General features: G+C 48.1%; 1 protein-coding gene across 5 annotated transcripts; it reads right to left on the reverse strand.

Moving 5' to 3' along the window:
- Positions 1-2,681: 2,681 nt before the first annotated feature.
- ccm2 (CCM2 scaffold protein) lies at positions 2,682-35,177 on the reverse strand. Of its 5 annotated transcripts, none has more exons than XM_045695511.2 (10): positions 34,772-35,177; positions 21,366-21,542; positions 21,113-21,196; positions 20,665-20,848; positions 13,662-13,798; positions 13,387-13,522; positions 12,975-13,032; positions 11,856-11,994; positions 6,704-6,842; positions 2,682-6,202 (listed from the first exon to the last, which is right to left on the reverse strand). In XM_045695511.2, exons 1-10 carry the CDS (start codon positions 34,799-34,801, stop codon positions 5,904-5,906), a joined length of 1,383 nt encoding a protein of 460 aa, XP_045551467.1. In that variant the 5' UTR covers positions 34,802-35,177; the 3' UTR covers positions 2,682-5,903. The 5 variants fall into 5 exon arrangements, with proteins under 5 accessions (XP_045551467.1, XP_082817737.1, XP_082817736.1 ...); XM_082961611.1 differs by lacking the exon at positions 34,772-35,177 and adding an exon at positions 26,785-27,731 and having other exon boundaries at positions 6,704-6,830; XM_082961610.1 differs by lacking the exon at positions 34,772-35,177 and adding an exon at positions 26,785-27,728.
- Positions 35,178-72,089: the final 36,912 nt, after the last annotated feature.

Below are 72,089 nucleotides of genomic sequence, written 5' to 3' on the forward strand. Positions count from 1 at the left end.
CTTGGATTTTTGGGTCAACACCAAAAGCCATTTTACTGACGGTGGGAGTGGTGGTGGAGTGCATGAATGCTGTTGCTGAAAACTTTACTTGACTGGTAAACATAAAAGACGAGCTGTGTGAAAAGATGAAGCAAATCCCAACGTCACGTGCAAGAAAGAGTGAAATACGAACGAGAGGACGTATTAACACAGTTTGATGAAGCGATACAGAGTACACCAGGCAGAGCATTATGCTGTTTGATGGATCTACTGATGTGAGTGATAATGACCAGCTTCTGGTGTAATGTTAGATTTTACCACACAGAGAAGAAGGAATTCTGTGAAGACATGTTAGGGGTAACACCACTCGAGACACATACAAGAGGAAAAAGGACATGTACATAAAGCCATAAAGTAGATGAAGAGAGAGAGGGGGACAGACCTAAAACAAGAGGCCTCTACCACCTCAGACTGGGTCCCCTGCCATGACAGGAAGAGAGAGAGGGGGACTGACCTAAAACAAGAGGCCTCTACCACCTCAGACAGGGTCCCCTGCCATGACAGGAAGAGAGAGAGGGGGACAGACCTAAAACAAGAGGCCTCTACCACCTCAGACAGGGTCCCCTGCCATGACAGGAAGAGAGAGAGGGGGACTGACCTAAAACAAGAGGCCTCTACCACCTCAGACAGGGTCCCCTGCCATGACAGGAAGAGAGAGAGGGGGACAGACCTAAAACAAGAGGCCTCTACCACCTCAGACAGGGCCCCCTGCCATGACAGGAAGAGAGAGAGGGGGACAGACCTAAAACAAGAGGCCTCTACCACCTCAGACAGGGTCCCCTGCCATGACAGGAAGAGAGAGAGGGGGACAGACCTAAAACAAGTGGTCTCTCCCACCTCAGACAGGGTCCCCTGCCATGACAGGAAGAGAGAGAGGGGGACAGACCTAAAACAAGTGGTCTCTCCCACCTCAGACAGGGTCCCCTGCCATGACAGGAAGAGAGAGAGGGGGACAGACCTAAAACAAGAGGCCTCTACCACCTCAGACAGGGTCCCCTGCCATGACAGGAAGAGAGAGAGGGGGACAGACCTAAAACAAGTGGTCTCTACCACCTCAGACAGGGTCCCCTGCCATGACAGGAAGAGAGAGAGGAGCTTTGGCACAGCTGAAAGAGGACAATCCTGATCTCACAGCTTACCACTGTTGATCATTCATCAGTCTATCCCCCCCCCCCCCATGCGCCAATTTGTCAGAAGAGTATGTTGAAATGATGAATACAATGATGAAACTCATCCACTTCCTCAGGGCATCATCCTCATCAACATCGTCCCGCTGAGAGAATTCCTGGAAAGAAGTTGAAAGGCAAATGACCTACTGCTGCACGACAACGTGAGACGGCTCAGTAAAAGCAGGGTGTTGAAACGCTTTTGGTCCATTCAAAAGGAGTTAATAGCTTTCCTAGTACAGCTCAGAAGGCAACAGAGTTTTCACTTTTTTTTTACAAGACGAGAGCAAAATGGATATTGTTGAATTTTTTTGGTCGACATCACACCTTTAATGAGCTCAACGTGAAACTACAGGGCAAGAACAATTCAGTTTGTGATTTGATGAAAATCTGTCCTCTCCTTCCATAGGAAACTGGAATGTGTTGAAGGAGACGGAGCACACTTCCCCAAAGTACAGGAACAGATTCAGGGTTAGAAAGATGTTTCTCCTCATGTTGACTTCATAGATATGCTGATTGTAAACGTCTGAAAAATCGCTTTGACAGCTTCAGCCATTGGACAGTAGCTCCTTCTAATTTGAGAATCCATTCCTCATCACAGATGTCAGAGGATTTTCAAAAAGGAGGTGACGACACAGACGTTCAAAGTGGACACATGCTGGATCTCTACAGATGGAACTGACTGATCTGCAAGCAAATGTTGCACTGAGAGAGCACTTTCATCTAACTGATCATGACCCTTCCTGGCAGCAGACTGTGTTCCCTGGTCTAACCAACCATGGCCCTGTCTGGCAGCAGGCTGTGTTCCCTGGTCTAACCAACCATGGCCCTGTCTGGCAGCAGGCTGTGTTCCCTGGTCTAACCAACCATGGCCCTGTCTGGCAGCAGGCTGTGTTCCCTGGTCTAACCAACCATGGCCCTGTCTGGCAGCAGGCTGTGTTCCCTGGTCTAACCAACCATGGCCCTGTCTGGCAGCAGGCTGTGTTCCCTGGTCTAACCAACCATGGCCCTGTCTGGCAGCAGGCTGTGTTCCCTGGTCTAACCAACCATGGCCCTGTCTGGCAGCAGACTGCGTTCCCTGGTCTAACCAACCATGACCCTGTCTGGCAGCAGGCTGTGTCAGAGACTGCGTTCCCTGGTCTAACCAACCATGACCCTGTCTGGCAGCAGGCTGTGTTCCCTGGTCTAATGTCTTGTTGTATGACGATGCAGTCTTGTTGTGTGACGATGCAGTCTTGTTGCGTGACGATGCAGTCTTGTTGCGTGACGATGCAGTCTTGTTGCGTGACGATGCAGTCTTGTTGCGTGACGATGCAGTCTTGTTGCGTGACGATGCAGTCTTGTTGCGTGACGATGCAGTCTTGTTTTGCTTGAAATGAGAACATTTGTGATAGACCTACTTTTATTTATGATTAGCCTGCATATTTATGTTTAATGTGTCTGCATTGAAAATGTGCAATAAATATTGTTGAAATGTTATTGAAATGCAGTACTTTGTTTATTAGCTATACATATACAAGAGCTACATATGACCCCAAATCATAGCGCACGTTAGACATTTTCATGGTTTGGACCTTTAGGGGGGAAAAAAACGTTAGCCACTGGACCTCTTTGAATTCTAACTGTGCACCTCTGGTATATAGTATACTACTTTAGACCAGGACCCATAGGGGTTGGTATATAGTATACTACTTTAGACCAGGACCCATAGGGGTTGGTATATAGTATACTACTTTAGACCAGGGCCCATAGGGGTTGGTATATAGTATACTACTTTAGACCAGGGCCCATAGGGGTTGGTATATAGTATCCTACTTTAGACCAGGACCCATAGGGGTTGGTATATAGTATACTACTTTAGACCAGGGCCCATAGGGGTTGGTATATAGTATACTACTTTAGACCAGGACCCTTAGGGGTTGGTATATAGTATACTACTTTAGACCAGGGCCCATAGGGGTTGGTATATAGTATACTACTTTAGACCAGGGCCCATAGGGGTTGGTATATAGTATACTACTTTAGACCAGGACCCTTAGGGGTTGGTATATAGTATACTACTTTAGACCAGGGCCCATAGGGGTTGGTATATAGTATACTACTTTAGACCAGGGCCCATAGGGGTTGGTATATAGTATACTACTTTAGACCAGGACCCATAGGGGTTGGTATATAGTATACTACTTTAGACCAGGGCCCATAGGGGTTGGTATATAGTATACTACTTTAGACCAGGGCCCATAGGGGTTGGTATATAGTATACTACTTTAGACCAGGGCCCATAGGGGTTGGTATATAGTATACTACTTTAGACCAGGACCCTTAGGGGTTGGTATATAGTATACTACTTTAGACCAGGGCCCATAGGGGTTGGTATATAGTATACTACTTTAGACCAGGACCCTTAGGGGTTGGTATATAGTATACTACTTTAGACCAGGGCCCATAGGGGTTGGTATATAGTATACTACTTTAGACCAGGGCCCATAGGGGTTGGTATATAGTATACTACTTTAGTGCCACTTAGATCTGAAGACACAATGACTGGTGATCGGGGAAGAAGGTCAGAGAGGAGAAACACCACAATGATCGACGGACGCCATTTCATTTTCCAGACGATTGTACATGTTGAATCGTCACCTTTTTTCAACGCCCAGCAGGTGATCTACTGTGCATGGCTGAAGGTAAGGTTGGTTTGGTCTGTCTGCGCTATGAGAAGAGATTGGGTATGGAATTGTCAAATCAGCCAGTAACTGGCTTTGTCAGATATGTTCTCCATCCAGATATTCTGAATGGGAGTTCAGTTTTACAATACAAAGTCACATTTTATCAACAGTTGTCGTTGACTGAGATAAGACAAAAGTAAACGTTAATAGAAAACGCTAGGCTAAGGCTAACTGCTAGGCTAAGGCTCAGGCTAAATGCTAGGCTAAGTGTAAAACATAAATCCACAACAAAATAATACAAGTAAATAAAACAAAGTCCCGAACACCAGAGAGCACTCTACTCCCTATTTAGTGCACTACTTTTGACGAGTGCCCATAAAGCTCTGGTCAAAAGTAGTGCACTAAATAAGGAATAGGGTGCATTTGGAACATATATATATATATATATATATATATAAAAAAAAGGAAAGCAGTAAATATGCAGAGTAGGAGAAAATACTTGGTGGATTAAGTTAACCCGTCCCAGAGTGGATTTCCGCAGCCCGCCGAAATCATATCAGCATAATACAAAAAAAATCCTCATCAACATCCTTCAGTTTAAACTAGAGATTTCTGTTTCCTTACATTGGATGCATCTTAATCCTAAACATCCGTCGACGTCGCACTTCCAAATCCGTTTTGCTCTACGACCCCCCCTACAAGCCTCGTCTGAACACGTACATGTCGGTTGTTTTGCCTCACAAGACTCGTCTGAACGTCCCCTGGTACCAGTTTTATAAAAAATGAATGGAAGTATATATGGAGACAGTTTAGTGCCAAAAATAAGGTGTCAAAAACATGTAATAAAATTGAAATTAAAAAAGGTTCCTGATCTTTCTTATATCTCGCAGATATCAAACAGACTTCCTTTAGATTTTTTTTATTTTTATACTATCTGTCGTTCCATGTAGTGAATCTGTTATTCAATGTGTTTGTTTGTGGCTAACAGCAGTAAGGCCAAATTCACTGTTTCATCAAATACTTTTTATATATTTTTCTTTATACTTTCAAGGGATCTTAAAATTCAGAAAATCAAATAAGCTAAATGTCATTTGGTATGACCTTCTTAAAACAATTCCACACGTTAGCTGAGTAGAACCCCACCTGGCCCCCAGTCTTAAACAGGGCTGAGACTGTAGAAGGTTAATGATTAACCTTAAAGAACACATATTAGTTAGAAATACAGGCTAACTACTACAAACATGAACCTAAGTCATTATAAAATATTCAATATTCTGTGTCCAGGCACATCTTCAGGTGCACGTCTCAAATGGCACCCCTTTATTTCCTGTACAGCGCACCCACAGACTCTGATTGGCCGTGTTCCAGAGCATCAAAAGCGTGTTGTATGAAGGGAAAAATTGCGACTGACTTGACCTACATATAACATTGAGGTAATTTTTAAATGACCTAAAAGGTGATTTGTAGATCAGTCGGCCTCGACTCGCCTTTAAAGTCGGCTGCAAATGTCAAACGCACCCATTGTGAAGCGAGACACCAGAGCATTGTGGGTATTCGTTATGGCTGCCCTCAGGGGGGTGACTCAGCTTCATCCTTGTCACTGATGGCAGATACTGCCAATAACGATAAAAACAAAAAAGAGACTTAAAAAGCTGCCATTCACTCAGTTAGTAAAAACCAATACGAATGGGTCAATAACGTTTTCTTTGAACGGCCGAGCGGATTGGTCCACTGGCTCATACTGAAAGCTGATTGGCCACGCTGGCTCACACTGAAAGCTGATTGGCCACAATGCACAGCATGTCATCATCAAGGGGTTGGATCTGGGCTGGCTGGATCGTCCTCTCTGTTGGTTCAGGACGAGTAGGGACTAGGGGGGGTATGAGTTAGGGCATAGGGAGAAGGGGTTAGGGTCTAGAGTGTGACCCCTCTTGGTCCATACTGCAGCACAGTCTCGATGGTAGGGAGTAGGGTCTGGGGGGGGGGGTAGGGCATCACCCTCTCTCCCAGACTCGAGGCAAGGGGTTAGAGGCTAGGGTGTGACCCCTTCTTGGTCCATACTAACGCCCAGAGCCTCTATATCATTACTGATATCAGAGATCATGCGGTCCCACTCGTCTCCTTCGGAGGGCACCAGCCCCTCCTCAGACCCAGCCCCGTCCCCTCCCGCCGCCCCGTTCCCATTGGTGGTTGAGTCCGAGGCGGAGCTGGCGGTGCGGCGGTAGCGTCCGAAGCTGTCAGTGATGATGCCACGGCCGTCCTTAACACCGATGGTCTCCAGGAAGTTCTCAAAGTGTTGGCTGTCCTTCTCTGGGATGAACGGCCTCAGACCTGGGTGGACATGGGATCGTAAGGGGGGGGGGGGGAAGGACAATGCACAGACAGTCTGAATCACAGAACCAGGGCTTTTTTTTTTTTTTTTACAAGGAGCCAAAGAAATTTAGCAGCACAATGAAAATTATTTTAGGTATTAAAGAGTCCCTCATTTCTCTAGACTCACTGCTGCTCCTAAATTAACAATCCAGGGCACACAGCACATATTTAGGCACATATGGGATTAAAATGGTCCCACTGTTAAACCCTGAGAGCCTTGTGTCAACTGAAAATAGTGCAGACTCATTTCCCAGTCAAGCTGAAACAGCAGGGTCCTGTTCAATAAGGCACAACGTAGCAAAAACAGGGATTGGGAAACACAAAATAAGCATTCTCATTGGTCAAGCTCAGGTAAAAATCTCCCGTTCGTTTCACAACTGTTTCCTGCTGCTCGGCCTCTGAACACAGCCCAGGTTTGACCTTTCACCCTGTGACCCCGATACAGGAAGTGGTTCTCACCCAGTAGGAGGAACTTCCTGCTGTCCCCGTAGAGCTGGCGAAGGTTTATACAGAACTCATGGACGGACGCTCCGTTACGGTACTCATGAAGAAGAGTAGCAAACTGCTGGATCTCCTGAGACGACAACTTGGTACGCAACTTAAAGAGGAAAAGAGGGGGGAGGGAGAGAGAGAGGGGAGGGAGAGAGGAGAGAGAAAAGGGGGGAAGGAGAGAGAAAAGGGGGGAAGAGAGAGAAAAGGGGGGAAGAGAGAGAAAAGGAGGGGAGAGAGAAAAGGAGGGGAGAGAGAAAAAAGGAGGGGAGAGAGAGAAAAGGAGGGGAGAGAGAGAAAAGGAGGGGAGAGAGAGAAAAGGAGGGGAGAGAGAGAAAAGGGGGGAAGGAGAGAGAAAAGGGGAGAAGGAGAGAAAAGGGGGGAGGGAGAGAAAAGGGGGAGAGGGGAAGGGAAAAAGGTTAGAGAAAAATAAAATGAGAAAGCAGCTGTACCTATTTTATAGATCATCAAAGCCACAACCTCATACATCAAATGTCACATGCGCCAAACACAACAGGTGTGGACCTTATCGTGAAATGCTTACTTACAAGCCCTTAACCAACAACGCAGTTCAAGAAATAAGAGTTAAGATATTTACTAAATAAACTAAAGTAAAAAATTAAATAACAATAACGGTGGCTAGAGTGGCAAGAAAAAGTATGTGAACCCTTTGGAATTATTTGGATTTCTGCATAAATTGGCCATAAAATTTGATCTGATCTTCATCTAAGTAACAACAATACACAAACGCAGTCTACTTAAACTAATAAAACAAACAATTATATGTTTTAATACCTTTATTAAACACACTGTGTAAACATTTACAGTGCAGGGTGGAAAAAGTATGTGAACCCTTGGATTTAATAACTGGTTGACCCTCCTTTGGAAGCAATAACCTCAACCAAACGTTTTCTGTAGTTGCGGATCTGACCTGCACAACGGTCAGGAGGAATTTTAGACCATTCCTCTTTACAAAACTGTTTCAGTTCAGCAATATTCTTGGGATGTCTGGTGTGAACTGCTCTTCAGGTCATGCAACAGCATCTCAAATCGGGTTGAGGTCAGGACTAGGCGACTCCAGAAGGCGTATTTTCTTCTGTTGAAGCCATTCTGTTGTTGATTTACTTCTGTCTTCTGGGTGATGTCCTGTTGAGCTTCAATTTGTGGACAGATCGCCTTACATTCTCCTGCAAAATGTCTTGATAAACTTGGAAAATCTGTCGATGTTAGCAAGCTGTCCAGGCCCTGAGGCAGCAAAGCAGCCCCAAACCATGATGCTCCCTCCACCATACTTTACAGTTGGGATGAGGTTTTGATGTTGGTGTGCTGAGTCTTTTCTCCACGTAGTGTTGTGTGTTCCTTCCAAACAACTCAACTTTAGTTTCATCTCTCCACAGAATATTTTGCCAGAAGCGCTGTGGAACGTCCAGGTGCTCTTTTGCGAAATTCAGACGTGCAGCAATGTTTTCTTTGGACAGCAGTGGCTTCTTCCGTGGTGTCCTCCCATGAACACTACTCTTGTTTAGTGTTTTAAGTATAGTAGACTCGTCAACAGAGATGTTAGCATGTTCCAGAGATTTCTCTAAGTCTTTAGCTGACACTCTAGGATTCTTCTTAACCTCATTGAGCATTCTGCACTGTGCTCTTGCAGTCATCTTTGCAGGACGGCCACTCCTAGGGAGAGTAGCAACAGTGCTGAACTTTCTCAATTTATAGACAATTTGTCTTACCGTGGACTGATGAACATCAAGGCCTTTAGAGATACTTTTGTAACCCTTCCCAACTTTATGCAAGTCAACAATTCTTAATCTTAGGTCTTCTCAAATCTCTTTTGCACGAGGCATGGTTCACATCAAGCAATGCTTCTGGTGAATAGCAAACTAACATTTTGTGATGGCAGGGCAGGGTTTTTGATAGGGCAGTGCAGCTCTAACCAACATCTCCAATCTTGCCTCATTGATTGGACTCAGGTTAGCTGACTCCTGACTCCAATTAGCTTTTGGAGAAGTCATTAGCCTAGGGGTTCACATACTTTTTCCAACCTACACTGAATGTTTAAAGGATGTATTCAATATAGACAAGAAAAAAAACAATTTGTGTGTTATTAGTTTAAGCACACAGTGTTTGTCTATTGTTGTGACATAGATGAAGTTCAGATCAAATTTGATGAGCAATTTATGCACATATCCGGGTAATTCCAAAGGGTTCACATACTTTTTGGCACTGTATATGCAGGGGGTATATATTGTTCAGCAGTCTTATGGTTTGGGGGTAGAAGCTGTTAAGGAGCCTTTTGGACCTAGACTTGGTGCTCCGGAACTGCTTGCCGTGTGGTAGCAGAGAGAAAAGTCTATGACTTGCGTGACTGGAATCTGACAATTTTTTGGGGCTTTTCTCTGACACCGCCTAGTATATAGTTCCTGGATGGCAGGAAGCTTGGCCCCAGTGATGTACCGGGCCGTACGCACTACCCTCTGTAGCGCCTTACGGTCAGATGCCGAGCAGTTGCCATACCAGGCGGTGAGGCAACCGGTCAGGATGCTCTCGATGGTGCAGCTGTAGAACCTTTTGAGGATCTGGGGACCCATGCCAAATCTTTTCAGTCTCCTGAGGGGGAATAGGCTTTGTTGTGCCCTCTTCAGGACTGTCTTGGTGTGCTTGGACCATGATAGTTTGTTGGTGATGTGGACATCAAGGAACTTGAAACTCATGACCCGCTCCACTACAGCCCCGTCGATGCGAATGGAGGCGTATGCAGCCCTCTTTTTCCTGTAGTCCACGATCAGCTCCTTTGTCTTGCTCATGTTGAGGGGGAGGTTGTTAATCTGAAACCACACAGCCAGGTCTCTGACCTCCTCCCAATAGGCGGTCTCATCGTTGTCGGCGATCAGGCCTATCACTGTTGTGTCTTCAGCAAACTTAATGATGGTGCTGGAGTTGTGGGTGAACAGGGACTACAGGAGGGGCCCTGTGTTGAGGATCAGCGTGGCAGATGTGTTGTTACCTACTTTTACCACCTGGGGGCAGCCCGTCAGAAAGTCCAGGATACAGTTGCAGAGGGAGGTGTTAAGTCCCCGGGTCCTTAGCTTAATGATGAGCTTTGAGGGCACTATGGTGTTGAACGCTGAGCTGTAAATCAATGAATAGCATTCTCACATAGGTGTTCCTTTTGTCCAGGTGGGAAAGGGCAGTGTGGAGTGCGATAGAGATTGCGTCATCTGTGGATCTGTTGGTGCGGGATGCAAATTGAAGTGGGTCTAAGGTTTCCGAGATAATGGTCTTGATGTGAGCCATGACCAGTCTTTCAAAGCACTTTAAGGTTACCGACGTGAGTCATTTAGGCAGGTTACCAACGCTTTCTTGGGCACAGGGACTATGGTGGTCTGCTTGAAACATGTTGGTATTACAGACTCGGTCAGGGAGAGTTTGAAAAAGTCAGTAAGACACTTTCCAGTTGGTCTGCGCATGCTCTGAGTACACGTCCTGGTAATCCGTCTGACCCCGCGGCCTTGTGAATGTTCACCCGTTTAAAGGTCTTACTCACATGGGCTACGGAGAGCGTGATCACACAGTCATCCAGAACAGCTGGTGCTCTTGTGCATGTTTCAGTGTTGCTTGCCTCAAAGCGAGCATAAAAAGGCATTTAGCTCATCTGGTAGGCTTGCGTCACTGGGCAGCTCGCAGCTGGGTTTCCCTTTGTAGTCTGTAATAGTTTGCAAGCCCTGCGACATCCGACAAGCGTCAGAGCCGGTGAAGTAGGATTTAATCTTAGTCCTGTATTGATGCTTTGCCTGTTAGATGGTTCGTCTGAGGGCATAGTGGGATTTCTTATAGGCGTCCGGATTAGTGTCCTGCTCTTTGAAAGCGGCAGCTCTAGCCTTTAGCTCAGTGCGGATGTTGCCTGTAATCCATGGCTTCTGGTTGGGATATGTATGTACGGTCACTGTGGGGACGACATCGTCGATGCACTTATTGATGAAGCCGATGACTGAGGTGGTATTCTCCTCAATGCCATTGGATGAATCCAGGAACATATTCCAGTCTGTGCTAGCAAAACAGTCCTGTAGCAAAGCATCTGCGTCATTTGACCACTTCCGTATTGAGCGAGTCACTGGTACTTCCTGCTTTAGTTTTTGTTTGTAAGCAGGAATCAGGAGGATAGAATTATGGTCCGATTTGCCAAACGGAGGGGGAGGGAGAGCTTTATGCATCTCTGTGTGTGGAGTAAAGGTGGTCCAGAGTTTTATTCCCTCTTGTTGATCATGTGACATGTTGGTAGGAATTAAGTTCGCCTGCATTAAAGTCCCCGGCCACTAGGAGCGCCGCTTCTGGATGAGCATTTTCTTGTTTGCTTATGACCTTATACAGCTGGTTGAGTGCGGTCTTGGTGCCAGCATTGGTCTGTGGTGGTAAATAGATGGCTACAAAAAATACAGATGAAAATTCTCTTGGTAGATAGTGTTATCTACAGCTTATCATGAGGTGCAATACCTCGAGACTTCTTTAACATTAGACATTGTACACCAGCTGTTATTGACAAATAGACACCCCCCCCTCGTCTTACCAGACGTAGCTGTTCTGTCCTGCCGATGCAGGGAAAACCCAGCCAACTGTATAGTATCCGTGTCGTCATTCAGCCACGACTTGGTGAAACATAAGATAATACAGTTTAATATCCCGTTGGCAGGATAGTCTCGAACGGAGATCATCCAGTTTATTCTCCAATGATTGCATGTTGTCCGATAGAACGGATGGTAGAGGCGGGTTACCCACTCGCAGACGAGGCACCCTGATCTCCGCCCCCTGTATTTCAGTATTTTTATTTCTGTATTTTCATCACGCGAATGACGGGTCTCGGAGAAGCAGTACATCCTTCGCATTGGACTCATTACAGAAAAAAAATCTTAATCCAGTTCGTAATCTCTGTTCTAATATCCAGAATCTCTTTTCGGTCATAATAGACGGTAGCAGCAACATTATGTACAAAACAAGTTACAAACAATGTGGGGAAAAAACCCCCCCACAAAACAGCAGTTGGTTATGAGCCCGTAAACAGCAGCCATCCCCCTCAGGCGCCATTATACATCCATACATGCACAGACACACAACACACCCACCCTACCGTGGTCATGTAGTCTTGTAGCAGCTCTGTGGCGGTGGTGCTCAGCTCTCCTTCGCTGGCTGTCTTGGTCTGAGGGGAGGCTGGGGTGGAGGTGGGGGACGGAGAGTCGCCCCCTGCCTCTAGAGACCCCTGGAAAGAACTATAGAACAAACAGAGCCACTTCATTAAAACCCTACAGAACCACATCATTAAAACCCTACAGAACCACATCGTTAAAACCCTACAGAACCACATCGTTAAAACCCTACAGAACCACATCGTTAAAACCTTACAGAACTACATCGTTAAAACCCTACAGAACCACATCGTTAAAACCCTACAGAACCACATCATTAAAACCCTACAGAACCACATCATTAAAACCCTACAGAACCACATCATTAAAACCCTACAGAACCACTTCATTAAAACCCTACAGAACCACATCATTAAAACCCTACAGAACCACATCATTAAAACCCTACAGAACTACATCATTAAAACCCTACAGAACTACATCATTAAAACCCTACAGAACTACATCATTAAAACCCTACAGAACTACATCATTAAAACCCTACAGAACTACATCGTTAAAACCCTACAGAACCACTTCGTTAAAACCCTACAGAACCACATCGTTAAAACCCTACAGAACCACATCGTTAAAACCCTACAGAACCACATCGTTAAAACCCTACAGAACCACATCATTAAAACCTTACAGAACCACATCATTAAAACCCTACAGAACCACATCATTAAAACCCTACAGAACTACATCATTAAAACCCTACAGAACTACATCATTAAAACCCTACAGAACCACATCGTTAAAACCCAGAACTACATCATTAAAACCCTACAGAACCATAGCAAGCTGTCATGGTCAAAACATATAGACACAAACGGTTGCTAAAATAGGAAGAGGTCTGTCCATGATAGGGCGTTGCCTTCTTGACATCTCATTTGACCAGACTGGTCCTACAGGCCCTAGTTTTGTCGCACCTGGACTACTGTTCAGCTGTGTAGTCACCACCGCCTGAGAAGCACCGCCTGAGAACCTTCCGCCTGAGAACCTTCCGCCTGAGAACCCTGGAACTAACTGCATAACACACAGACATAATTCAAGCTACTTACAAGGTGCTGGCCTCTGCTTCGAATGATTCCTTAAGGTCCACCTTGCTTGAAGAGTCATCTTCACAATTAGAAAACATAAATGGATTCATATTAATAATTTTTTATTGCTGCTCTTAGTAACATTGAACACATTTTGAGCTGGGCAGAGCCTCATCACTATAGAGAGCACATGAGGTTGGTGGCTACTTAATTGGGTAGGATGGGCCCGTGGTAATGCCTGGAGCGGAATTCAGTGGAATGGTATCAAATACATCCGACACATAGTTTCCATGTATTTGATGCCATTCCATTGGCTCCATTCCAGACATTATTATAAGTCGTCCAACCTCTCAGCAGCCTCCACTGGTAGAGAGCGGTGTCAGTGTCCGTGTGGGATTGATTGATTGACATGTTAATTGATTGATGTCCTCACCACTGTAGAGAGAGAGGTGTCTGGTGGGGGTAGTGGCTCCGTCAAAGATGGCTCTGTCCAGGAAGTCTATAGTGGACTCAGTATAAACTATCTGGAACACCTGGCTGAGTAGGAGACACAGCTCCTCTGCTGCTGCCTGCAGACGACAAGAAACAGAGGTAAGTTCAACAAAGGGGAAATAGTTTGGGAACATAGCCAACAGTCTGAGAAAGGTAGTAGTGTGTTTGTCGATAGCCAGCAGGAGGAGGCAATGTATGTGTGTGTGTGTTAGATACCTTGTTGTCTACAGCCAGCACTAGCAGACAGCAGACCTCTACCAGTACAGCCCCGCTCTCAGACAGAGAGCTGAGGGTCTGGGACTTAGACAGGTCAGGACAGGTACTGGGGCATGGGGACACACCTGCCTCCTGGGCTGGTGAACCAGAGAGAGAAAGCACACCAACATTACACTCACAATAATCAGCTTTCGTTTTAAAGATTATTCTGTATGCATCTAGATACATGGGCTCCTCCGATACAGGAACGATACGTATCTAGATACATGGGCTCTGATACAGGAACGATACATATCTAGATACATGGGCTCCGATACAAGAACGATACATATCTAGATACATGGGCTCCTCCGATACAGGAACGATACATATCTAGATACATGGGCTCCTCCGATACAGGAACGATACATATCTAGATACATGGGCTCTGATACAGGAACGATACGCATCTAGATACAGGAACGATACATATCTAGATACATGGGCTCTGATACAGGAACGATACATATCTAGATACATGGACTCCTCCGATACAGGAACGATACATATCTAGATACATGGACTCCTCCGATACAGGAACGATACATATCTAGATACATGGACTCCTCCGATACAGGAACGATACATATCTAGATACATGGACTCCTCCGATACAGGAACGATACATATCTAGATACATGGACTCTGATACAGGAACGATATATATCTAGATACATGGACTCCTCCGATACAGGAACGATACATATCCAGATACATGGGCTCTGATACAGGAACGATACATATCCAGATACATGGGCTCTAATACAGGAACGATACGCATCTAGATACATGGACTCCTCTGATACAGGAACGATACACATCTAGATATATGGGCTCTGATACAGGAACGATACATATCTAGATACATGGGCTCTGATACAGGAACGATACGCATCTAGATACATGGACGATACATATCTAGATACATGGGCTCCTCTGATACAGGAACGATACATATCTAGATACATGGGCTCCTCCGATACAGGAACGATACATATCTAGATACATGGGATCCTCCGATACAGGAACGATACATATCTAGATACATGGGCTCCTCCGATACAGGAACGATACATATCTAGATACATGGACTCCTCCGATACAGGAACGATACATATCTAGATACATGGACTCCTCCGATACAGGAACGATACATATCTAGATACATGGACTCCTCCGATACAGGAACGATACATATCTAGATACATGGACTCCTCCGATACAGGAACGATACATATCTAGATACATGGGCTCTGATACAGGAACGATATCTAGATACATGGGCTCCTCCGATACAGGAACGATACATATCTAGATACATGGGCTCCTCCGATACAGGAACGATACATATCTAGATACATGGGCTCCTCCAATACAGGAACGATACATATCTAGATACATGGGCTCTGATACAGGAACGATACGCATCTAGATACAGGAACGATACATATCTAGATACATGGGCTCTGATACAGGAACGATACATATCTAGATACATGGGCTCTGATACAGGAATGATACATATCTAGATACATGGACTCCTCCGATACAGGAACGATACATATCTAGATACATGGACTCCTCCGATACAGGAACGATACATATCTAGATACATGGACTCCTCCGATACAGGAACGATACATATCTAGATACATGGACTCTGATAAAGGAACGATATATATCTAGATACATGGACTCCTCCGATACAGGAACGATACATATCCAGATACATGGGCTCTGATACAGGAACGATACATATCCAGATACATGGGCTCTAATACAGGAACGATACGCATCTAGATACATGGACTCCTCTGATACAGGAACGATACACATCTAGATATATGGGCTCTGATACAGGAACGATACATATCTAGATACATGGGCTCTGATACAGGAACGATACGCATCTAGATACATGGACGATACATATCTAGATACATGGGCTCCTCTGATACAGGAACGATACATATCTAGATACATGGGCTCCTCCGATACAGGAACGATACATATCTAGATACATGGGCTCCTCCGATACAGGAACGATACATATCTAGATACATGGGCTCCTCCGATACAGGAACGATACATATCTAGATACATGGGCTCCTCCGATACAGGAACGATACATATCTAGATACATGGGCTCTGATACAGGAACGATACATATCTAGATACATGGACTCCTCCGATACAGGAACGATACATATCTAGATACATGGACTCCTCCGATACAGGAACGATACATATCTAGATACATGGACTCCTCCGATACAGGAACGATACATATCTAGATACATGGGCTCTGATACAGGAACGATATCTAGATACATGGACTCCTCCGATACAGGAACGATACATATCTAGATACATGGACTCCTCTGATACAGGAACGATACACATCTAGATATATGGGCTCTGTTACAGGAACGATACATATCTAGATACATGGGCTCTGATACAGGAACGATACGCATCTAGATACATGGACGATACATATCTAGATACATGGGCTCCTCCGATACAGGAACGATACATATCTAGATACATGGACTCCTCCGATACAGGAACAATACATATCTAGATACATGGACTCCTCCGATACAGGAACAATACATATCTAGATACATGGGCTCCTCCGATACAGGAACAATACATATCTAGATACATGGGCTCCTCCGATACAGGAACAATACATATCTAGATACATGGGCTCCGATGCAGGAACGATACATATCTAGATACATGGGCTCTGATACAGGAACGATACATATCTAGATACATGGGCTGATACAGGAACGATACATATCTAGATACATGGGCTCTGATACAGGAACGAAAAAAGGTAAAGCCCTCTGTGTAAAAGGGGCTTAAGATGGCTGGCTACCCGTCTTGAGCACCCGTCTTTATTTCCCCCAATCCTCTCCCCTAATTGGAGTAAACTACTGTACAACAATATTCAGACTTCTACAGAACATATTACAGGCACTATTTTCCTTTAGCACTATTTTCCTTTAGTCCTTCAGCTACCCTCAACCCCTCCAATCTCTGAAAACCATCTAGTTTTTACTTGCCGTATATTTTTCAAATGTGCTGTGATGTTTCACAAATGTTCTGTACCGTTCTGTTGTCATAGTTTCTATAGATTCTAAATTAACAAAAATGATGTTTACTAAGAGTATTATATTATTGATCGATTGACTATGGGTTTTCAAAATCACCCAGCAGTGCTATTTGCAGAGTTATTTTTCGGTAAATGTTGCGATTTTTCAACCATTCCTAAACCTGCGACCAAAATACGGGCAGTACCAAAACAAGAAATCTAATGATTCTGTTTCTTCGTAGGAAAATCTGCAGAGCTGGGATGGTTGTATCCCCTATATACATAACATTAGATTGGTTTCAATAATTTTGTATAATAATTTAAATTGCTAAACTAAGTTTTGAATCAGGCGTTGTTTTGTGTATCAGTTCATAAACCATGTGCCATGGAATCAGCACATTGAAGATCTCTTCACAACTATCTGTATGAGGCAGCAGTTAAAAAAAAAAAGTATCCCTAAATGTAACTGGTATACTGTTATTTCCCCCCCCCCAAAATGTTAAACTTTGGTCTTTAATGTAGATACATGGACAAGTTCCTTACCTTCACCCCCTTCGACTTGCCTCCTCCATTTTCGCAGTAATGCTGCATTGACTTGGTTGTAATTTTGGATAGAGCAGACATTCCCATATATTTTAGATAGCTCCATGTGTGACATAACTCCACCACTCCTATTTATGCTATCATTAGCAAAAAAATATATTTTTAAAACACTTTTCCCCCCCAAAAACATTTTTTTGGGGGATCAATTAGTATATTTGAGTTTAACCATCTTTGTTTTGTCTTTTCTGGTGGATTAAACTGAAATTGCAACCAACTTTCTATGGCTTGTTTTAAAAATGTAACGATATATTGGAGATGATTTCATTTTCAAATAACCAGAAGTGATAGGTTGTAATTTAGCTAAAGGGAAACATTTTGGAACACAGGGTGAGGTGTTCTTACTAATCTGCTGGAGAACCAGCTCGGATTTAACTTTAAAACTTTTGTATGACTGAAGCCTTTAGTGAGAGGTCCAATGATTTAATATTTAATAATTTCCTCCCTCTGAATTCATATTCATTATATAAATAGGCCCGTTTAATTTTGTCTGGCTTTCCGTTCCAAATAAAGTGGAATATTTTTTGCTCATATAATAAAAAATAAAAAAATAAGTCGTTAGGTGTAGACAGAGCCATATGTAAATACGTAAACTGAGATATGACTAAAGAGTTAATCAGGGTGATTTCTCCACAAATAGGTGTTCTTTCCTTGTTAGCAAGATCTTATCTATTTCTGCTAACTTTCTATTAAAACATAGTACAGTGAGATCATTTATTTATTCAGGGATATGAATACAAAGTATGTCCACTTCACTGTCAGACCATTTTATTGGTAAACTAGATGCTAATGTAAAAGTTTTTCTTTTTAGTGACACAATACATACAAATGTACTTATCATAGTTTGGTTGTAATCAAGAGAGGTTAGAGAAATTATCAAGCATCTCTTTGAGGCTGTGCAGGGAACCAGATTGCGGATTAAAAAGAAAACATGAGTCGTCTGCGTACAATACCTTTGTTTTTAAGCCTTGGATTTCTAGCCCCTTGATATTATTGTTCGATCTGATTTTAATAGCTAACATTTCGATGCCCTTAATAAATATGCCGATAATAGACAACCTTGTTTTACTCCTCTTCATTGTTTAATACTTTGAGTAGTATCCATTATTTACTATTTTACACCTAGGGTTACTTATACATAACCCATTATATAAGAGATTCTCCTAAATTAAAATAGTCAAGGCATTTATATATAAATTGTAGTTGTACTTTATCAAAGGCCTTTTCAAAATCAGCTATAAATACCAAGCCTGGTTTCCCAGATTTTTCGTAGTGTTCCATTGTTTCCAGTTCTTATCTTATATTATCTCCAATGTATCGTCCATTAAAAACCTGTCTGTTTAGCATGAATAATATCCGACAATACCTTTTTCCATTCAATGCGCTATGCATTTTGCTATAATTTTAGCATCACAACACTTAAGTGTAAGAGGCCTCCAGTATTTTTTTAGGTGGATTGGATCTTTATATTTACCACCAATCAGACCTTCTTGCTGAGTATCTGAGAATCTTCCACTTTTCTAGTTGTGGTTAACACATGCTAATAATAGACATCAGATTACATCGAAAAAGGTTTGATATACCTTAACTGGTATGCCATCTGGCCCTGAAGTTCTTCCGGACTTAAAGGCTTTAATTGAATCAATAAATTCCTCCTCTGTAATTCGGCATTCACATGAGTCTTTCTGTACAGATGTTCATTTTACATTATTAATAGAAACAATAATTGCGATTAACTTTGGTTAGTGGAGAATGAAGTGAAAATGTATGGTTAAAATGTTTCTCTTCCAAGATATAATTTGGTGAAACATGGATGACTCGATCATTACTATCTAGTTCCTGTAAATTATTTTCGGTAGCATTTCTATGTTGAAGATAAAAAAAATATATTACACTTCATCTTTCTTGAATAAGTTCCCGGCAGTTCTTTTTGTTTTTCCTCTAACGTATTCTGAGCCTCTATGCTACAGTTTGTATTGCTATCCATCATCTGTACTGTTAGTTCCTCCATTTCCTTTGTTAATGTTAACTCTTTTGACCTAAATTGTTTTTGTTAAAGATGGGTATTGAATTGCAGCATGTCCTCTCTAAAGGCACATTTTAAAAGTGTCCCATACTGGGGGATCTGCTAAACCTATATGTTATGTAGGAAAAAAGTCAATAAATTATTGTCTTGGTTAAAAACAAGTTGTCAACCAGTAGGCTTTGATAACATTTCCAATATCCTCGCCCACGTAGAAATTCTGTAAGAGTAATGTGTATGCTAATTATTTGATGGTCCGACCGCATTCTGTCCCCTATCAACACTAACTTTTAATGCCAGAGAGAATGACATAAGAAAATAGTCAAGACGACTAGCTTGATTGAGCCTCCACCATGTATACCTCACTAGGTATTCTTGATTTTGGGCTCCCGAGTGGCGCAGCGGTCTAAGGCACTGCATCTCAGTGCAAGAGGCGTCACTATAATACCTGGTTCGAATCCAGGTTGTATCACATCCGGCCGTTATTGGGAGTCCCATAGGGCGGCGCATAATTGGCCCAGCGTCGTCCAGGTTTGGCCGGAGTAGGCCGTCATTGTAAATAAGAATTTGTCCTTAACTGACTTGCCTAGTTAAATAAAGGTTAAATACATTTTTTTATTTAAAAAATCATGTGCTTGAGGGTGATAAGTTTGTAGTGTGATTTCCTTCATGGTCCATGGAGGTATTTAAAACTGTAGTTATAATCTCTCACCATAATAATATTGCTTGTAGGGTTGATACATTATTCTACATATTAACGATAAGTTCAGAACATTAATACAATGTTCTGTGTTTACTATCCTTTAGACTATTAGTAGTTCCATCGTTGTAGCCATTAACAAATCAGCCATATTTGCAAACATTTCATTTCAAACTTCACATTTCTCTAGTATAGGGTACTTATCATGATGAACAACAATATTAGCAAAACGCCTGCGATAAGTGATCAATATGGTCAGTTGTCAATCATTTTTGGATTATCGTCCCAGCTCTAGTAGGTAGATAGGTGGTTAGGTACCTGTGTTGAGCACCACCAGGTGTAGTGAGCTAAGGTAGGTAAAGTGGTTAGGCACCTGTCTTGAGCACCACCAGGTGTAGTGAGGTAAGGTAGGTAAAGTGGTTAGGTACCTGTCTTGAGCACCACCAGGTGTAGTGAAGTAAGGTAGGTAAAGTGGTTAGGTACCTGTCTTGAGCACCACCAGGTGTACTGAGGTAAGGTAGGTAAAGTGGTTAGGTACCTGTCTTGAGCACCACCAGGTGTAGTGAGTCGTCTCGTATGTATGACACGGCAGCGATGTCGTGGATGGGAACACGCAGTATGATATCCTCTCCATCCCGCCACACCAGCTTCACATTATAGGCCGACAGACTGACCACTGCATCCTGCTCCGTAGTAAGCTGACCCGCCAACTGGTGGGACTTCTAGGTAACCAGGAAATGACGTGACAGTTTCACTCATGTCGTTCCCGTCGCAACACAATATATCCCCATGACTCTACCATTTATAATCATTTAAGTCTAAAATGTAGTATTTTCTTTGTAACGTTGTGGCAAAGTGAAATATCAGAGGCTTTATTCAAAATGATAAAAGATACAACTTTTTTTTTTTTTACCTCCTGTGAATAAATCTCGACTTTTAAATTCTTTAGTGAACAATACAAGGATCCATTTGGAGATGTAACTTACCCTGGCATTGTCAATGAGCTGTAACACCTCCGTTCGACTGGAGGGGTTCAGGTACCCTGGTACTGACGTCAGCTGGCCCAAGTACTACAGAACACACAGGTAAAATTGGAACAGAGGATAAATACAGACACTTGATTATTAGGGTTTTTCAGAAGCTGTGGAGAAACCCTGGGATGTGCAGCTATCACCGACACTCTTAGTTCCCAGTCAGTCATTCCTCCCGCCCTGGGAGCCTTGACCGCTGACCTCTCACCTTGACTTCCTTCTCTACGTAGTCATTGAGCAGGATGTCAGGGTCGATGCGGTGGTCGGGGAGGGAGAGAGAGAAGGTGTGGAGGGCACGGCGTTCTGTAGTCTTCTCCTGAGCCTTTTTATCTCTACCCTTTTCTCCCTTCAGAAACACGCGCTTGAAGGGAGACACGATACCTGGCTGCAGGGGGAGGTAGAGAGAGAGAGCGAGGGAGGGAGGGAGACAGCGAGAGGGGATGGAAAGAGAGGGGGGAGGGAGGGTAGAGAGATGGTGACAGGGGGAGGGAGGGAAGAGGTATCGTATTAATTCACAGTAACAACAAAGTATCAATAATATAAAGTCACCTAGGCCAGAGTATCTTTATGTTTATCTATAGGCTAAGCCTACCCGCCCGTATCGGGCTAAGCCTACCCGCCCGTATCGGGCTAAGCCTACCCGCCCGTATCGGGCTAAGCCTACCCGCCCGTATCGGGCTAAGCCTACCCGCCCGTATCGGGCTAAGCCTACCCATCCGTATCGGGCTAAGCCTACACATCCATATCGGGCTAAGCCTACACATCCATATCGGGCTAAGCCTACACATCCGTATAGGTAAAAGGTCTCATGGTATTTATTACAGAATCCCAAATCCCTTCCAACTACACAAATGGCCTTTGTCAAAATGGGATATAAATTCAGCAGTTTGTGAAGCCTGCAGAGTTACAAAGTGGACTAGACCTAGACCTACTTCTGCTGTTACCAAGCCTTGTCCGTTCTGCTGCCCCAGTGTTTACTCTGGCCTTGTCCGTTCTGCTGCCCCAGTGTGTACTCTGGCCTTGTCCGTTCTGCAGCCCCAGTGTTTACTCTGGCCTAGTCCGTTCTGCAGCCCCTGTGTGTTTCCTCTGTTGGAAGCAGTGCGAGCTACTAATTGTTAGAGCATTGGGCCAGTAACTGAAATGTTGCTGGTTCGAATACCCGAGCAGACAAAGTGAAAAAATCTGTCAATATACCCCTTGAGCACTTAACCCTAATGTACTCTAGGGGCGCTGTACTACCATGGCTGACCATTGTGAGAAAAAAATTACGTATTTACCTGATTTGTTTGATATTAATAGACAAATTATATACGTAACAAATAGTAAGATATTTCTGTTTTACCAATGCTGTGTTTTTGTAAAAGGATGGTCTCCACTCTAGTAGGCTGGACAAATTAACTATTTAACAATGCTTTCTGATAAAAAAAACTAGTTCATTGCATCCGCCGTGGAGCCCAGTTTCATAATATGACCATATTTCCCAGCTGCTTGCCGTAGTTTTGAAGTAATCACGAAAAAAAAAACAGGCCTTATTTTAGAGCATTTTTTCTCCCTGCCAGCTCCAATTAGTTCTATTGAGCACTGTGGAACCAATTTTTGTCTTCCGAACGTTCTATTCCCAGCCTCTTGTTCTACGTTCACAATGCCTGCTTTGCTATTGATGGTAATGAGACCCGTTCACGTTGTTGGTAGTTAAAATTTAAACAACAACAAAAATGACTCATGGAACTCTGAGGTCGTCCCATTGTTTCCTATAGGGGGAAATATAGGCATGCTGTTCTATTTCGCCAAAGGTCTCGCAACGTGTATATTTAGATTTTTTTCAAGTCGGACACCATTTTAAAAATCAGGAGAATCTCCTCTTTGTAATTATGCAAGTCTGGGCAGAGAGCTCGGTTGTCATCGATCACTAGACCAGAAATATTCAGAAGTTTATTTTTTCCCTACTTTCTCATTTTACGCAGCCATAAACAGTTGACACCATCGAGGTGTGGCTGTTTACTTTCTACACTAGTTTTTCCCAGTTTTGTCCAACGAACAGATTGTAGTGGTAAAATAAAAAGGGCTAATTTTTTTTGTGTCATTTAGGCAAAATGGAATTCTAAGTATCACTTCAGTCAAAACAGACTGCGAAAGTTCGATTCCATTCAGTTGCTATGTTCCAGCTTAGCCAAAGTTAATTTGCCATTTTTCAGCCTTGGGTGAATTTTGACTCGTTCTTTTGTCCAGCCTAACTCTAGCTCCCTGCCGCAAATCTGGGCGTATGGTCAAGTATATGGGTTTTATTAGAGATAGTTTAGGAGAAGAACAATCCCTCATTGTTCCTAATCATTCTTGTAATTGGGAAACTAAGCCGGGTCAAAACACAGACCAGGTGCAGATAACGAGATGAACCCGAGGTAGCTTATGATGCCCCCCGATCTGCATGGGAGGGGTGGAACCATCCATGACTAAGCATTCTTAGTGTCAGCTATATAAGAACCAGGATACCTCTGTAAGGGTTAGTGAAGAGTGTTGGGTCAACCAGCCTCATTACTGCAGAGCACTCACTCCATTCACGTGTGTGTGGTGTGACCTGTTCCTTATCAATACGTTTTGAATAAAGCAATACCCTCCTCATTATTGATTTGAGTTTCCATGACACCCTGTAAAACAACATTACTGCACCCATCTGCTGCATGTGACAATACAACATGTGAGAACTGTGAGAGTGTAAGGCTGCTTCCAAACGGCACCCAATTCCCTATATATAGTGCTCTACTTTAGACCAGAGCCCGATGGCACCCTATTCCCTATATAGTGCACTACTTTAGACCAGAGCCCTATGGCACCCTATTCCTTATACAGTGGGGAGAACAAGTATTTGATACACTGCCCGATTTTGCAGGTTTTCCTACTTACAAAGCATGTAGAGGTCTGTCATTTTTATCATAGGTACACTTCAACTGTGAGAGACGGAATCTAAAACAAAAATCCAGAAAAATCACATTGTATGATTTTTAAGTAATTAATTTGAATTTTATTGCATGACATAACTATATGATCACCTACCAACCAGTAAGAATTCCGGCTCTCACAGACCTGTTAGTTTTTCTTTAAGAAGCCCTCCTGTTCTCCACTCATTACCTGTATTAACTGCACCTGTTTGAACTCGTTACCTGTATAAAAGACACCTGTCCACACACTCAATCAAACAGACTCCAACCTCTCCACAATGGTGAAGACCAGAGAGCTGTGTAAGGACATCAGGGATAAAATTGGAGACCTGCACAAGGCTGGGATGGGCTACAGGATAATAGGCAAGCAGCTTGGTGAGAAGGCAACAACTGTTGGCGCAATTATTAGAAAATGGAAGAAGTTCAAGATGACGGTCAATCACCCTCGGTCTGGGGCTCCATGCAAGATCTCACCTCGTGGGGCATCAATGATCATGAGGAAGGTGAGGGATCAGCTCAGAACTACACGGCAGGACATGGTCAATGACCTGAAGAGAGCTGGGACCACAGTCTCAAAGAAAACCATTAGTAACACACTACGCCGTCATGGATTAAAATCCTGCAGCGCACGCAAGGTCCCCCTGCTCAAGCCAGCGCATGTCCAGGCCCGTCTGAAGTTTGCCAATGACCATCTGGATGATCCAGAGGAGGAATGGGAGAAGGTCATGTGGTCTGATGAGACAGAAAGAGCTTTTTGGTCTAAACTCCACTCGCCGTGTTTGGAGTAAGATGAAGGATGAGTACAACCCCAAGAACACCATCCCAACCGTGAACCATGGAGGTGGAAACATCATTATTTGGGGATGCTTTTCTGCAAAGGGGACAGGACGACTGCACCGTATTGAGGGGAGGATGGATGGGGCCATGTATCGCGAGATCTTGGCCAACAACCTCCTTCCCTCAGTAAGAGCATTGAAGATGGGTCGTGGCTGGGTCTTCCAGCATGACAACGACCCGAAACACACAGCCACGGCAACTAAGGAGTGGCTCCGTAAGAAGCATCTCAAAGTCCTGGAGTGGCCTAGCCAGTCTCCAGACCTGAACCCAATAGAAAATCTTTGGAGGGAGCTGAAAGTCCGTATTGCCCAGCGACAGCCCACGAAACCTGAAGGATCTGGAGAAGGTCTGTATGGAGGAGTGGGCCAAAATCCCTGCTGAAGTGTGTGCAAACCTGGTCAAGAACTACAGGAAACGTATGATCTCTGTAATTGCAAACAAAGGTTTCTGTACCAAATATTAAGTTCTGCTTTTCTGATGTATCAAATACTTATGTCATGCAATAAAATGCAAATTAATTACTTAAAAATCATACAATGTAATTTTCTGGATTTTTGTTTTACATTCCGTCTCTCACAGTTGTAGTGTACCTATGATAAAAATTACAGACCTCTACATGCTTTGTAAGTAGGAAAACCTGCAAAATCGGCAGTGTATCAAATACTTGTTCTTCCCACTGTATATAGTGCACTACTTTAGACCAGAGCCCTATGGCACCCTATTCCCTATATAGTGCACTACTTTAGACCAGAGCCCTATGGCACCCTATTCCCTATATATAGTGCACTACTTTAGACCAGAGCCCTGTGGCACCCTATTCCCTATATAGTGCACTACTTTAGACCAGAGCCCTATGGAACCCTATTCCCTATATATAGTGCACTACTTTAGACCAGAGCCCTATGGCACCCTATTCCCTATATAGTCCACTACTTTAGACCACTGCCCTATGGCACCCTATATAGTGCACTACTTTAGACCAGAGCCCTGGGGGATAGGATGCCATTTGGGAAGTAACCTTACTATCTCTGGTAGCAGCCCATGTTACACAATATTGCATGTTCCCAGCATATTCACCGCTAAAATAAAAAACACTACTCCAAGCATTACATTAGCTATGTGGTTTTATACGACGCTGCTGTGAACATTACATAAAAACCTGCTGTTGTCACACACACACACACACACACACACTTGGCCGGAACATGGTTCTAAGTTACTAACCACAGACATTGACTAGGTATAAGAAACATCCACATCTTCCTTCCGCTTTCTCCAAATGTAAAAAGTTGACACTAAACTAAAAAAAAAAAAAAAAAGAAAGTACAACACATTAACTCTCCACTTACAATGTAGACCTAAAGTGTATATAGTTCTTGTTCGGGGTTAGCTGTTGAAGAGCACCGCTAAAACACCACCAAATACAGCAGCAAGAGAAGCAGTAAAATGAAGAGCTCCATTAGTGCGTTGACAACGTCACCCATGACGACAGATCAGACAAACGAATTAAAAACAAAAAAGGAAACTAACTTTTCCCAGGTCGGACGCAGACATGTATTCCTACCTCAGTCTCCATTTAGCCTCAATGAAAGAGGAGCTGTTTGTGTCTGCCTGTATGTCGTCTGTGTCTGTTTGATACCGTTACTGGGCGGTGTCTGACGGTTCTGACAGTCTGATCACTGTGGTTTTTTTTTGTTTTCTTTTTAGCCCCGGTGTCCTGGCTAAATTCCCAATCTCAGCCTCATACCATCATGGCCACCTAATCATCCCAAGTTTCCAATTGGCTCATTCATCTCCCACGTAACTATTTCCCCAGGTTGTTGCTGTAAATGAGAATGTGTTCAGTCAACTTACCTGGTAAAATAAAACTATACAAAAACTGGGCGGTGTCTGGCTGATATGCCTGGTCCCTGGGCGGTGCCTGGCTGATATGCGCAGGCGGTGTCTGGCTGATAGCCTGGTCCCTGGGTGGTGTCTGACTGGGCGGTGTCTGGCTGATATGCCCGGGGGGTGTCTGGCTGATATGCCCGGGGGGTGTCTGGCTGATATGCCCGGGGGGTGTCTGGCTGATATGCCCGGGCGGTGTCTGACTGATATGCCCGGGCGGTGTCTGGTCCCTGGGCGGTGTCTGGTCCCTGGGCGGTGTCTGGTCCCTGGGCGGTGTCTGGTCCCTGGGCGGTGTCTGGTCCCTGGGCGGTGTCTGGTCCCTGGGCGGTGTCTGGTCCCTGGGCGGTGTCTGGTCCCTGGGCGGTCTCTGACTGATATGCCTGGTCCCTGGGCGGTGTCTGACTGATATGCCTGGTCCCTGGGCGGTGTCTGACTGATATGCCTGGTCCCTGGGCGGTGTCTGACTGGGCGGTGTCTGACTGATATGCCCAGGTGGTGTCTGGCTGATATGCGCAGGCGGTGTCTGGCTGATATGCGCAGGCGGTGTCTGGCTGATATGCGCAGGCGGTGTCTGGCTGATAGCCTGGTCCCTGGGTGGTGTCTGACTGGGCGGTGTCTGGCTGATATGCCCGGGCGGTGTCTGGCTGATATGCCCGGGGGGTGTCTGGCTGATATGCCCGGGGGGTGTCTGGCTGATATGCCCGGGGGGTGTCTGGCTGATATGCCCGGGGGGTGTCTGGCTGATATGCCCGGGCGGTGTCTGGCTGATATGCCCGGGCGGTGTCTGGCTGATAGCCTGGTCCCTGGGTGTAACGCCTGCTGCTTCATTCACTTAGGTGTAACAGTTGGTACGTGAAGACTGACTGACGCACACAGTATGGTGTGTGTGTGTGGCTTTCTCCAGAGGAAAGGGAGTGTTTCTGCTTCTCTATTGCTGAGACACAAGAAGAGGAAGTATATCAACCGCCAACTTCCTGTGATGACACGTGCTGCACAAGTCGACAGTTTGAGTAACATTTAAAAATCGTTGTGAATGCACAAGTCCTGAACTCTTTCACGCGAGTCGTTTTCTGTCAACGACAAGAGCAGTCCTATCTGACACATGATCCTCCAATCCACTAGAAGACGAGCTGGTAGTGCATTATTTAACATGCCTCTCGTCTCACCAGTGAGCCTAGTAGACTAGAGGACAGGTTCATTAACACTGCATGAGACATGAGTGTAATGAAACACCACACTGTCCACAGCTACGACGGGTGACCCTGCCCTGACCAGGGGCCTCATTTATCAAAGGTGTGTGTGTGTGTACAAAAAAAAGACTCAACTTGACAGTATGGGTAGGCTACAGTATTCGGAGTAGAGGTCGACGGACTATGATTTTTCAACGCCAATACCGATTATTGGAGGACCAAAAAAAAGTCGATGGCAATTCAATTGATCGATTTTTATATATATATAATGAACACTTTTATTTTAACTTAATATAATACATAAATAAAATCAATTTAGTCTCAAATAAATAATGAAACATGTTCAATTTGCTTTAAATAATGCAAAAAACACAGTGTTGGAGAAGAAAGTAAAAGTGCAATATGTGCCATGTAAAAAATGTTAATGTTTAAGTTCCTTGCTCAGAACATGAGAACATATGAAAGCTGGTGGTTCCTTTTAACGTGAGTCTTCATTATTCCCAGTTAAGAAGTTTTTAGGTTGTAGTTAATATATGACTATTTCTCTCTATACCATTTGTATTTCATATACCTTTGACTATTGTATGTTCTTAAAGGCAATTTAGCATTGCCAGCCTAATCGGTTGAGTTGATAGGCTTGAAGTCATAAACAGCGCTGTGCATCCCAGCATTGCTAAGAGCTGCTGTTTGAATGAATTCTTACGAGCCTGCTGCTGCCTACCACCGTTAAGTCAGACTGCTCTATAAAATATCAAATCATATACTTAAATATAATAAACACACAGGAAACTTGGTCGCAAATGGGTCTTTCAAATGGATAATGACCCTAAGCATACTTCCAAAGTTGTGGCAAAATGGCTTAAGGACAACAAAGTCAAGGTATTGGAGTGGCCATCACAAAGCCCTGACCTCATCCTATAGAAAATGTGTGGGCAGAACTGAAAAAGCGTGTGCGAGTAAGGAGCCCTACAAACCTGACTCAGTTACACCAGCTCTGTCAGGATTAATGGGCCAAAATTCACCCAACTTGTAGAAGGCTACCCGAAACATTTGACCCAAGTTAAACAATTTAAAGGCAATGCTACCAAATACTGATTGAGTGTATGTAAACTTCTGACCCACTGGGAATGTGATGAAAGAAATAAAAGCTGAAATCATTCTCTCTACTATTATTCTGACATTTCACATTCTTAAAATAAAGTGGTAACTGACCTAAGACAGGGACTTTTTACTAGGATTAAATGTCAGGAATTGTGAAAAACTGAGTTTAAATGTATTTGGCTAAGGTGTATGTAAACTTCTGACTTCAACTGTAAATTAACAGGCACTGCATTGATTATATGCAATGCAGAACAAGCTAGTTAACCTAGTAATATCATCAAGAATGTGTAGTTAAACTAGTGATGTGAAAATTGATTGCTTTTTATAAGACATTTAATGCTAGCTAGCAATTTACCTTGGCTTCTTGCAGCCACAAGGTCCTTTTGATGCTGCACTCGCGTAACAGGTGGTCAGCCTGCCACGCAGTCTCCTCGTGGAGTGCATGGTAATCGGTGTCCAAAAAGGCAGATTACCGATTGTTATGAAAACTTTGGGGAAAAAAATAACATTTAAAATTTAAAAAAATCGTCCCTAATTAAAATCAGCCATGCCGATTAAATCGGTCGACCCTCTAATTAGGAGCATGACATCATAGCCTATTTAATCTTAAAGTCTAAACCAAATGCAGGAGACAGAGCACAGAAACAATCCTGCATTGATAAACAAAACATTGAACAAGAATTTGTATTTTGCATAGAAGTGTGGGCTGTAGCATTAACTGTTATATTGTTTGAAAGGACAATCAATCTGGCAGAACGTGCAGCCAGTGTTTGGCACGCGGCAGGATGTATGCATTTCTTGTTTGGTCAAGAGCAAACATTCTGCCCACACATCTACAGAAATGTGGTGATCATACAGCAAATGAGGCCGTTTTTGTTACCATAGAAGGTGAACGGAAGGTGTTTTTGTTACCATAGAAAGGTGTTTTTGTTACCATAGAAGAAAGGTGTTTTTGTTACCATAGAAGGTGAACGGAAGGTGTTTTTGTTACCATAGAAAGGTGTTTTTGTTACCATAGAAAGGTGTTTTTGTTACCATAGAAGGTGAACGGAAGGTGTTTTTGTTACCATAGAAAGGTGTTTTTGTTACCATAGAAGGTGTTTTTGTTACCATAGAAGAAAGGTGTTTTTGTTACCATAGAAGGTGAACGGAAGGTGTTTTTGTTACCATAGAAGAAAGGTGTTTTTGTTACCATAGAAGAAAGGTGTTTTTGTTACCATAGAAGAAAGGTGTTTTTGTTACCATAGAAGGAAGGTGTTTTTGTTACCAGAAAGGTGTTTTTGTTACCATAGAAAGGTGTTTTTGTTACCATAGAAAGGTGTTTTTGTTACCATAGAGGGCGAACGGAAGGTGTTTTTGTTACCATAGAAAGGTGTTTTTCTTACCATAGAAAGGTGTTTTTGTTACCATAGAAGGTGAACAGAAAGGTGTTTTTGTTACCATAGAAAGGTGTTTTTGTTACCATAGTAGGTGAACAGAAAGGTGTTTTTGTTACCATAGAAAGGTGTTTTTGTTACCATAGAAGGCGAACAGAAAGGTGTTTTTGTTACCATAGAAGGCGAACAGAAAGTTGTTTTTGTTACCATAGAAGGCGAACAGAAAGGTGTTTTTGTTACCATAGAAGGAAGGTGTTTTTGTTACCATGGAAGGAAGGTGTTTTTGTTACCATAGAAGGAAGTTGTTTTTGTTACCATAGAAGGAAGTTGTTTTTGTTACCATAGAAGGAAGTTGTTTTTGTTACCATAGAAGGAAGTTGTTTTTGTTACCATAGAAGGAAGTTGTTTTTGTTACCATAGAAGGCGAACAGAAAGGTGTTTTGTTACCATAGAAGGCGAACGGAAGGTGTTTTTGTTACCATGGAAGGAAGGTGTTTTTGTTACCATGGAAGGAAGGTGTTTTTGTTACCATGGAAGGAAGGTGTTTTTGTTACCATGGAAGGAAGGTGTTTTTGTTACCATGGAAGGAAGGTGTTTTTGTTACCATGGAAGGAAGGTGTTTTTGTTACCATAGAAGGAAGGTGTTTTTGTTACCATAGAAGGCGAAAGGAAGGTGTTTTTGTTACCATAGAAGGCGAACGGAAGGTGTTTTGTTACCATAGAAGGCGAACAGAAAGGTGTTTTTGTTACCATAGAAAGGTGTTTTTGTTACCATAGAAGGCGAACAGAAAGGTGTTTTTGTTACCATAGAAGGAAGGTGTTTTTGTTACCATAGAAGGGCGAACAGAAAGGTGCTTTTGTTACCATAGAAAGGTGTTTTTGTTACCATAGAAGGCGAACAGAAAGATGCTTTTGTTACCATTGAAAGGTGTTTTTGTTACCATAGAAAGGTGTTTTTGTTACTATAGAAGGTGAACAGAAAGTTGTTTTTGTTACCATAGAAGGCGAACAGAAAGGTGTTTTTGTTACCATAGAAGGCGAACAGAAAGGTGTTTTTGTTACCATAGAAGGCGAACAGAAAGTTGTTTTTGTTACCATAGAAGGCGAACGGAAGGTGTTTTTGTTACCATAGAAGGCGAACGGAAGGTGTTTTTGTTACCATAGAAGGAAGGTGTTTTTGTTAACAAAGAAGGTGAACAGAAAGGTGTTTTTGTTACCATAGAAGGCGAACAGAAAGGTGTTTTTGTTACCATAGAAGGCGAACACAGAAAGGCGCTTTTGTTACCATAGAAAGGTGTTTTTGTTACCATAGAAGGCGAACAGAAAGGTGTTTTTGTTACCATAGAAGGCCTGGCCCGTACCAACACCCCTGCCACTGGCCTGGCCCGTACCAACACCCTGCCACTGGCCTGGCCCGTACCAACACCCTGCCACTGGCCTGGCCCGTACCAACACCCTGCCACCGGCCCGTACCAACACCCTGCCACCGGCCCGTACCAACACCCTGCCACCGGCCCGTACCAACACCCTGCCACCGGCCCGTACCAACACCCTGCCACCGGCCCGTACCAACACCCTGCCACCGGCCCGTATCAACACCCTGCCACCGGCCCAAATGGCTTGCGTCCCAAATGGCACCCTATTCCCAATATAATCCACCACTTCCCAGAGCCCTATGGGAAGCCCTATGGGTCCTGGTCAAAAGTAGTGCCCATACATAGGGAATAAACACTAACTGGCATTAACATGCAGCTAACAGTTTACCAGACCGGTAGTCAATCTGTACAATACAACACCATCTAGTGGACAGCATCAGACACAGCTATAGTTTTTCTAACGAGGAAACAACACTGGGATAAAAAGATGGTAGTTCCCGGTTGGAGTTCCAGTCCCCAGGGTTGGAGTATAGTGTAGGCAGACTAGAGAAAGCAGTGTAACTTCCTGTCTGGTTTATGTAAGCCCTCCTTCCCTTCACCCACTCTTCAGCAGCCTGAACCACAGAGGGGAAAACATCCGTGTGTGAACCAGAGGGGGAAAACATGTGCACCACTCTTTCAAGTGAAATGAACATCCAACTGATTAAAATATAAATAATAAGACTCCTTGCCTCTCCTCTCAGTGGCTTCCTTTGTCCAACGTGTTTTCCAGCTTAACAGTTAGAGTCTGTCACACACTGAGAGAGAGAAAGATTCTGAGGAAGAAACTGTGAATATATATTTATATATGTCAAAGGTAATTTGTAAAGAATAAATATTGATACATTACTAGCTCAAAACACTTCATCTGCCAAAATTACAAGTTTATTAGTGGGTGATGAGATTACAGAACCAAAGTGTGGGGGGGGGGGACAAAAGACGTAGGCTACATTGCCCCCCCCTTAATTTGATAGTGGGGTGGTAGATCCCTAGTCTCCCTTATGGCTCAGATCAGGTGCCTACATAGGATCCACCATAGACACACACAGAAGTCCACTCAGAGAGGGCCCCAGCTCAGAGAGGGCCCAGCTCAGAGAGGGCCCCAGCTCAGAGAGGGCCCCAGCTCAGAGAGGGCCCCAGCTCAGAGAGGGCCCCAGCTCAGAGAGGGCCCCAGCTCACGAGCTCCATCAGTAGCAGATTTGAATGTAGAATGGAAAATTAAATGTGATTATGCAAACAAAACGTTAATGCATCGAATCATATTGATTCGTTCTCTAATCAAACCCGAATCAATTCTAGCTAAAACGTATCGTTCCAGTTTTGTATTGGAGCCCATGTAGATACGTATCGAATCATCTTGAAAGGGAAAGATGCACCCCCCTACTGCCAATCCTTCTCTACGATAACTGACACTATAAACACCCCCCTACTGCCAATCCTTCTCTACGATAACTGACACTATAAACACCCCCCTACTGCCAATCCTTCTCTACGATAACTGACACTATAAACACCCCCCTACTGCCAATCCTTCTCTACGATAACTGACACTATAAACACCCCCCTACTGCCAATCCTTCTCTACGATAACTGACACTATAAACACCCCCCTACTGCCAATCCTTCTCTACGATAACTGACACTATAAACAAATCCCTACTGCCAATCCTTCTCTACCACAGCTGACACTATGAACACACCCCTACTGCCAATCCTTCTCTATGACAGCTGACACTATAAACAAATCCCTACTGCCAATCCTTCTCTATGACAGCTGACACAGATGAGAGAGAGAGAAAGAGAAGAAAATCTGTGAGTGACCTACCAGAGTCAAAGGCTTTTATTATAGTAGGCTTGGGCAATATCCAGATTGTCATACCTTCATAACAACCATGTGCCATTCCAGGATATTCGGTAATATTAATGTGTTTATTATATATATTTTATTTAACTAGGCAACTCAGTTAAGAACAAATTCTTATTTACAATGAGACGGCCTACACCGGCCAAACCTGGATGACGCTGGGCGGATTGTGAGCTGCCATATGAGACTTCCAATCACGTGATACAGCCTGGATTCGAACCAGGGTGTCTGTAGTGACGCCTCAAGCGCTGAGATGCATTGCCTTAGACCGCTGCGCCATTCGGGAACTATCCTGTAGTACTGAAGTGGTCCTGTGTGGTTCAGTTGGTAGAGCATGGTGTTTGCAACGCCAGGGTTGTGGGTTCAATTCCCACGGGGGACCAGTACGGAAAAAAATGTATGAAATGTATGCATTCACTACTGTAAGTCGCTCTGGATAAGAGCATCTGCTAAATGACTAAAATGTAAATGTAAAATGAAGTTGAGGCCACAACCAACTGTAATTCGTAACATAAATGAAATTAATAAACAAATTAATAAATACCATACGAAATGTAACAAATCATACTAAATGGAGGAAGACAAATTGTATTTTTAGTATTTTACGTCTACCCCTGAGTCCAGGTTGGTTGAACATGAATGATGTTTTCAAATGTAAGTTACCAATATTCTTGAAAATGTTTCCTAACTTTGTGGCCAGTGTGAGATCTTAGCTAGTTAGCTGAAAGACATGAATATTACCGTCCTGGTGGTATATAAACTGCTCAAATGTCGTTTATTTAGTCTTTTACAGAAATGACTCAAGTCGCAAAAAATAGAAATATTCGCCAAGATGTGTAGCAACATAACGTTATTATATATATATATATTTTGGTCAGTTACGAAAGTATAATGACAGTCACGAAACGACAAAAAACGACGCCCTGACAACCAAGATAGTTACGTGTGGTAGGAAACAGGCTAACTAGCTTGCTAGCTAGCTAGTTAATAAAATTAAAAATCACTTACCTTTTTCACTTTTTTCACATCCTCTTCCATCTCTATGTGTAGATCCTCTTCATGCTCACTTCAACAGATGATTTATTCAACAACTCTATAAAGGCATCTAGAGCCAACTGACAATCTTTGACATTTCCACCCAAAGTAAAAGTTAGCATAGCTAGCCAATTCGCCTAGTGGGCCTTCTGTGCTCATAAAATGTGTGGAATAACAACAGTTTGTAACTTCGATAACATTCAATTCTTGCGTTGTCAAAAAAAAAACACAAAAAAAACACGTATTTCCTTATGTCAGTGACTTGGTATTATTAAAAACAACTACATGGAAAAGATAAAGGGGGGATATAAAAACAGACAAAACAGCATCAACTTTTCTATCGTGTCGCCATTTTGAGTGTTGTTCTTTGGTGTCATGGTGTTTGTGCATGCTGCCACCTACTGTGCGGTAGTGTGTGCTCAATCACCTAACAAAAATTAAAACCAAGGGGTTTAAAAATAGAAAAATACTACTGATCCTACGGCCTGGGAAGACGGGATTCATTAATTTGATCATATTTATCCAATGCCAAATCACTGTGTCTTGTTTGCAACGAAACCGTCCCTGTTTGCAAATAATTAAATCTAAGATATTTTAAGGAATCTGAGCATAGTACTTTAAAAAGTTAGACCTACCATTCCACCCCAGACAGACAGAGTAGACCTACCTTTCCACCCCAGACAGAGTAGGGCCTACCTTTCCACCCCAGACAGAGTAGGCCTACCTTTCCACTACCAGACAGAGTAGGCCTACCATTCCAGCCCAGACAGACAGAGTAGACCTACCTTTCCACCCCAGACAGAATAGGCCTACCTTTCCACCCCATACAGAATAGGCCTACCTTTCCACCCAGACAGAGTAGGCCTACCTTACCACTACCAGACAGAGTAGGCCTACCTTTCCACTACCAGACAAAGTAGACCTACCTTTCCATCCCAGACAGAGTAGGCCTACCTTTCCACCCCAGACAGAGTAGACCTACCTTTCCACCCCGGACAGAGTAGGCATACCTTTCCACCCCAGACAGAGTAGACCTAAATGTATACCCCAGACAGACAGAGTAGACCTAACTTTCCACCCCAGACAGAGTAGACCTACCTTTCCACCCAGACAGACAGAGTAGGCCTACCTTTCCACACCCGGACAGAGTAGGCATACCTTTCCACCCCAGACAGAGTAGACCTAAATGTATACCCCAGACAGACAGAGTAGACCTAACTTTCCACCCCAGACAGAGTAGACCTACCTTTCCACCCAGACAGACAGAGTAGACCTAGCTTTCCACCCCAGACAGAGTAGACCTACCTTTCCACCCCATACAGAATAGGCCTACCTTTCCACCCAGACAGAGTAGGCCTACCTTACCACTACCAGACAGAGTAGGCCTACCTTTCCACTACCAGACAAAGTAGACCTACCTTTCCATCCCAGACAGAGTAGGCCTACCTTTCATCCCCAGACAGAGTAGACCTACCTTTCCACCCCGGACAGAGTAGGCATACCTTTCCACCCCAGACAGAGTAGACCTAAATGTATACCCCAGACAGACAGAGTAGACCTAACTTTCCACCCCAGACAGAGTAGACCTACCTTTACACCCAGACAGACAGAGTAGGCCTACCTTTCCACACCCGGACAGAGTAGGCATACCTTTCCACCCCAGACAGAGTAGACCTAAATGTATACCCCAGACAGACAGAGTAGACCTAACTTTCCACCCCAGACAGAGTAGACCTACCTTTCCACCCAGACAGACAGAGTAGACCTAGCTTTCCACCCCAGACAGAGTAGACCTAACTTTCCATTGCCAGACAGAGTAGACCTACCTTTCCATCCCAGAGTAGGCCATCCTTTCCACCCCAGACAGAGTAGACCTACCTTTCCACCCCAGACAGAATAGGCCTACCTTTCCACCCCAGACAGAGTAGGGCCTACCTTTCCACCCAGACAGAGTAGGACCTACCTTTCCACTACCAGACAGAGTAGACCTACCTTTCCACCCCAGACAGAGTAGGCCTACCTTTCCACCCCAGAAAGAGTAGACCTACCTTTCCACCGCAGACAGACAGAGTAGACCTACCTTTCCACCCTAGACAGAGTAGACCTACCTTTCCACCCTAGACAGAGTAGACCTACCTTTCCACCCCAGACAGAGTAGACCTACCTTTCCACCCCAGACAGAGTAGGTCTACCTTTCCACCCCAGACAGAGTAGACCTACCTTTCCACCCCAGACAGAGTAGGTCTACCTTTCAACCCCAGACAGAGTAGACCTACCTTTCCACCCTAGACAGAGTAAACCTACCTTTCCACCCCAGACAGAGTAGGGCCTACCTTTCCACTCCAGACAGAGTAGGACCTACCTTTCCATCCCAGTGTAAGCCATCCTTTCCACCCCAGACAGAGTAGGGCCTACCTTTCCACCCCAGACAGAGTAGTCCTACCTTTCCATTCAAGACAGAGAAGGCCTACCATTCCACCCCAGACAGACAGAGTAGTCCTTCCTTTCCGTCCCAGACAGAGTAGACCTACCTTTCCACCTCAGACAGAGTAGGCCTACGTTTCCATCCCAGACAGAGTAGGACCTACCTTTCCACCCCAGACGGAGTAGATCTACTTTTCCACCCCAGACAGAGTAGGCCTACCTTTCCACCCCAGACAGAGTAGGCCTACCTTTCCACGCCAGACAGAGTAGGCCTACCTTTCCATTCCAGACAGAGTAGACCTACCTTTCCAAACAGACAGACAGAGTAGACCTACCATTCCACCCCAGACAGACAGAGTAGACCTACCTTTCCACCCCAGACAGACAGAGTAGACCTACCTTTCCACCCCAGACAGAGTAGGCCTACCTTTCCACCCCAGACAGAGTAGATCTACCTTTCCACCCCAGACAGAGTAGACCTACCTCTCCACGCCAGACAGAATAGGCCTACCTTTCCACTCCAGACAGAGTAGACCTACCTTTCCCCCCCAGACAGAGTAGACCTACCTTTCCGCCCCAGACAGACAGAGTAGACCTACCTATCCACCCCAGACAGAGTAGACCTACCGTTCCACCCCAGACAGAGTAGACCTACCTCTCCACCCCAGACAGAATAGGCCTACCTTTCCACCCCAGACAGAGTAGACCTACCTTTCCACCCAGACAGACAGAGTAGGCCTACCTTTCCACACCCGGACAGAGTAGGCATACCTTTCCACCCCAGACAGAGTAGACCTTAATGTATACCCCAGACAGACAGAGTAGACCTAACTTTCCACCCCAGACAGAGTAGACCTACCTTTCCACCCAGACAGACAGAGTAGACCTAGTTTTCCACCCCAGACAGAGTAGACCTAACTTTCCATTGCCAGACAGAGTAGACCTACCTTTCCATCCCAGAGTAGGCCATCCTTTCCACCCCAGACAGAGTAGGCCTACCTTTCCACCCCAGACAGAGTAGGGCCTACCTTTCCACCCAGACAGAGTAGGACGTACCTTTCCACTACCAGACAGAGTAGACCTACCTTTCCACCCCAGACAGAGTAGACCTACCTTTCCACCCCAGACAGAGTAGACCTACATTTATACCCCACACAGACAGAGTGGACCTACCTTTTCACCCCAGACAGAGTAGACCTACCTTTCCACCCCAGACAGAGTAGGCCTACCTTTCCACCCCAGAAAGAGTAGACCTACCTTTCCACCGCAGACAGACAGAGTAGACCTACCTTTCCACCCTAGACAGAGTAGACCTACCTTTCCACCCTAGACAGAGTAGACCTACCTTTCCACCCCAGACAGAGTAGACCTACCTTTCCACCCCAGACAGAGTAGGTCTACCTTTCCACCCCAGACAGAGTAGACCTACCTTTCCACCCCAGACAGAGTAGGTCTACCTTTCAACCCCAGACAGAGTAGACCTACCTTTCCACCCTAGACAGAGTAAACCTACCTTTCCACCTCAGACAGAGTAGGGTCTACCTTCCCACTCCAGACAGAGTAGGACCTACCTTTCCATCCCAGAGTAAGCCATCCTTTCCACCCCAGACAGAGTAGGGCCTACCTTTCCACCCCAGACAGAGTAGTCCTACCTTTCCATTCAAGACAGAGAAGGCCTACCATTCCACCCCAGACCGACAGAGTAGTCCTTCCTTTCCGTCCCAGACAGAGTAGACCTACCTTTCCACCTCAGACAGAGTAGGCCTACCTTTCCATCCCAGACAGAGTAGGACCTACCTTTCCACCCCAGACGGAGTAGATCTACTTTTCCACCCCAGACAGAGTAGGCCTACCTTTCCACCCCAGACAGAGTAGGCCTACCTTTCCACGCCAGACAGAGTAGGCCTACCTTTCCATTCCAGACAGAGTAGCCCTACCTTTCCACACAGACAGACAGAGTAGACCTACCATTCCACCCCAGACAGACAGAGTAGACCTACCTTTCCACCCCAGACAGACAGAGTAGACCTACCTTTCCACCCCAGACAGAGTAGACCTACCTCTCCACCCCAGACAGAATAGGCCTACCTTTCCACTCCAGACAGAGTAGACCTACCTTTCCCCCCCAGACAGAGTAGACCTACCTTTCCGCCCCAGACAGACAGAGTAGACCTACCTATCCACCCCAGACAGAGTAGACCTACCTTTCCACCCCAGACAGAGTAGACCTACCTCTCCACCCCAGACAGAATAGGCCTACCTTTCCACCCCAGACAGAGTAGACCTACCTTTCCACCCAGACAGACAGAGTAGGCCTACCTTTCCACACCCGGACAGAGTAGGCATACCTTTCCACCCCAGACAGAGTAGACCTAAATGTATACCCCAGACAGACAGAGTAGACCCAACTTTCCACCCCAGACAGAGTAGACCTACCTTTCCACCCAGACAGACAGAGTAGACCTAGTTTTCCACCCCAGACAGAGTAGACCTAACTTTCCATTGCCAGACAGAGTAGACCTACCTTTCCACCCCAGACAGAGTAGGTCTACCTTTCCACCCCAGACAGAGTAGACATACCTTTCCACCCCAGACAGAGTAGGTCTACCTTTCAACCCCAGACAGAGTAGACCTACCTTTCCACCCTAGACAGAGTAAACCTACCTTTCCACCCCAGACAGAGTAGACCTACCTCTCCACCCCAGACAGAATAGGCCTACCTTTCCACCCCAGACAGAGTAGACCTACCTTTCCACCCAGACAGACAGAGTAGGCCTACCTTTCCACACCCGGACAGAGTAGGCATACCTTTCCACCCCAGACAGAGTAGACCTTAATGTATACCCCAGACAGACAGAGTAGACCTAACTTTCCACCCCAGACAGAGTAGACCTACCTTTCCACCCAGACAGACAGAGTAGACCTAGTTTTCCACCCCAGACAGAGTAGACCTAACTTTCCATTGCCAGACAGAGTAGACCTACCTTTCCATCCCAGAGTAGGCCATCCTTTCCACCCCAGACAGAGTAGGCCTACCTTTCCACCCCAGACAGAGTAGGGCCTACCTTTCCACCCAGACAGAGTAGGACGTACCTTTCCACTACCAGACAGAGTAGACCTACCTTTCCACCCCAGACAGAGTAGACCTACATTTATACCCCACACAGACAGAGTGGACCTACCTTTCCACCCCAGACAGAGTAGACCTACCTTTCCACCCCAGACAGAGTAGGCCTACCTTTCCACCCCAGAAAGAGTAGACCTACCTTTCCACCGCAGACAGACAGAGTAGACCTACCTTTCCACCCTAGACAGAGTAGACCTACCTTTCCACCCTAGACAGAGTAGACCTACCTTTCCACCCCAGACAGAGTAGACCTACCTTTCCACCCCAGACAGAGTAGGTCTACCTTTCCACCCCAGACAGAGTAGACCTACCTTTCCACCCCAGACAGAGTAGGTCTACCTTTCAACCCCAGACAGAGTAGACCTACCTTTCCACCCTAGACAGAGTAAACCTACCTTTCCACCCCAGACAGAGTAGGGCCTACCTTTCCACTCCAGACAGAGTAGGACCTACCTTTCCATCCCAGAGTAAGCCATCCTTTCCACCCCAGACAGAGTAGGGCCTACCTTTCCACCCCAGACAGAGTAGTCCTACCTTTCCATTCAAGACAGAGAAGGCCTACCATTCCACCCCAGACAGACAGAGTAGTCCTTCCTTTCCGTCCCAGACAGAGTAGACCTACCTTTCCACCTCAGACAGAGTAGGCCTACCTTTCCATCCCAGACAGAGTAGGACCTACCTTTCCACCCCAGACGGAGTAGATCTACTTTTCCACCCCAGACAGAGTAGGCCTACCTTTCCACCCCAGACGTAGTAGGCCTACCTTTCCACGCCAGACAGAGTAGGCCTACCTTTCCATTCCAGACAGAGTAGCCCTACCTTTCCACACAGACAGACAGAGTAGACCTACCATTCCACCCCAGACAGACAGAGTAGACCTACCTTTCCACCCCAGACAGACAGAGTAGACCTACCTTTCCACCCCAGACAGAGTAGGCCTACCTTTCCACCCCAGACAGAGTAGATCTACCTTTCCACCCCAGACAGAGTAGATCTACCTTTCCACCCCAGACAGAGTAGACCTACCTCTCCACCCCAGACAGAATAGGCCTACCTTTCCACTCCAGACAGAGTAGACCTACCTTTCCGCCCCAGACAGACAGAGTAGACCTACCTATCCACCCCAGACAGAGTAGACCTACCTTTCCACCCCAGACAGAGTAGACCTACCTCTCCACCCCAGACAGAATAGGCCTACCTTTCCACCCCAGACAGAGTAGACCTACCTTTCCACCCAGACAGACAGAGTAGGCCTACCTTTCCACACCCGGACAGAGTAGGCATACCTTTCCACCCCAGACAGAGTAGACCTAAATGTATACCCCAGACAGACAGAGTAGACCTAACTTTCCACCCCAGACAGAGTAGACCTACCTTTCCACCCAGACAGACAGAGTAGACCTAGTTTTCCACCCCAGACAGAGTACACCTAACTTTCCATTGCCAGACAGAGTAGACCTACCTTTCCATCCCAGAGTAGGCCATCCTTTCCACCCCAGACAGAGTAGGCCTACCTTTCCACCCCAGACAGAGTAGGGCCTAGCTTTCCACCCAGACAGAGTAGGACGTACCTTTCCACTACCAGACAGAGTAGACCTACCTTTCCACCCCAGACAGAGTAGACCTACCTTTCCACCCCAGACAGAGTAGACCTACATTTATACCCCACACAGACAGAGTGGACCTACCTTTCCACCCCAGACAGAGTAGACCTACCTTTCCACCCCAGACAGAGTAGGCCTACCTTTCCACCCCAGAAAGAGTAGACCTACCTTTCCACCGCAGACAGACAGAGTAGACCTACCTTTCCACCCAGACAGACAGAGTAGGCCTACCTTTCCACACCCGGACAGAGTAGGCATACCTTTCCACCCCAGACAGAGTAGACCTAAATGTATACCCCAGACAGACAGAGTAGACCCAACTTTCCACCCCAGACAGAGTAGACCTACCTTTCCACCCAGACAGACAGAGTAGACCTAGTTTTCCACCCCAGACAGAGTAGACCTAACTTTCCATTGCCAGACAGAGTAGACCTACCTTTCCACCCCAGACAGAGTAGGTCTACCTTTCCACCCCAGACAGAGTAGACATACCTTTCCACCCCAGACAGAGTAGGTCTACCTTTCAACCCCAGACAGAGTAGACCTACCTTTCCACCCTAGACAGAGTAAACCTACCTTTCCACCCCAGACAGAGTAGACCTACCTCTCCACCCCAGACAGAATAGGCCTACCTTTCCACCCCAGACAGAGTAGACCTACCTTTCCACCCAGACAGACAGAGTAGGCCTACCTTTCCACACCCGGACAGAGTAGGCATACCTTTCCACCCCAGACAGAGTAGACCTTAATGTATACCCCAGACAGACAGAGTAGACCTAACTTTCCACCCCAGACAGAGTAGACCTACCTTTCCACCCAGACAGACAGAGTAGACCTAGTTTTCCACCCCAGACAGAGTAGACCTAACTTTCCATTGCCAGACAGAGTAGACCTACCTTTCCATCCCAGAGTAGGCCATCCTTTCCACCCCAGACAGAGTAGGCCTACCTTTCCACCCCAGACAGAGTAGGGCCTACCTTTCCACCCAGACAGAGTAGGACGTACCTTTCCACTACCAGACAGAGTAGACCTACCTTTCCACCCCAGACAGAGTAGACCTACATTTATACCCCACACAGACAGAGTGGACCTACCTTTCCACCCCAGACAGAGTAGACCTACCTTTCCACCCCAGACAGAGTAGGCCTACCTTTCCACCCCAGAAAGAGTAGACCTACCTTTCCACCGCAGACAGACAGAGTAGACCTACCTTTCCACCCTAGACAGAGTAGACCTACCTTTCCACCCTAGACAGAGTAGACCTACCTTTCCACCCCAGACAGAGTAGACCTACCTTTCCACCCCAGACAGAGTAGGTCTACCTTTCCACCCCAGACAGAGTAGACCTACCTTTCCACCCCAGACAGAGTAGGTCTACCTTTCAACCCCAGACAGAGTAGACCTACCTTTCCACCCTAGACAGAGTAAACCTACCTTTCCACCCCAGACAGAGTAGGGCCTACCTTTCCACTCCAGACAGAGTAGGACCTACCTTTCCATCCCAGAGTAAGCCATCCTTTCCACCCCAGACAGAGTAGGGCCTACCTTTCCACCCCAGACAGAGTAGTCCTACCTTTCCATTCAAGACAGAGAAGGCCTACCATTCCACCCCAGACAGACAGAGTAGTCCTTCCTTTCCGTCCCAGACAGAGTAGACCTACCTTTCCACCTCAGACAGAGTAGGCCTACCTTTCCATCCCAGACAGAGTAGGACCTACCTTTCCACCCCAGACGGAGTAGATCTACTTTTCCACCCCAGACAGAGTAGGCCTACCTTTCCACCCCAGACTTAGTAGGCCTACCTTTCCACGCCAGACAGAGTAGGCCTACCTTTCCATTCCAGACAGAGTAGCCCTACCTTTCCACACAGACAGACAGAGTAGACCTACCATTCCACCCCAGACAGACAGAGTAGACCTACCTTTCCACCCCAGACAGACAGAGTAGACCTACCTTTCCACCCCAGACAGAGTAGGCCTACCTTTCCACCCCAGACAGAGTAGATCTACCTTTCCACCCCAGACAGAGTAGATCTACCTTTCCACCCCAGACAGAGTAGACCTACCTCTCCACCCCAGACAGAATAGGCCTACCTTTCCACTCCAGACAGAGTAGACCTACCTTTCCGCCCCAGACAGACAGAGTAGACCTACCTATCCACCCCAGACAGAGTAGACCTACCTTTCCACCCCAGACAGAGTAGACCTACCTCTCCACCCCAGACAGAATAGGCCTACCTTTCCACCCCAGACAGAGTAGACCTACCTTTCCACCCAGACAGACAGAGTAGGCCTACCTTTCCACACCCGGACAGAGTAGGCATACCTTTCCACCCCAGACAGAGTAGACCTAAATGTATACCCCAGACAGACAGAGTAGACCTAACTTTCCACCCCAGACAGAGTAGACCTACCTTTCCACCCAGACAGACAGAGTAGACCTAGTTTTCCACCCCAGACAGAGTACACCTAACTTTCCATTGCCAGACAGAGTAGACCTACCTTTCCATCCCAGAGTAGGCCATCCTTTCCACCCCAGACAGAGTAGGCCTACCTTTCCACCCCAGACAGAGTAGGGCCTAGCTTTCCACCCAGACAGAGTAGGACGTACCTTTCCACTACCAGACAGAGTAGACCTACCTTTCCACCCCAGACAGAGTAGACCTACCTTTCCACCCCAGACAGAGTAGACCTACATTTATACCCCACACAGACAGAGTGGACCTACCTTTCCACCCCAGACAGAGTAGACCTACCTTTCCACCCCAGACAGAGTAGGCCTACCTTTCCACCCCAGAAAGAGTAGACCTACCTTTCCACCGCAGACAGACAGAGTAGACCTACCTTTCCACCCTAGACAGAGTAGACCTACCTTTCCACCCTAGACAGAGTAGACCTACCTTTCCACCCCAGACAGAGTAGACCTACCTTTCCACCCCAGACAGAGTAGGTCTACATTTTCCACCCCAGACAGAGTAGACCTACCTTTCCACCCCAGACAGAGTAGGTCTACCTTTCAACCCCAGACAGAGTAGACCTACCTTTCCACCCTAGACAGAGTAAACCTACCTTTCCACCCCAGACAGAGTAGGGCCTACCTTTCCACTCCAGACAGAGTAGGACCTACCTTTCCATCCCAGAGTAAGCCATCCTTTCCACCCCAGACAGAGTAGGGCCTACCTTTCCACCCCAGACAGAGTAGTCCTACCTTTCCATTCAAGACAGAGAAGGCCTACCATTCCACCCCAGACAGACAGAGTAGTCCTTCCTTTCCGTCCCAGACAGAGTAGGACCTACCTTTCCACCCCAGACGGAGTAGATCTACTTTTCCACCCCAGACAGAGTAGACCTACCTTTCCACCCCAGACAGAGTAGGCCTACCTTTCCACGCCAGACAGAGTAGGCCTACCTTTCCATTCCAGACAGAGTAGACCTACCTTTCCACACAGACAGACAGAGTAGACCTACCATTCCACCCCAGACAGACAGAGTAGACCTACCTTTCCACCCCAGACAGACAGAGTAGACCTACCTTTCCACCCCAGACAGAGTAGGCCTACCTTTCCACCCCAGACAGAGTAGATATACCTTTCCACCCCAGACAGAGTAGACCTACCTCTCCACCCCAGACAGAATAGGCCTACCTTTCCACTCCAGACAGAGTAGACCTACCTTTCCCCCCCAGACAGAGTAGACCTACCTTTCCGCCCCAGACAGACAGAGAAGACCTACCTATCCACCCCAGACAGAGTAGACCTACCTTTCCACCGCAGACAGAGTAGACCTACCTCTCCACCCCAGACAGAATAGGCCTACTTTTCCACCCCAGACAGAGTAGACCTACCTTTCCACCCAGACAGACAGAGTAGGCCTACCTTTCCACACCCGGACAGAGTAGGCATACCTTTCCACCCCAGACAGAGTAGACCTAAATGTATACCCCAGACAGACAGAGTAGACCTAACTTTCCACCCCAGACAGAGTAGACCTACCTTTCCACCCAGACAGACAGAGTAGACCTAGCTTTCCACCCCAGACAGAGTAGACCTTACTTTCCATTGCCAGACAGATTAGACCTACCTTTCCATCCCAGAGTAGGCCATCCTTTCCACCCCAGACAGAGTAGACCTACCTTTCCACCCCAGACAGAATAGGCCTACCTTTCCACCCCAGACAGAGTAGGGCCTACCTTTCCACCCAGACAGAGAAGGACCTACCTTTCCACTACCAGACAGAGTAGACCTACCTTTCCACCCCAGACAGAGTAGACCTACCTTTCCACCCCAGACAGAGTAGACCTAAATTTATACCCCACACAGACAGAGTGGACCTACCTTTCCACCCCAGACAGAGTAGACCTACCTTTCCACCCCAGACAGAGTAGGCCTACCTTTCCACCCCAGAAAGAGTAGACCTACCTTTCCACCGCAGACAGACAGAGTAGACCTACCTTTCCACCCTAGACAGAGTAGACCTACCTTTCCACCCTAGACAGAGTAGACCTACCTTTCCACCCCAGAGAGAGTAGACCTACCTTTCCACCCCAGACAGAGTAGGTCTACCTTTCCACCCCAGACAGAGTAGGTCTACCTTTCAACCCCAGACAGAGTAGACCTACCTTTCCACCCTAGACAGAGTAAACCTACCTTTCCACCCCAGACAGAGTAGGCCTACCTTTCCATCCCAGACAGAGTAGACCTACCTTTCCACACAGACAGACAGAGTAGGCCTACCATTCCACCCCAGACAGACAGAGTAGACCTACCTTTCCACCCCAGACAGACAGAGTAGACCTACCTTTCCACCCCAGACAGAGTAGGCCTACCTTTCCACCCCAGACAGAGTAGATCTACCTTTCCACCCCAGACAGAGTAGACCTACCTCTCCACACCAGACAGAATAGGCCTACCTTTCCACTCCAGACAGAGTAGACCTACCTTTCCCCCCCAGACAGAGTAGGCCTACCTTTCCGCCCCAGACAGACATAGTAGACCAACCTACCACCCCAGACAGAGTATACCTACCTTTCCACCCCAGACAGAGTAGACCTACCTCTCCACCCCAGACAGAATAGGCAAACCTTTCCACTCCAGACAGAGTAGACCTTTCTTTCCACCACAGACAAAGTAGGCCTACCTTTCCACCCCAGACAGAGTAGACTTTCCTTTCAACACCAGACAGACAGAGTAGACCTACCTTTCCACCCCAGACAGAGTAGACCTACCTTTATACCCCAGACAGACAGAGTAGACCTACCTTTCCACCCCAGACAGAATAGACCTACCTTTCCACCCCAGACAGAGTAGACCTACCTTTCCACCCCAGACAGAGTAGACCTACCTTTCCACCCCAGACAGAGTAGGCCTACCTTTCCACCCCAGACAGAGTAGGCCTACCTTCCATCCCAGACAGAGTAGGCCTACCTTTCCACCCCAGACAGAGTAGGCCTACCTTTCCACCCCAGACAGAGTAGACCTACCTCTCCACCCCAGACAGAGTCGACCTACCTCTCCAACCCAGACAGAATAGGCCTACCTTTCCACTCCAGACAGAGTAGACCTACCTTTCCACCCCAGACAGAGTAGGGCCTACCTTTCCACCCAGACAGAGTAGGCCTACCTTTCCACTACCAGACAGAGTAGACCTACCTTACCACCCCAGACAGAGTAGGCCTACCTTTCCACCCCAGACAGAGTAGACCTAAATTTATACCCCAGACAGACAGAGTAGACCTACCTTTCCACCCCAGACAGAGTAGGGCCTACCTTTCCACTACCAGAAAGAGTAGACCTACCATTCCACCCCAGACAGAGTAGACCTACAATTCCACCCCAGACAGAGTAGACCTACCTTTCCACCCTAGACAGAGTTGGTCTACCTTTCCACCCCAGACAGACAGAGTCGTATTACCTTTCCATCCCAGACAGAGTAGACCTACCTTTCCATCTCAGACAGAGTAGGCCTACCTTTCCACCCCAGACAGAGTAGGACCTACCTTTCCACCCCAGACAGAGAAAGGACCTACCTTTCCACCCCAGACAGAGTAGATCTACCTTTCCACCCCAGACAGAGTAGGTCTACCTTTCCACCCCAGACAGAGTAGGCCTACCTTCCATCCCAGACAGAGTAGACCTACCTTTCCACCCCAGACAGAGTAGGCCTACCTTTCCACCCCAGACAGAGTAGACCTACCTCTCCACCCCAGACAGAGTAGACCTACCTCTCCACCCCAGATAGAATAGGCCTACCTTTCCACCCCAGACAGAGTAGGCCTACCTTTCCACCCCAGACAGAGTAGATCTACCTTTCCACCCCAGACAGAGTAGACCTACCTCTCCACCCCAGACAGAATAGGCCTACCTTTCCACTCCAGACAGAGTAGACCTACCTTTCCCCCCCAGACAGAGTAGGGCTACCTTTCCGCCCCAGACAGACATAGTAGACCTACCTATCCACCCCAGACAGAGTAGACCTACCTTTCCACCCCAGACAGAGTAGACCTACCTCTCCACCCCAGACAGAATAGGCCTACCTTTCCACTCCAGACAGAGTAGACCTACATTTCCACCCCAGACAAAGTAGGCCTACCTTTCCACCCCAGACAGAGTAGACTTACCTTTCAACCCCAGACTGACAGAGTAGACCTACCTTTCCACCCCAGACAGAGTAGACCTACCTTTATACCCCAGACAGACAGAGTAGACCTACCTTTCCACCCCAGACAGAATAGACCTACCTTTCCACCCCAGACAGAGTAGACCAACCTTTCCACCCCAGACAGAGTAGACCTACCTTTCCACCCCAGACAGAGTAGGCCTACCTTTCCACCCCAGACAGAGTAGGCCTACCTTCCATCCCAGACAGAGTAGACCTACCTTTCCACCCCAGACAGAGTAGGCCTACCTTTCCACCCCAGACAGAGTAGGCCTACCTTCCATCCCAGACAGAGTAGACCTACCTTTCCACCCCAGACAGAGTAGGGCCTACCTTTCCACCCAGACAGAGTAGGCCTACCTTTCCACTACCAGACAGAGTAGACCTACCTTACCACCTCAGACAGAGTAGGCCTACCTTTCCACCCCAGACAGAGTAGACCTAAATTTATACCCCAGACAGACAGAGTAGACCTACCTTTCCACCCCAGACAGAGTAGGGCCTACCTTTCCACTACCAGAAAGAGTAGAACTACCATTCCACCCCAGACAGAGTAGACCTACAATTCCACCCCAGACAGAGTAGACCTACCTTTCCACCCTAGACAGAGTTGGTCTACCTTTCCACCCCAGACAGACAGAGTAGTCCTACCTTTCTGTCCCAGACAGAGTAGACCTACCTTTCCACCCCAGACAGAGTAGGCCGACCTTTTCACCCCAGACAGAGTAGGCCGACCTTTCCACCCCAGTCAGACAGAGTAGACCTAACTTTCCACCCCAGACAGACAGAGTAGAACCTACCTTTCCACCCCAGACAGAGTAGGGCCTACCTTTCCACTACCAGAAAGAGTAGACCTACCATTCCACCCCAGACAGAGTAGACCTACAATTCCACCCCAGACAGACAGAGTAGACCTACCTTTCTACCCCAGACAGAGTAGACCTACCTTTCCACCCTAGACAGAGTTGGTCTACCTTTCCACCCCAGACAGACAGAGTAGTCCTACCTTTCCGTCCCAGACAGAGTAGACCTACCTTTCCATCTCAGACAGAGTAGGCCTACCTTTCCACCCCAGACAGAGTAGGACCTACCTTTCCACCCCAGACAGAGAAAGGACCTACCTTTCCACCCCAGACAGAGTAGATCTACCTTTCCACCCCAGACAGAGTAGGCCTACCTTTCCACCCCAGACAGAGTAGGCCTACCTTCCATCCCAGACAGAGTAGACCTACCTTTCCACCCCAGACAGAGTAGGCCTATCTTTCCACCCCAGACAGAGTAGACCCACCTCTCCACCCCAGACAGAGTAGACCTACCTCTCCACCCCAGACAGAATAGGCCTACCTTTCCACTCCAGACAGAGTAGACCTACCTTTCCACCCCAGACAGAGTAGGGCCTACCTTTCCACCCAGACAGAGTAGGCCTACCTTTCCACTACCAGACAGAGTAGACCTACCTTACCACCCCAGACAGAGTAGGCCTACCTTTCCACCCCAGACAGAGTAGACCTAAATGTATACCCCAGACAGACAGAGTAGACCTACCTTTCCACCCCAGACAGAGTAGGGCCTACCTTTCCACTACCAGAAAGAGTAGACCTACCATTCCACCCCAGACAGAGTAGACCTACAATTCCACCCCAGACAGACAGAGTAGACCTACCTTTCCACCCCAGACAGAGTAGACCTACCTTTCCACCCTAGACAGAGTTGGTCTACCTTTCCACCCCAGACAGACAGAGTAGTCCTACCTTTCCGTCCCAGACAGAGTAGACCTACCTTTCCATCTCAGACAGAGTAGGCCTACCTTTCCACCCCAGACAGAGTAGGACCTACCTTTCCACCCCAGACAGAGAAAGGACCTACCTTTCCACCCCAGACAGAGTAGATCTACCTTTCCACCCCAGACAGAGTAGGCCTACCTTTCCACCCCAGACAGAGTAGTTCTACCTTCCATCCCAGACAGAGTAGACCTACCTTTCCACCCCAGACAGAGTAGGCCTACCTTTCCACCCCAGACAGAGTAGACCTACCTCTCCACCCCAGACAGAGTAGGGCCTACATTTCCACCCCAGACAGAGTAGGGCCTACCTTTCCACCCAGACAGAGTAGGCCTACCTTTCCACTACCAGACAGAGTAGACCTACCTTACCACCCCAGACAGAGTAGGCCTACCTTTCCACCCCAGACAGAGTAGACCTAAATTTATACCCCAGACAGACAGAGTAGACCTACCTTTCCACCCCAGACAGAGTAGGGCCTACCTTTCCACCCCAGACAGAGTAGGCCTACCTTTCCACTACCAGACAGATTAGTCCTACCATTCCACCCCAGACAGAGTAGAACTACCATTCCACCCCAGACAGACAGAGTAGAATTACCTTTCCACCCCAGACAGAATAGGTCTACCTTTCCACCCCAGATAGAATAGGCCTACCTTTCCACCCCAGACAGAGTAGGGCCTACCTTTCCACCCAGACCGAGTAGGCCTACCTTTCCACTACCAGACAGAGTAGACCTACCTTTCCACCCCAGACAGAGTAGGCCTACCTTTCCACCCCAGACAGAGTAGACCTACCTTTCCACCCCAGACAGAGTAGTCCTACCTTTACACCCCAGACAGAGTAGGGCCTACCTCTCCACCCCAGACAGACAGAGTAGACCTACCTTTCCACCCCAGACAGAGTAGGCCTACCTTTCCACCCCAGACAGAGTAGACCTACCTTTCCACCCCAAACAGACAGAGTAGACCTACCTTTCCACCCCAGACAGAGTAGGTCTACCTTTCCACCCCAGACAGAGTAGGTCTACCATTCCACCCCAGACAGACAGAGTATACCTACCTTTCCACCCTAGACAGAGTAGACCTACCTTTCCACCCCAGACAGAGTAGACCTACCTTTCCACCCCAGACAGAGTAGGTCTACCTTTCCACCCCAGACAGAGTAGGCCTACCTTTCAACCCCAGACAGAGTAGACCTACCTTTCCACCCTAGACAGAGTAAACCTACCTTTCCACCCCAGACAGAGTAGGGCCTACCTTTCCACTCCAGACAGAGTAGGACCTACCTTTCCATCCCAGAGTAAGCCATCCTTTCCACCCCAGACAGAGTAGGGCCTACATTTCCACCCCAGACAGAGTAGTCCTACCTTTCCATCCAAGACAGAGAAGGCCTACCATTCCACCCCAGACAGACAGAGTAGTCCTTCCTTTCCGTACCAGACAGAGTAGACCTACCTTTCCACCTCAGACAGAGTAGGCCTACCTTTCCATCCCAGACAGAGTAGGACCTACCTTTCCACCCCAGACGGAGTAGATCTACTTTTCCACCCCAGACAGAGTAGGCCTACCTTTCCACCCCAGACAGAGTAGGCCTACCTTTCCACTCCAGACAGACAGAGTAGACCTACCTTTCCACCCCAGACAGAATAGACCTACCTTTCCACCCCAGACAGAGTAGACCTACCTTTCCACCCCAGACAGAGTAGACCTACCTTTCCACCCCAGACAGATCAGGCCTACCTTCCATCCCAGACAGAGTAGACCTACCTTTCCACCCCAGACAGAGTAGGCCTACCTTTCCACCCCAGACAGAGTAGACCTACCTCTCCACCCCAGACAGAGTCGACCTACCTCTCCAACCCAGACAGAATAGGCCTACCTTTCCACTCCAGACAGAGTAGACCTACCTTTCCACCCCAGACAGAGTAGGGCCTACCTTTCCACCCAGACAGAGTAGGCCTACCTTTCCACTACCAGACAGAGTAGACCTACCTTACCACCCCAGACAGAGTAGCCCTACCTTTCCACCCCAGACAGAGAAGACCTAAATTTATACCCCAGACAGACAGAGTAGACCTACCTTTCCACCCCAGACAGAGTAGGGCCTACCTTTCCACTACCAGAAAGAGTAGACCTACCATTCCACCCCAGACAGAGTAGACCTACAATTCCACCCCAGACAGAGTAGACCTACCTTTCCACCCTAGACAGAGTTGGTCTACCTTTCCACCCCAGACAGACAGAGTAGTCCTACCTTTCCGTCCCAGACAGAGTAGACCTACCTTTCCATCTCAGACAGAGTAGGCCTACCTTTCCACCCCAGACAGAGTAGGACCTACCTTTCCACCCCAGACAGAGAAAGGACCTACCTTTCCACCCCAGACAGAGTAGATCTACGTTTCCACCCCAGACAGAGTAGGTCTACCTTTCCACCCCAGACAGAGTAGGCCTACCTTCCATCCCAGACAGAGTAGACCTACCTTTCCACCCCAGACAGAGTAGGCCTACCTTTCCACCCCAGACAGAGTAGACCTACCTCTCCACCCCAGACAGAGTAGACCTACCTCTCCACCCCAGACAGAATAGGCCTACCTTTCCACTCCAGACAGAGTAGACCGACCTTTCCACCCCAGACAGAGTAGGGCCTACCTTTCCACCCAGACAGAGTAGGCCTACCTTTCCACTACCAGACAGAGTAGACCTACCTTACCACCCCAGACAGAGTAGACCTACCTTTCCACCCCAGACAGAGTAGGGCCTACCTTTCCACCCCAGACAGAGTAGGCCTACCTTTCCACTACCAGACAGATTAGTCCTACCATTCCACCCCAGACAGAGTAGAACTACCATTCCACCCCAGACAGACAGAGTAGAATTACCTTTCCACCCCAGACAGAATAGGCCTACCTTTCCACCCCAGATAGAATAGGCCTACCTTTCCACCCCAGACAGAGTAGGCCTACCTTTCCACCCCAGACAGAGTAGATCTACCTTTCCACCCCAGACAGAGTAGACCTACCTCTCCACCCCAGACAGAATAGGCCTACCTTTCCACTCCAGACAGAGTAGACCTACCTTTCCCCCCCAGACAGAGTAGGCCTATCTTTCTGCCCCAGACAGACATAGTAGACCTACCTATCCACCCCAGACAGAGTAGACCTACCTTTCCACCCCAGACAGAGTAGACCTACCTCTCCAACCCAGACAGAATAGGCCTACCTTTCCACTCCAGACAGAGTAGACCTACCTTTCCACCCCAGACAAAGTAGGCCTACCTTTCCACCCCAGACAGAGTAGACTTACCTTTCAACCCCAGACAGACAGAGTAGACCTTCCTTTCCACCCCAGACAGAGTAGACCTACCTTTATACCCCAGACAGACAGAGTAGACCTACCTTTCCACCCCAGACAGAATAGACCTACCTTTCCACCCCAGACAGAGTAGACCTACCTTTCCACCCCAGACAGAGTAGACCTACCATTCCACCCCAGACAGAGTAGGCCTACCTTTCCACCCCAGACAGAGTAGGCCTACCTTCCATACCAGACAGAGTAGACCTACCTTTCCACCCCAGACAGAGTAGGCCTACCTTTCCACCCCAGACAGAGTAGGCCTACCTTCTATCCCAGACAGAGTAGACCTACCTTTCCACCCCAGACAGAGTAGGGCCTACCTTTCCACCCAGACAGAGTAGGCCTACCTTTCCACTACCAGACAGAGTAGACCTACCTTACCACCCCAGACAGAGTAGGCCTACCTTTCCACCCCAGACAGAGTAGACCTAAATTTATACCCCAGACAGACAGAGTAGACCTACCTTTCCACCCCAGACAGAGTAGGGCCTACCTTTCCACTACCAGAAAGAGTAGACCTACCATTCCACCCCAGACAGAGTAGACCTACAATTCCACCCCAGACAAAGTAGACCTACCTTTCCACCCTAGACAGAGTTGGTCTACCTTTCCACCCCAGACAGACAGAGTAGTCCTACCTTTCCGTCCCAGACAGAGTAGACCTACCTTTCCATCTCAGACAGAGTAGGACCTACCTTTCCACCCCAGACAGAGTAGGACCTACCTTTCCACCCCAGAAAGAGAAAGGACCTACCTTTCCACCCCAGACAGAGTAGATCTACCTTTCCACCCCAGACAGAGTAGGTCTACCTTTCCACCCCAGACAGAGTAGGCCTACCTTCCATCCCAGACAGAGTAGACCGACCTTTCCACCCCAGACAGAGTAGGCCTACCTTTCCACCCCAGACAGAGTAGACCTACCTCTCCACCCCAGACAGAGTAGACCTACCTCTCCACCCCAGACAGAATAGGCCTACCTTTCCACACCAGACAGAGTAGACCTACCTTTCCACCCCAGACAGAGTAGGCCTACATTTCCACTACCAGACAGAGTAGACCTACCTTACCACCCCAGACAGAGTAGGCCTACCTTTCCACCCCAGACAGAGTAGACCTACATTTATACCCCAGACAGACAGAGTAGACCTACCTTTCCACCCCATACAGAGTAGGGCCTACCTTTTCACCCCAGACAGAGTAGGCCTACCTTTCCACTACCAGACAGATTAGTCCTACCATTCCACCGCAGACAGAGTAGAACTACCATTCCACCCCAGACAGACAGAGTAGAATTACCTTTCCACCCCAGACAGAATAGGCCTACCTTTCCACCCCAGATAGAATAGGCCTACCTTTCCACCCCAGACAGAGTAGGGCCTAACTTTCCACCCAGACCGAGTAGGCCTACCTTTCCACTACCAGACAGAGTAGACCTACCTTTCCACCCCAGACAGACAGAGTAGACCTACCATTCCTCCACAGACAGAGTAGACCTACCATTCCACCCCAGACAGAGCAGGTCTACCTTTCCACCCCAGACAGAGTAGGCCTACCTTTCCACCCCAGACAGAGTAGACCTACCTTTATACCCCAGACAGACAGAGTAGTCCTTCCTTTCCGTCCCAGACAGAGTAGACCTACCTTTCCACCCCAGACAGAGTAGGCCAACCTTTTCACCCCAGACAGAGTTGGCCGACCTTTCCACCCCAGACAGACAGAGTAGACCTAACTTTCCACCCAAGACAGACAGAGTAGAACCTACCTTTCCACCCCAGACAGAGTAGGGCCTACCTTTCCACTACCAGAAAGAGTAGACCTACCATTCAACCCCAGACAGAGTAGACCTACAATTCCACCCCAGACAGACAGAGTAGACCTACCTTTCCACCCCAGACAGAGTAGACCTACCTTTCCACCCTAGACAGAGTTGGTCTACCTTTCCACCCCAGACAGACAGAGTAGTCCTACCTTTCCGTCCCAGACAGAGTAGACCTACCTTTCCATCTCAGACAGAGTAGGCCTACCTTTCCACCCCAGACAGAGTAGGACCTACCTTTCCACCCCAGACAGAGAAAGGACCTACCTTTCCACCCCAGACAGAGTAGATCTACCTTTCCACCCCAGACAGAGTAGGCCTACCTTTCCACCCCAGACAGAGTAGGCCTACCTTCCATCCCAGACAGAGTAGACCTACCTTTCCACCCCAGACAGAGTAGGCCTACCTTTCCACCCCAGACAGAGTAGACCCACCTCTCCAACCCAGACAGAGTAGACCTACCTCTCCACCCCAGACAGAATAGGCCTACCTTTCCACTCCAGACAGAGTAGACCTACCTTTCCACCCCAGACAGAGTAGGGCCTACCTTTCCACCCAGACAGAGTAGGCCTACCTTTCCACTACCAGACAGAGTAGACCTACCTTACCACCCCAGACAGAGTAGGCCTACCTTTCCACCCCAGACAGAGTAGACCTAAATTTATACCCCAGACAGACAGAGTAGACCTACCTTTCCACCCCAGACAGAGTAGGGCCTACCTTTCCACCCCAGACAGAGTAGGCCTACCTTTCCACTACCAGACAGATTAGTCCTACCATTCCACCCCAGACAGAGTAGAACTACCATTCCACCCCAGACAGACAGAGTAGAATTACCTTTCCACCCCAGACAGAATAGGCCTACCTTTCCACCCCAGATAGAATAGGCCTACCTTTCCACCCCAGACAGAGTAGGCCTACCTTTCCACCCCAGACAGAGTAGATCTACCTTTCCACCCCAGACAGAGTAGACCTACCTCTCCACCCCAGACAGAATAGGCCTACCTTTCCACTCCAGACAGAGTAGACCTACCTTTCCCCCCCAGACAGAGTAGGCCTATCTTTCTGCCCCAGACAGACATAGTAGACCTACCTATCCACCCCAGACAGAGTAGACCTACCTTTCCACCCCAGACAGAGTAGACCTACCTCTCCAACCCAGACAGAATAGGCCTACCTTTCCACTCCAGACAGAGTAGACCTACCTTTCCACCCCAGACAAAGTAGGCCTACCTTTCCACCCCAGACAGAGTAGACTTACCTTTCAACCCCAGACAGACAGAGTAGACCTTCCTTTCCACCCCAGACAGAGTAGACCTACCTTTATACCCCAGACAGACAGAGTAGACCTACCTTTCCACCCCAGACAGAATAGACCTACCTTTCCACCCCAGACAGAGTAGACCTACCTTTCCACCCCAGACAGAGTAGACCTACCATTCCACCCCAGACAGAGTAGGCCTACCTTTCCACCCCAGACAGAGTAGGCCTACCTTCCATACCAGACAGAGTAGACCTACCTTTCCACCCCAGACAGAGTAGGCCTACCTTTCCACCCCAGACAGAGTAGGCCTACCTTCTATCCCAGACAGAGTAGACCTACCTTTCCACCCCAGACAGAGTAGGGCCTACCTTTCCACCCAGACAGAGTAGGCCTACCTTTCCACTACCAGACAGAGTAGACCTACCTTACCACCCCAGACAGAGTAGGCCTACCTTTCCACCCCAGACAGAGTAGACCTAAATTTATACCCCAGACAGACAGAGTAGACCTACCTTTCCACCCCAGACAGAGTAGGGCCTACCTTTCCACTACCAGAAAGAGTAGACCTACCATTCCACCCCAGACAGAGTAGACCTACAATTCCACCCCAGACAAAGTAGACCTACCTTTCCACCCTAGACAGAGTTGGTCTACCTTTCCACCCCAGACAGACAGAGTAGTCCTACCTTTCCGTCCCAGACAGAGTAGACCTACCTTTCCATCTCAGACAGAGTAGGACCTACCTTTCCACCCCAGACAGAGTAGGACCTACCTTTCCACCCCAGAAAGAGAAAGGACCTACCTTTCCACCCCAGACAGAGTAGATCTACCTTTCCACCCCAGACAGAGTAGGTCTACCTTTCCACCCCAGACAGAGTAGGCCTACCTTCCATCCCAGACAGAGTAGACCGACCTTTCCACCCCAGACAGAGTAGGCCTACCTTTCCACCCCAGACAGAGTAGACCTACCTCTCCACCCCAGACAGAGTAGACCTACCTCTCCACCCCAGACAGAATAGGCCTACCTTTCCACACCAGACAGAGTAGACCTACCTTTCCACCCCAGACAGAGTAGGGCCTACCTTTCCACCCAGACAGAGTAGGCCTACATTTCCACTACCAGACAGAGTAGACCTACCTTACCACCCCAGACAGAGTAGGCCTACCTTTCCACCCCAGACAGAGTAGACCTACATTTATACCCCAGACAGACAGAGTAGACCTACCTTTCCACCCCATACAGAGTAGGGCCTACCTTTCCACCCCAGACAGAGTAGGGCCTACCTTTCCACTACCAGAAAGAGTAGACCTACCATTCCACCCCAGACAGAGTAGACCTACAATTCCACCCCAGACAGAGTAGACCTACCTTTCCACCCTAGACAGAGTTGGTCTACCTTTCCACCCCAGACAGACAGAGTAGTCCTACCTTTCCGTCCCAGACAGAGTAGACCTACCTTTCCATCTCAGACAGAGTAGGCCTACCTTTCCACCCCAGACAGAGTAGGACCTACCTTTCCACCCCAGACAGAGAAAGGACCTACCTTTCCACCCCAGACAGAGTAGATCTACGTTTCCACCCCAGACAGAGTAGGTCTACCTTTCCACCCCAGACAGAGTAGGCCTACCTTCCATCCCAGACAGAGTAGACCTACCTTTCCACCCCAGACAGAGTAGGCCTACCTTTCCACCCCAGACAGAGTAGACCTACCTCTCCACCCCAGACAGAGTAGACCTACCTCTCCACCCCAGACAGAATAGGCCTACCTTTCCACTCCAGACAGAGTAGACCGACCTTTCCACCCCAGACAGAGTAGGGCCTACCTTTCCACCCAGACAGAGTAGGCCTACCTTTCCACTACCAGACAGAGTAGACCTACCTTACCACCCCAGACAGAGTAGGCCTACCTTTCCACCCCAGACAGAGTAGACCAACATTTATACCCCAGACAGACAGAGTAGACCTACCTTTCCACCCCAGACAGAGTAGGGCCTACCTTTCCACCCCAGACAGAGTAGGCCTACCTTTCCACTACCAGACAGATTAGTCCTACCATTCCACCCCAGACAGAGTAGAACTACCATTCCACCCCAGACAGACAGAGTAGAATTACCTTTCCACCCCAGACAGAATAGGCCTACCTTTCCACCCCAGATAGAATAGGCCTACCTTTCCACCCCAGACAGAGTAGGCCTACCTTTCCACCCCAGACAGAGTAGATCTACCTTTCCACCCCAGACAGAGTAGACCTACCTCTCCACCCCAGACAGAATAGGCCTACCTTTCCACTCCAGACAGAGTAGACCTACCTTTCCCCCCCAGACAGAGTAGGCCTATCTTTCTGCCCCAGACAGACATAGTAGACCTACCTATCCACCCCAGACAGAGTAGACCTACCTTTCCACCCCAGACAGAGTAGACCTACCTCTCCAACCCAGACAGAATAGGCCTACCTTTCCACTCCAGACAGAGTAGACCTACCTTTCCACCCCAGACAAAGTAGGCCTACCTTTCCACCCCAGACAGAGTAGACTTACCTTTCAACCCCAGACAGACAGAGTAGACCTTCCTTTCCACCCCAGACAGAGTAGACCTACCTTTATACCCCAGACAGACAGAGTAGACCTACCTTTCCACCCCAGACAGAATAGACCTACCTTTCCACCCCAGACAGAGTAGACCTACCTTTCCACCCCAGACAGAGTAGACCTACCATTCCACCCCAGACAGAGTAGGCCTACCTTTCCACCCCAGACAGAGTAGGCCTACCTTCCATACCAGACAGAGTAGACCTACCTTTCCACCCCAGACAGAGTAGGCCTACCTTTCCACCCCAGACAGAGTAGGCCTACCTTCTATCCCAGACAGAGTAGACCTACCTTTCCACCCCAGACAGAGTAGGGCCTACCTTTCCACCCAGACAGAGTAGGCCTACCTTTCCACTACCAGACAGAGTAGACCTACCTTACCACCCCAGACAGAGTAGGCCTACCTTTCCACCCCAGACAGAGTAGACCTAAATTTATACCCCAGACAGACAGAGTAGACCTACCTTTCCACCCCAGACAGAGTAGGGCCTACCTTTCCACTACCAGAAAGAGTAGACCTACCATTCCACCCCAGACAGAGTAGACCTACAATTCCACCCCAGACAAAGTAGACCTACCTTTCCACCCTAGACAGAGTTGGTCTACCTTTCCACCCCAGACAGACAGAGTAGTCCTACCTTTCCGTCCCAGACAGAGTAGACCTACCTTTCCATCTCAGACAGAGTAGGACCTACCTTTCCACCCCAGACAGAGTAGGACCTACCTTTCCACCCCAGAAAGAGAAAGGACCTACCTTTCCACCCCAGACAGAGTAGATCTACCTTTCCACCCCAGACAGAGTAGGTCTACCTTTCCACCCCAGACAGAGTAGGCCTACCTTCCATCCCAGACAGAGTAGACCGACCTTTCCACCCCAGACAGAGTAGGCCTACCTTTCCACCCCAGACAGAGTAGACCTACCTCTCCACCCCAGACAGAGTAGACCTACCTCTCCACCCCAGACAGAATAGGCCTACCTTTCCACACCAGACAGAGTAGACCTACCTTTCCACCCCAGACAGAGTAGGGCCTACCTTTCCACCCAGACAGAGTAGGCCTACATTTCCACTACCAGACAGAGTAGACCTACCTTACCACCCCAGACAGAGTAGGCCTACCTTTCCACCCCAGACAGAGTAGACCTACATTTATACCCCAGACAGACAGAGTAGACCTACCTTTCCACCCCATACAGAGTAGGGCCTACCTTTTCACCCCAGACAGAGTAGGCCTACCTTTCCACTACCAGACAGATTAGTCCTACCATTCCACCGCAGACAGAGTAGAACTACCATTCCACCCCAGACAGACAGAGTAGAATTACCTTTCCACCCCAGACAGAATAGGCCTACCTTTCCACCCCAGATAGAATAGGCCTACCTTTCCACCCCAGACAGAGTAGGGCCTAACTTTCCACCCAGACCGAGTAGGCCTACCTTTCCACTACCAGACAGAGTAGACCTACCTTTCCACCCCAGACAGACAGAGTAGACCTACCATTCCTCCACAGACAGAGTAGACCTACCATTCCACCCCAGACAGAGCAGGTCTACCTTTCCACCCCAGACAGAGTAGGCCTACCTTTCCACCCCAGACAGAGTAGACCTACCTTTATACCCCAGACAGACAGAGTAGTCCTTCCTTTCCGTCCCAGACAGAGTAGACCTACCTTTCCACCCCAGACAGAGTAGGCCAACCTTTTCACCCCAGACAGAGTTGGCCGACCTTTCCACCCCAGACAGACAGAGTAGACCTAACTTTCCACCCAAGACAGACAGAGTAGAACCTACCTTTCCACCCCAGACAGAGTAGGGCCTACCTTTCCACTACCAGAAAGAGTAGACCTACCATTCAACCCCAGACAGAGTAGACCTACAATTCCACCCCAGACAGACAGAGTAGACCTACCTTTCCACCCCAGACAGAGTAGACCTACCTTTCCACCCTAGACAGAGTTGGTCTACCTTTCCACCCCAGACAGACAGAGTAGTCCTACCTTTCCGTCCCAGACAGAGTAGACCTACCTTTCCATCTCAGACAGAGTAGGCCTACCTTTCCACCCCAGACAGAGTAGGACCTACCTTTCCACCCCAGACAGAGAAAGGACCTACCTTTCCACCCCAGACAGAGTAGATCTACCTTTCCACCCCAGACAGAGTAGGCCTACCTTTCCACCCCAGACAGAGTAGGCCTACCTTCCATCCCAGACAGAGTAGACCTACCTTTCCACCCCAGACAGAGTAGGCCTACCTTTCCACCCCAGACAGAGTAGACCCACCTCTCCAACCCAGACAGAGTAGACCTACCTCTCCACCCCAGACAGAATAGGCCTACCTTTCCACTCCAGACAGAGTAGACCTACCTTTCCACCCCAGACAGAGTAGGGCCTACCTTTCCACCCAGACAGAGTAGGCCTACCTTTCCACTACCAGACAGAGTAGACCTACCTTACCACCCCAGACAGAGTAGGCCTACCTTTCCACCCCAGACAGAGTAGACCTAAATTTATACCCCAGACAGACAGAGTAGACCTACCTTTCCACCCCAGACAGAGTAGGGCCTACCTTTCCACCCCAGACAGAGTAGGCCTACCTTTCCACTACCAGACAGATTAGTCCTACCATTCCACCCCAGACAGAGTAGAACTACCATTCCACCCCAGACAGACAGAGTAGAATTACCTTTCCACCCCAGACAGAATAGGCCTACCTTTCCACCCCAGATAGAATAGGCCTACCTTTCCACCCCAGACAGAGTAGGCCTACCTTTCCACCCCAGACAGAGTAGATCTACCTTTCCACCCCAGACAGAGTAGACCTACCTCTCCACCCCAGACAGAATAGGCCTACCTTTCCACTCCAGACAGAGTAGACCTACCTTTCCCCCCCAGACAGAGTAGGCCTATCTTTCTGCCCCAGACAGACATAGTAGACCTACCTATCCACCCCAGACAGAGTAGACCTACCTTTCCACCCCAGACAGAGTAGACCTACCTCTCCAACCCAGACAGAATAGGCCTACCTTTCCACTCCAGACAGAGTAGACCTACCTTTCCACCCCAGACAAAGTAGGCCTACCTTTCCACCCCAGACAGAGTAGACTTACCTTTCAACCCCAGACAGACAGAGTAGACCTTCCTTTCCACCCCAGACAGAGTAGACCTACCTTTATACCCCAGACAGACAGAGTAGACCTACCTTTCCACCCCAGACAGAATAGACCTACCTTTCCACCCCAGACAGAGTAGACCTACCTTTCCACCCCAGACAGAGTAGACCTACCATTCCACCCCAGACAGAGTAGGCCTACCTTTCCACCCCAGACAGAGTAGGCCTACCTTCCATACCAGACAGAGTAGACCTACCTTTCCACCCCAGACAGAGTAGGCCTACCTTTCCACCCCAGACAGAGTAGGCCTACCTTCTATCCCAGACAGAGTAGACCTACCTTTCCACCCCAGACAGAGTAGGGCCTACCTTTCCACCCAGACAGAGTAGGCCTACCTTTCCACTACCAGACAGAGTAGACCTACCTTACCACCCCAGACAGAGTAGGCCTACCTTTCCACCCCAGACAGAGTAGACCTAAATTTATACCCCAGACAGACAGAGTAGACCTACCTTTCCACCCCAGACAGAGTAGGGCCTACCTTTCCACTACCAGAAAGAGTAGACCTACCATTCCACCCCAGACAGAGTAGACCTACAATTCCACCCCAGACAAAGTAGACCTACCTTTCCACCCTAGACAGAGTTGGTCTACCTTTCCACCCCAGACAGACAGAGTAGTCCTACCTTTCCGTCCCAGACAGAGTAGACCTACCTTTCCATCTCAGACAGAGTAGGACCTACCTTTCCACCCCAGACAGAGTAGGACCTACCTTTCCACCCCAGAAAGAGAAAGGACCTACCTTTCCACCCCAGACAGAGTAGATCTACCTTTCCACCCCAGACAGAGTAGGTCTACCTTTCCACCCCAGACAGAGTAGGCCTACCTTCCATCCCAGACAGAGTAGACCGACCTTTCCACCCCAGACAGAGTAGGCCTACCTTTCCACCCCAGACAGAGTAGACCTACCTCTCCACCCCAGACAGAGTAGACCTACCTCTCCACCCCAGACAGAATAGGCCTACCTTTCCACACCAGACAGAGTAGACCTACCTTTCCACCCCAGACAGAGTAGGGCCTACCTTTCCACCCAGACAGAGTAGGCCTACATTTCCACTACCAGACAGAGTAGACCTACCTTACCACCCCAGACAGAGTAGGCCTACCTTTCCACCCCAGACAGAGTAGACCTACATTTATACCCCAGACAGACAGAGTAGACCTACCTTTCCACCCCATACAGAGTAGGGCCTACCTTTTCACCCCAGACAGAGTAGGCCTACCTTTCCACTACCAGACAGATTAGTCCTACCATTCCACCGCAGACAGAGTAGAACTACCATTCCACCCCAGACAGACAGAGTAGAATTACCTTTCCACCCCAGACAGAATAGGCCTACCTTTCCACCCCAGATAGAATAGGCCTACCTTTCCACCCCAGACAGAGTAGGGCCTAACTTTCCACCCAGACCGAGTAGGCCTACCTTTCCACTACCAGACAGAGTAGACCTACCTTTCCACCCCAGACAGACAGAGTAGACCTACCATTCCTCCACAGACAGAGTAGACCTACCATTCCACCCCAGACAGAGCAGGTCTACCTTTCCACCCCAGACAGAGTAGGCCTACCTTTCCACCCCAGACAGAGTAGACCTACCTTTATACCCCAGACAGACAGAGTAGTCCTTCCTTTCCGTCCCAGACAGAGTAGACCTACCTTTCCACCCCAGACAGAGTAGGCCAACCTTTTCACCCCAGACAGAGTTGGCCGACCTTTCCACCCCAGACAGACAGAGTAGACCTAACTTTCCACCCAAGACAGACAGAGTAGAACCTACCTTTCCACCCCAGACAGAGTAGGGCCTACCTTTCCACTACCAGAAAGAGTAGACCTACCATTCAACCCCAGACAGAGTAGACCTACAATTCCACCCCAGACAGACAGAGTAGACCTACCTTTCCACCCCAGACAGAGTAGACCTACCTTTCCACCCTAGACAGAGTTGGTCTACCTTTCCACCCCAGACAGACAGAGTAGTCCTACCTTTCCGTCCCAGACAGAGTAGACCTACCTTTCCATCTCAGACAGAGTAGGCCTACCTTTCCACCCCAGACAGAGTAGGACCTACCTTTCCACCCCAGACAGAGAAAGGACCTACCTTTCCACCCCAGACAGAGTAGATCTACCTTTCCACCCCAGACAGAGTAGGCCTACCTTTCCACCCCAGACAGAGTAGGCCTACCTTCCATCCCAGACAGAGTAGACCTACCTTTCCACCCCAGACAGAGTAGGCCTACCTTTCCACCCCAGACAGAGTAGACCCACCTCTCCAACAGAGACAGAGTAGACCTACCTCTCCACCCCAGACAGAATAGGCCTACCTTTCCACTCCAGACAGAGTAGACCTACCTTTCCACCCCAGACAGAGTAGGGCCTACCTTTCCACCCAGACAGAGTAGGCCTACCTTTCCACTACCAGACAGAGTAGACCTACCTTACCACCCCAGACAGAGTAGGCCTACCTTTCCACCCCAGACAGAGTAGACCTAAATTTATACCCCAGACAGACAGAGTAGACCTACCTTTCCACCCCAGACAGAGTAGGGCCTACCTTTCCACTACCAGAAAGAGTAGACCTACCATTCCACACCAGACAGAGTAGACCTACAATTCCACCCCAGACAGAGTAGACTTACCTTTCCACCCTAGACAGAGTTGGTCTACCTTTCCACCCCAGACAGACAGAGTAGTCCTACCTTTCCGTCCCAGACAGAGTAGACCTACCTTTCCATCTCAGACAGAGTAGGCCTACCTTTCCACCCCAGACAGAGTAGGACCTACCTTTCCACCCCAGACAGAGAAAGGACCTACCTTTCCACCCCAGACAGAGTAGATCTACCTTTCCACCCCAGACAGAGTAGGTCTACCTTATCACCCCAGACAGAGTTGGCCTACCTTCCATCCCAGACAGAGTAGACCTACCTTTCCACCCCAGACAGAGTAGGCCTACCTTTCCACCCCAGACAGAGTAGACCTACCTCTCCACCCCAGACAGAGTAGACCTACCTCTCCACCCCAGACAGAATAGGCCTACCTTTCCACTCCAGACAGAGTAGACCTACCTTTCCACCCCAGACAGAGTAGGGCCTACCTTTCCACCCAGACAGAGTAGGCCTACCTTTCCACTACCAGACAGAGTAGACCTACCTTACCACCCCAGACAGAGTAGGCCTACCTTTCCACCCCAGACAGAGTAGACCTAAATTTATACCCCAGACAGACAGAGTAGACCTACTTTTCCACCCCAGACAGAGTAGGGCCTACCTTTCCACCCCAGACAGAGTAGGCCTACCTTTCCACTACCAGACAGATTAGTCCTACCATTCCACCCCAGACAGAGTAGAACTACCATTCCACCCCAGACAGACAGAGTAGAATTACCTTTCCACCCCAGACAGAATAGGCCTACCTTTCCACACCAGATAGAATAGGCCTACCTTTCCACCCCAGACAGAGTAGGGCCTACCTTTCCACCCAGACCGAGTAGGCCTACCTTTCCACTACCAGACAGAGTAGACCTACCTTTCCACCCCAGACAGACAGAGTAGACCTACCATTCCTCCACAGACAGAGTAGACCTACCATTCCACCCCAGACAGAGCAGGTCTACCTTTCCACCCCAGACAGAGTAGGCCTACCTTTCCACCCCAGACAGAGTAGACCTACATTTATACCCCAGACAGAGTAGACCTACCTTTCCACCCCATACAGAGTAGGGCCTACCTTTTCACCCCAGACAGAGTAGGCCTACCTTTCCACTACCAGACAGATTAGTCCTACCATTCCACCGCAGACAGAGTAGAACTACCATTCCACCCCAGACAGACAGAGTAGAATTACCTTTCCACCCCAGACAGAATAGGCCTACCTTTCCACCCCAGATAGAATAGGCCTACCTTTCCACCCCAGACCGAGTAGGGCCTAACTTTCCACCCAGACCGAGTAGGCCTACCTTTCCACTACCAGACAGAGTAGACCTACCTTTCCACCCCAGACAGACAGAGTAGACCTACCATTCCTCCACAGACAGAGTAGACCTACCATTCCACCCCAGACAGAGCAGGTCTACCTTTCCACCCCAGACAGAGTAGGCCTACCTTTCCACCCCAGACAGAGTAGACCTACCTTTATACCCCAGACAGACACAGTAGTCCTTCCTTTCCGTCCCAGACAGAGTAGACCTACGTTTCCACCCCAGACAGAGTAGGCCAACCTTTTCACCCCAGACAGAGTTGGCCGACCTTTCCACCCCAGACAGACAGAGTAGACCTAACTTTCCACCCAAGACAGACAGAGTAGAACCTACCTTTCCACCCCAGACAGAGTAGGGCCTACCTTTCCACTACCAGAAAGAGTAGAACTACCATTCAACCCCAGACAGAGTAGACCTACAATTCCACCCCAGACAGACAGAGTAGACCTACCTTTCCACCCCAGACAGAGTAGACCTACCTTTCCACCCTAGACAGAGTTGGTCTACCTTTCCACCCCAGACAGACAGAGTAGTCCTACCTTTCCGTCCCAGACAGAGTAGACCTACCTTTCCATCTCAGACAGAGTAGGCCTACCTTTCCACCCCAGACAGAGTAGGACCTACCTTTCCACCCCAGACAGAGAAAGGACCTACCTTTCCACCCCAGACAGAGTAGATCTACCTTTCCACCCCAGACAGAGTAGGCCTACCTTTCCACCCCAGACAGAGTAGGCCTACCTTCCATCCCAGACAGAGTAGACCTACCTTTCCACCCCAGACAGAGTAGGCCTACCTTTCCACCCCAGACAGAGTAGACCCACCTCTCCACCCCAGACAGAGTAGACCTACCTCTCCACCCCAGACAGAATAGGCCTACCTTTCCACTCCAGACAGAGTAGACCTACCTTTCCACCCCAGACAGAGTAGGGCCTACCTTTCCACCCAGACAGAGTAGGCCTACCTTTCCACTACCAGACAGAGTAGACCTACCTTACCACCCCAGACAGAGTAGGCCTACCTTTCCACCCCAGACAGAGTAGACCTAAATTTATACCCCAGACAGACAGAGTAGACCTACCTTTCCACCCCAGACAGAGTAGGGCCTACCTTTCCACTACCAGAAAGAGTAGACCTACCATTCCACACCAGACAGAGTAGACCTACAATTCCACCCCAGACAGAGTAGACCTACCTTTCCACCCTAGACAGAGTTGGTCTACCTTTCCACCCCAGACAGACAGAGTAGTCCTACCTTTCCGTCCCAGACAGAGTAGACCTACCTTTCCATCTCAGACAGAGTAGGCCTACCTTTCCACCCCAGACAGAGTAGGACCTACCTTTCCACCCCAGACAGAGAAAGGACCTACCTTTCCACCCCAGACAGAGTAGATCTACCTTTCCACCCCAGACAGAGTAGGTCTACCTTATCACCCCAGACAGAGTTGGCCTACCTTCCATCCCAGACAGAGTAGACCTACCTTTCCACCCCAGACAGAGTAGGCCTACCTTTCCACCCCAGACAGAGTAGACCTACCTCTCCACCCCAGACAGAGTAGACCTACCTCTCCACCCCAGACAGAATAGGCCTACCTTTCCACTCCAGACAGAGTAGACCTACCTTTCCACCCCAGACAGAGTAGGGCCTACCTTTCCACCCAGACAGAGTAGGCCTACCTTTCCACTACCAGACAGAGTAGACCTACCTTACCACCCCAGACAGAGTAGGCCTACCTTTCCACCCCAGACAGAGTAGACCTAAATTTATACCCCAGACAGACAGAGTAGACCTACCTTTCCACCCCAGACAGAGTAGGGCCTACCTTTCCACCCCAGACAGAGTAGGCCTACCTTTCCACTACCAGACAGATTAGTCCTACCATTCCACCCCAGACAGAGTAGAACTACCATTCCACCCCAGACAGACAGAGTAGAATTACCTTTCCACCCCAGACAGAATAGGCCTACCTTTCCACACCAGATAGAATAGGCCTACCTTTCCACCCCAGACAGAGTAGGGCCTACCTTTCCACCCAGACCGAGTAGGCCTACCTTTCCACTACCAGACAGACAGAGTAGACCTACCATTCCTCCACAGACAGAGTAGACCTACCATTCCACCCCAGACAGAGCAGGTCTACCTTTCCACCCCAGACAGAGTAGGCCTACCTTTCCACCCCAGACAGAGTAGACCTACCTTTATACCCCAGACAGACAGAGTAGTCCTTCCTTTCCGTCCCAGACAGAGTAGACCTACCTTTCCACCCCAGACAGAGTAGGCCGACCTTTTCACCCCAGACAGAGTAGGCCGACCTTTCCACCCCAGACAGACAGAGTAGACCTAACTTTCCACCCCAGACAGACAGAGTAGAACCTACCTTTCCACCCCAGACAGAGTAGGGCCTACCTTTCCACTACCAGAAAGAGTAGACCTACCATTCCACCCCAGACAGAGTAGAACTACCATTCCACCCCAGACAGACAGAGTAGAATTACCTTTCCACCCCAGACAGAATAGGCCTACCTTTCCACCCCAGATAGAATAGACCTTCCTCTCCACCCTAGACAGAGTTGGTCTACCTTCCCACCCCAGACAGAGTAGGACCTACCTTTCCACCCCAGACAGAGAAAGGACCTACCTTTCCACCCCAGACAGAGTATATCTACCTTTCCACCCTAGACAGAGTAGGTCTACCTTATCACCCCAGACAGAGTTGGCCTACCTTCCATCCCAGACAGAGTAGACCTACCTTTCCACCCCAGACAGAGTAGGCCTACCTTTCCACCCCAGACAGAGTAGACCTACCTCTCCACCCCAGACAGAGTAGACCTACCTCTCCACCCCAGACAGAATAGGCCTACCTTTCCACCCCAGACAGAGTAGGGCCTACCTTTCCACTACCAGAAAGAGTAGACCTACCATTCCACACCAGACAGAGTAGACCTACAATTCCACCCCAGACAGAGTAGACCTACCTTTCCACCCTAGACAGAGTTGGTCTACCTTTCCACCCCAGACAGACAGAGTAGTCCTACCTTTCCGTCCCAGACAGAGTAGACCTACCTTTCCATCTCAGACAGAGTAGGCCTACCTTTCCACCCCAGACAGAGTAGGACCTACCTTTCCACCCCAGACAGAGAATGGACCTACCTTTCCACCCCAGACAGAGTAGATCTACCTTTCCACCCCAGACAGAGTAGGTCTACCTTATCACCCCAGACAGAGTTGGCCTACCTTCCATCCCAGACAGAGTAGACCTACCTTTCCACCCCAGACAGAGTAGGCCTACCTTTCCACCCCAGACAGAGTAGACCTACCTCTCCACCCCAGACAGAGTAGACCTACCTCTCCACCCCAGACAGAATAGGCCTACCTTTCCACTCCAGACAGAGTAGACCTACCTTTCCACCCCAGACAGAGTAGGGCCTACCTTTCCACCCAGACAGAGTAGGCCTACCTTTCCACTACCAGACAGAGTAGACCTACCTTACCACCCCAGACAGAGTAGGCCTACCTTTCCACCCCAGACAGAGTAGACCTAAATTTATACCCCAGACAGACAGAGTAGACCTACCTTTCCACCCCAGACAGAGTAGGGCCTACCTTTCCACCCCAGACAGAGTAGGCCTACCTTTCCACTACCAGACAGATTAGTCCTACCATTCCACCCCAGACAGAGTAGAACTACCATTCCACCCCAGACAGACAGAGTAGAATTACCTTTCCACCCCAGACAGAATAGGCCTACCTTTCCACACCAGATAGAATAGGCCTACCTTTCCACCCCAGACAGAGTAGGGCCTACCTTTCCACCCAGACCGAGTAGGCCTACCTTTCCACTACCAGACAGACAGAGTAGACCTACCATTCCTCCACAGACAGAGTAGACCTACCATTCCACCCCAGACAGAGCAGGTCTACCTTTCCACCCCAGACAGAGTAGGCCTACCTTTCCACCCCAGACAGAGTAGACCTACCTTTATACCCCAGACAGACAGAGTAGTCCTTCCTTTCCGTCCCAGACAGAGTAGACCTACCTTTCCACCCCAGACAGAGTAGGCCGACCTTTTCACCCCAGACAGAGTAGGCCGACCTTTCCACCCCAGACAGACAGAGTAGACCTAACTTTCCACCCCAGACAGACAGAGTAGAACCTACCTTTCCACCCCAGACAGAGTAGGGCCTACCTTTCCACTACCAGAAAGAGTAGACCTACCATTCCACCCCAGACAGAGTAGAACTACCATTCCACCCCAGACAGACAGAGTAGAATTACCTTTCCACCCCAGACAGAATAGGCCTACCTTTCCACCCCAGATAGAATAGACCTTCCTCTCCACCCTAGACAGAGTTGGTCTACCTTTCCACCCCAGACAGAGTAGGACCTACCTTTCCACCCCAGACAGAGAAAGGACCTACCTTTCCACCCCAGACAGAGTAGGGCCTACCTTTCCACTACCAGAAAGAGTAGACCTACCATTCCACACCAGACAGAGTAGACCTACAATTCCACCCCAGACAGAGTAGACCTACCTTTCCACCCTAGACAGAGTTGGTCTACCTTTCCACCCCAGACAGACAGAGTAGTCCTACCTTTCCGTCCCAGACAGAGTAGACCTACCTTTCCATCTCAGACAGAGTAGGCCTACCTTTCCACCCCAGACAGAGTAGGACCTACCTTTCCACCCCAGACAGAGAAAGGACCTACCTTTCCACCCCAGACAGAGTAGATCTACCTTTCCACCCCAGACAGAGTAGGTCTACCTTATCACCCCAGACAGAGTTGGCCTACCTTCCATCCCAGACAGAGTAGACCTACCTTTCCACCCCAGACAGAGTAGGCCTACCTTTCCACCCCAGACAGAGTAGACCTACCTCTCCACCCCAGACAGAGTAGACCTACCTCTCCACCCCAGACAGAATAGGCCTACCTTTCCACTCCAGACAGAGTAGACCTACCTTTCCACCCCAGACAGAGTAGGGCCTACCTTTCCACCCAGACAGAGTAGGCCTACCTTTCCACTACCAGACAGAGTAGACCTACCTTACCACCCCAGACAGAGTAGGCCTACCTTTCCACCCCAGACAGAGTAGACCTAAATTTATACCCCAGACAGACAGAGTAGACCTACCTTTCCACCCCAGACAGAGTAGGGCCTACCTTTCCACCCCAGACAGAGTAGGCCTACCTTTCCACTACCAGACAGATTAGTCCTACCATTCCACCCCAGACAGAGTAGAACTACCATTCCACCCCAGACAGACAGAGTAGAATTACCTTTCCACCCCAGACAGAATAGGCCTACCTTTCCACACCAGATAGAATAGGCCTACCTTTCCACCCCAGACAGAGTAGGGCCTACCTTTCCACCCAGACCGAGTAGGCCTACCTTTCCACTACCAGACAGACAGAGTAGACCTACCATTCCTCCACAGACAGAGTAGACCTACCATTCCACCCCAGACAGAGCAGGTCTACCTTTCCACCCCAGACAGAGTAGGCCTACCTTTCCACCCCAGACAGAGTAGACCTACCT

The sequence above is a fragment of the Salmo salar genome, chromosome 15 (assembly GCF_965601325.2).
Source record: "Salmo salar chromosome 15, fSalSal1, whole genome shotgun sequence".
NCBI lineage: Eukaryota > Metazoa > Chordata > Actinopteri > Salmoniformes > Salmonidae > Salmo > Salmo salar.

What these genes read in the sequence shown, in the direction of transcription:
- ccm2 (XM_082961610.1), bottom strand. Translation starts at nt 27,645, where the DNA reads ATGAAGCAGCAGGCGTTACACCCAGGGACCAGGCTATCAGCCAGACAC. An exon ending in CCTGGTGGTGCTCAAGACAG is followed by an intron (nt 13,799 to 20,664) that starts GTACCTAACCAC and finishes CTGGTTCACCAG; the next exon opens with CCCAGGAGGCAGGTGTGTCC. An exon ending in GAAGCAGAGGCCAGCACCTT is followed by an intron (nt 11,995 to 12,974) that starts GTAAGTAGCTTG and finishes TTTGTTCTATAG; the next exon opens with TTCTTTCCAGGGGTCTCTAG.